This window comes from Diadema antillarum, unplaced genomic scaffold (genome assembly GCF_040938485.1).
Source record: "Diadema antillarum isolate AM-2024a unplaced genomic scaffold, OU_Dant_1.0 scf00000072, whole genome shotgun sequence".
Taxonomy (NCBI): Eukaryota; Metazoa; Echinodermata; class Echinoidea; order Diadematoida; family Diadematidae; genus Diadema; species Diadema antillarum.
Genome location: NW_027270961.1, coordinates 883,983 through 952,500, shown reverse-complemented (window position 1 = coordinate 952,500; position 68,518 = coordinate 883,983). Strand labels below are relative to the sequence as shown.

The 68,518-nt window shown below is 37.9% G+C and overlaps 2 protein-coding genes across 2 annotated transcripts; one reads left to right on the top strand and one right to left on the bottom strand.

The window, feature by feature from the left end:
- Positions 1 to 38,455: 38,455 nt before the first annotated feature.
- On the bottom strand, positions 38,456 to 49,773 carry LOC139717132 (kelch domain-containing protein 10-like). The gene is made up of 8 exons (XM_071628632.1): positions 49,719 to 49,773; positions 47,598 to 47,740; positions 46,214 to 46,298; positions 45,345 to 45,496; positions 42,858 to 43,124; positions 41,839 to 41,953; positions 40,462 to 40,601; positions 38,456 to 39,084 (listed from the first exon to the last, which is right to left on the bottom strand). Exons 1-8 carry the CDS (start codon positions 49,771 to 49,773, stop codon positions 38,866 to 38,868), a joined length of 1,176 nt encoding a protein of 391 aa, XP_071484733.1. The 3' UTR covers positions 38,456 to 38,865.
- A 346-nt stretch (positions 49,774 to 50,119) lies between these two features.
- On the top strand, positions 50,120 to 68,060 carry LOC139717130 (zinc finger C3HC-type protein 1-like). Its single transcript, XM_071628631.1, has 9 exons — positions 50,120 to 50,214; positions 59,479 to 59,650; positions 60,473 to 60,623; positions 61,583 to 61,666; positions 62,382 to 62,506; positions 63,734 to 63,864; positions 64,578 to 64,728; positions 66,366 to 66,587; positions 67,774 to 68,060. Exons 1-9 carry the CDS (start codon positions 50,120 to 50,122, stop codon positions 67,852 to 67,854), a joined length of 1,212 nt encoding a protein of 403 aa, XP_071484732.1. The 3' UTR covers positions 67,855 to 68,060.
- The last annotated feature ends 458 nt before the right edge of the window (positions 68,061 to 68,518 follow it).

Here is a 68,518-nt window from a genome sequence, read left to right as displayed (position 1 = left end):
AACAACTACTTGATCAGACACCATCTTGGGTATGTAAATTAGGGTCAAAGGTCATAAATGTTTTAACCTGTATCTTGGTGAATACATGTCCTATCTTTCCCATATTTTACACACGCAAAGGCCATGTTACAAGAATCATTTCACAAAATAACCACTTTTTGGTCAGATGCCATCTTGGCTGTGCAAAGTTGGGTCAATGGTCAAATATACTTCATTCTGTATCTTCTTTATAGTGTATACCGAATTTGGTAACAGAGATAGCAGACCTAACTCTCTTTTCTAAATGAGAATCCAAATATCACACGTCCAATGTCTCTAAACACAGATGAAACCTATATGGTCATGCCTATTGCGATCAGGACTCGAATCATTGATTAAAAAAAATCGGATCACCTAATTTGTCAGTCTTGACAAATTCCAAGTCTAGTTTTTGGTTGTTTTTGTGTTTTTGTTTGTTTGTTTGTTTTTTTTTTTGGGGGGGGGGGGGTAAGAACTTGCATTGATGCATCAAAAATGGATCTGCGTTGAGCACTACGAGAATATTTTTATTCCAACAATTATTCCTACGTGTACTGCCATTCTAGCCAGCATATATGAAAATTATATCATTTAGCACAATTTTATATTCTTTTGAAAATCTTTAAGAGAGTGATATACAATTGTGCAATGCACAAATGTGTACTTCAAAATAGAATCTATAAAATACCTTGTCAAGTTGCCAACAGTACAAACTGCACATGTATGTACATCAGTACCAAACTTAACAGTTTCAGAACATCTCAATAACTCTAAACTTTGAATATGATTAGATAAGTAGAGTTCAGTTTACCTCTCTCGCTACACCTATTGCTGATATCATTATTAGTCTGTGTTGTGTTGCTGAGAATTATGTATTCACATTACATCTAATTTCAATCAATCAAGCTACGTGTATGTGCAGTATACACCAACATTATCAATATCATATGATCTCCATGCACAAATCCAGTTTTGCATACAGTTTTATTTAATAGCAATTCACAAACCAAACTTCATCCAGGATTACTTCTCTAGGAAAGATCTCATCTCATCATTCTGTAATGCCGTCCCAGGGTATTACACTGTCTGTCTACTAATGCTGAGGGATAACGGTGAAAATGTGCACTGCCTAAGCTTTGGATTTACTGAAAGAATATTCATGTAAGGGTAATTATAGAGATTTACAAGGATTATGTGAAATGATGACAACTCCCCTGGATCTTGACAAGTGTGGTGAAGTCAGTCAAAAGTTGGAAGATGACTAGATGGTAAATACAGCCCCTGCCCGGATACTGAATCCTTTAGAGGATCTGATGCTGTGCAAGGTGCCACGTACATTGTAAGTGCTTGCCCGACTGCCAGGGTATTGTGAAAATCAAAGTCGGGCAAGTGTTTTGGAACATTAGAAAAAACACACTGTACTTGCCAAATTGGGCAGACAAATCTTTTTGAACCTACCTTTTTTTTACCTCCCCCCCCCCTTCAAACCCACAATGTCAACCAATCAGAAACCCAGAGATAGTGACTGTTTTTAATAATGAAATGCAATACCATTTAATTTCATTTCAGCAGCAACACTTACACTATTGTTTATGAAGAAATCCCAATGCAATGCAACACCTGCACTCAATCAAACCAAGTTTGTTACGTCAATGTGTTTAAGCGTGTAAATTAACATACCAGTACTGTGCTGTTTTCATATGATTGTGTTTAATCAAACCCCTGACTTACATTGTACAAGTGATTTTCTACAAAATATATATTTTTGTATTAATTTTCTTTTATTTTTGGGCTTTCTTTCTGAGCAAGTAAAATTCATGTTCGGGCAAGTGTTCTGCAACAATTTGGTAATCTGCATGCCTAACTGGGCAAGTGGTAAAAAAAAAAATGAAGTTACTGTATGCAGCCTGAATAGTAAATATATTGTGTTGAACTTGAGGCTGGTGATCAAAAAGTATGTGATTGAGTACCTGAATGCTCATTTTGAATATAAAAACATCCAAAATTATTACTTGACATTGTTGCATACTGGCAACACTTGGGATCATACACGTAATTAATTGATAATTATATTATTAAACAAATCAAGTCCTTAGCTACAGCATAGTATATGTCAAAATTACCATCAAGATGAATTCCACCCACACAAAGACCCCAATCCCTGGAACAACTTCTGTATCATCTATAACCCATGCACAAAATACACACCTGTCAGAGAAAGGGAGAAAAACAGAGCAACCTGCTCTGTGTTTCCTGCCTCTGAGCTCTCTCTGCTGCCATTTCTAAACCCTACATCCTTCCTCTCCTTCCTCACTATTTGAAGTGTTCCTGACATATCACCACTCTAGGAAAAAACTGTTTCAGCTTGTCATGTCTGTTCAAGGCCATTTCAGAGTGACATTATGACACAATGACTCAACCCACATACAGTGTGTACTTTATTCGCAATCAGGAATGACGATTAAACTGACTTTCTTGTCTAATCCAAACAGCCCACCTGTTTCAATATGATTTGATCCACATTCTAAATAAATGGAGAAATTAACAACAAATCTCGCATTTTTTACAACTCTACTGACAATGACATCACACGACTTCACAACAGTCCACTCCCATGATGCATCTTTCGATCTCCCATCTTTCAATAATGTACAAGTATCTCCCATACAACATTCAGGCCATTTTTCCATGAGATTACCACCTGACTGTACTGCCCTGAAGCTACAACATACAGGGATTTGAAACTTCACGAATAGAAAGCTTGTGGACTTGTCATTCCCTCTGGGAGGATTGACTTACGCGACTAAAGCGAGTGAGGGCAGTATATCCCTTTAAAGTACAGGATGCACGTGCACAGAGGAGGTGAAAGTGGAAATGCAGGAGTGTGTGCTCAGTGTAGCAGCAACCTATACAACTGTAATTGTCTCCTTGAAATGCTGGCCAGCTAGTGGCAGAAAACAATGCCTGGAATGTGGAGAGAAGTTCTTGCTCCAGTTTGTTCACACCAGGACACAAATCAATGCTATGCTAGGCATCTTGTACCCTGCAACAATATAAGAACTTTCTTTGCAGTATGACAAGTAAGTCTAAACTGCCCACTGTGATGTTTTTCCTGTATCTCATTTTTTGAACGGAGAGGAGTTCTACAATGTAGCCTGCTTATCTTAAAATGTCAAGAAGACAGGTCAGGTTTTGGAGACTACATTTCCCCCTCTTTAATACATAGCATTCTAAAGACTGTATTATATCCTATTAAAAAAACACACACATATTTGAGCATCACAACAAATCATTACCATCACACAAAGTATGTTGACTGAAGGCACTTACAACACAGTCTCTGTTCTGAGCCCTCCACATTGCATTCAATTTGAACATACAATAGCAACCAGCATGAAGTCATTTGATATCAGAAATACCACATGTGTAAGATTTCAGCTCTTGTAATTTTTGTACAAAACACAATACTGTATGCAGTTTTCCTGAATCTCTTGTTTTTTCTACAAGTATGTATTTCAAATTGTTTCTTTGCTGACACCTTCAACACCATACACTGTCAAAGACAAAAGGATCTACTGTCCAAGGTTAGTCTTTCATAGCATACATTCTTGTACATTGTTCAAATGATGAAATACATTTTGTACGTAGACCCCGTTTACAGTGCGGGGCTGGGCCAAGCCGCGGCCGAGCCCAGCCTCAATTGCGAGGCCGGGCCCCGCAATTTTGTCCGTTTACACTGCCGGGCTCGGCCGCGCTTTTGATTCAAACCTCTAAATATTTTGTCGTAGTGGCGCTCTGCTTTTAAACAAACGCAATTTGTTATTGTCTGGTTTTCAGACCCTTTGCCAAATGAATTCCGTGGTGACGAAGTCGCCGTTCGGGCAAAGGCCTTTGCCGAAGGAAAAAAATCCTTTGCAGGACAAAACCACCTTAAACTATACTAGTTTCCAACGTTGAGGGGGTTAATATCCTGAATAGCAAAAGATACAGGCAGAGGGTTTCGAAGCCAGACTAAAATTGGCCGCGCAATTGGCCGCACAATTGGCCCAGTTTGCGTTTACACCAAAAAAGGCCGGGCTCAGCCGAGACCACCTCCAGAGCGAGGCGAAATGCGAGGCCAATTTTGGCCTCGCATTTGGCCTTTTGCGCGTTTACACTGAAGCGGGGCTGGGCACGGCCGCGGCCTCGCCTCGCACTGTAAATAGGGTCTTAGGTACTTGTACATGTATGTAGGCCTACAATTTGTATTATATGAATGGTAACTTCATCAAACATTTGGGGGTTTTTTCCCACTGAAGATCCCCAAAATCTAATGTAAATTAATATAACCTACTTTTCTTGAGTATCTTTTTCCCCTCTGGGATAATTCTACATCTATATTCATCTGAACACGTATGTAATACATCATAATATTTCAAATATCATCTTAATATTTCAAATACAATACTTTGAAAAACAAAACAACCAATAAAATATCGTGACTCGGGCCATCATACTTTTCTTGAGTATGGGGAAAGTACAAGTGTACACACAACTTGGGTCTAACACTCAACACAGAAAATGTCAAAGCCTGGTGATATTCCAGGAAGTGTATACACTTGTGTATTCCTCTGTAGTTCCGGCGAGCATGTTTAAATGAGGTTTTCCAATACATTAACAATACTGTAAAACATGATATATTAGCGGCATGAAATTTTCGCGAATTAGAGCCGACAGCCTTTTTCGTGGCATGAAATTTTCGCAAATTACCATTGGCGTTCAATGCATGTAGTGTAGACAAAAACTTTCGCGTGCATTTTAATTTCGCAAATTTTGGCGCTCGCGAAATTCGCAAATTTAAAATGCATGCGAAAATTCCTCGTTTTACAGTACTACTGAGGGGCTCTTTCATGAAAATCAGCAGCCACCTGCCCCCACAAAATGTTTCAACATGCAAAGTTGCTTCTCGCCTTTTGCATTTGGCCTGCTGCACTGAAATATCATTTGTGTGATACCAAATTATATTTGCATGCCTGAAATTGCACAAGTACAAGTACATCGTACAAGTTGTACATAAGGATAAACTTCAGCTTGGGACTTGACAAGCATGCACACACAATCCTCAAAACTTTTACCCAGTGCATCAGAGTTGAGAATAAATCATGGTTGAAAATGGCCAGAGTTACTCTATAGTTGATTTTGCTATTTAGCAGTGAAGTACTTCCCTTATTGGTCCCCCTTCCAAAGAACATGGTAAGTAAGTGAGTAATCTTAAGAGTACAGTTGTAGACTTAAAGGGAAGCATGAGTTCATTAAAGGAAAGTAATCTCATATTCTAGGTAGGAATTCATTTTGCGGCCACCAAGTGTATGCAATCAGAGTACTTGAGACAAACCAGTGAAACAATAGACAGAATCAGATGAGTGCTGGATAAGAAGTATGACCATTAGTGATGCTACAATGTATCTTTCCATTTTTAAAGATAAAATTGACCCACAAATCCCCTTCCTATTGCACAGGTTAACAAAAAGAAAACTGAACTTTAAATCTAGAGCTATTGAAATATGCATTAAGAATTAAATTTTACTTACAGTCAAACTTTGTACTTAGCTAGAAATTTATATTTTATAAACAAGCCATTTCCTCTGTGGAAAGTGAACAAAAAGAGAAAGAGAGAGACTGTGACTTGTTTTGGCATTGTTTGTTAACATTTGTTTGTTTGTTTGTGTGTGTGTGTATTTCCTTGCATTAAATCAAATGCTACAATATTGTACATGTCAGCAGCACTGCCAGAGCAACTGACAAATTAAATATGTGATGAATTGTGTAAGTCAATGATGTAGAATACCATACTATAATATCACTTAATCAACATTGGGAGACAAGACATGACTAGTGGTTGCCTCATGATCTTGCCTCATGATCTTGCACAACCAGAGTAAGCAATGGTCTATTAAAATACAAAATATCTACTACTTGGTTCCTTGGTTGAAAAAATTACATATCAATGGAAATAACACTTTTTACATAGAAACATTTGGATTTTGGAATTATATCATGAGATATACATAATTATCAAGAAATTAATTATAGAGACCAAATTTTACACAATTAAATTTTGTACTGTGTTTAAACAAGGAGCTTGAAGCTCCTTGGTTCAAAAGAGATTTCATTTGATTTGATTTGATTTGATTTGATTTGATTTATTTATTCTCCGTATGGCATCATTTACAAATTTTTTTGTCAACATATCAAACGTAAATGTAATATACATATGTAGACTATACAAATATGATACTCATTATAGCTAGTTTCTACAATTTCAACAATTTTGATTACACATACATCTGTGACATAATTTGATGTAATGTAATTTGATATCATTTCTTTAAAATGTTTTCAGTTCTGCTCACAAATAGTTAAAGGGAGATTTCACCATGCACTGTATAAAATACAATGTATGTGTCCAATCAGGCATGCAAGCGAAAATAGAAAATAATTTCAATGTAACTTTCAGTGTTGAGAAAGGAGCGACTACTGCTTTAATACCAGTGGTACTTTAAATGCTTTTGGTACAAAACCACGGCTGTACAAAATAAAGTCAAACACACCAAGGTACTTGTATGTGTGTTCATAACATGTGTTAACTTTCTCTGGAGTGTAGCAGGAAATTCAAGCTTACTTGCCTTTCCCTGGACTAAATTATCAAGTTTCTGCAGAAGATCAAAAAGTTCGAAACTAACTGAGCTGGTATCTGATCCAGGATGGTATTTTAAGACTATAGTCCGGGAAGACAAGTTAAGATCACAGTTGTGATTATCATCTATTTCCATCTTTGCAGTTCCAATGACATTTCGTGACTGGCTTTGTGCCAGTGATCATTGTTTTGAACTGTCTCCCATTTTTCACATATCGATATCTGCCTTTGTACAGGTACCATGTAGGCCCTACAGCTACTCAGAAAGATTGGGTTGAGTCCAATCTGTAGTTTCAGGGGATAATACTTACTAGTACATTGTGTGTAGTTCCTACATGTATTTTGCTATTTCACTATCTCCATGTGTGAGTGTTGTTGGTTTGTTTTTTTAAAGTTGTGCGTGGCATCTGCTTAGAAGAGCACTTATCGTTACAGGTTGATTTATAATCGGAGCAGCTATGAAAGTGATTTCACTGTAATGTACAACGTTGTTTGTACTTGTAGAGGAATGATAGAAAAAGAATTGATCATCATTATACACAAATAAATTTTGATGAAAATTAAACAACTCTATGTAGGTCCTACATATATTATATTATAGTTATTCAATTGTATCTTCACCTTTAAGATCACATACCTTTATGTCACTTTGTTTTTGGGAGCACAGATTACCATTTTATGGCAAGGACACACCACTGACATGCTAAATTGTATCACATATGTACAGGGAGTTTAAGGGGAACTTCAGTGGCTTTAGAAAGGCAGAAAAATAGACATCTGCTTCAGGAGGAGACAGCCACAAAGTACATTGTAAATGGGCTCAAATCTTCCTTTGGCAATTTCTCATACAAATACATGTATGAGAGGATGAAAAGCCCGAAATATAAGAGTAGCTCAGTCAAACAGCAAGCTCACAGTGTGTATGTGTGCAATGTTCACTACAATGTACAATGTTCACACTACAAACTACAGGTTGTACTTGTCTAAGGTATGTACACACACACTACGTTTACTGCTTGCCAATTTTTCTACTGTAAATACATTTGTACATCTGATATTCAACATCAGCAAAGACAATGTGGAAACTGGTACACAAGAGGCGTGATTCTCTTCTTCAAAGTTCAAACTGTGATCAGAACTTACTGTACAGTTACTGTATGTGTGTGTACAATGTATTCTGCTATGGAGTCAAGTGTTTCATTCTTTTTGGCAGCGTGTATTCGGAAGCCATTATGAATCACAGCACAGAAACAAACAGAGAATACACATTGCATCATGTCACCTGTGAAACCTCACCCGACATCACAAAAGACTGGATCTACCTCTAGACCTTGATTCATGTGACTTCACACTGAACATAGGTTGTGTGGCTGTTCTCCCCTTGTGTTGTCTTAAGTGTGAAAGAGATGACTGTTCAACTACAACATGTAAAGGCATTCAGGACTGACTGCCGTTGACATTTGAGAAATCAAAAGGGAACATTGTCTTTGTCTAAGCCCTCTTAATATCTAAATACCATCAAGAGCTGTCATTTGCCATCAGGGTTAACTGCAGTGTCAAACTTAAGCTGAACAACCCCCATACTGCTGCGAGACATACAATTGTAATGCACAATTTGTATTATAAATGCATTTTTTTTTTTCTAAATACTTACAGGTACAGTATTTGCTCTCTTCTAGAAGCCCCTACTCATGACATTGATATCAAGAGTACCAGGTAATATACTCATAGTCAGCACTGTTCACAACTTATCATGACCACAAAAATCTATATCATCATGCTTAATAATGTAATTTATATCCCTAAAGCATTCCATTTTCTCACCAATTTGGCTGATTAATTATACTTCGGAGATAGAATGTGTTTGGAAGAACGAAATAATTTGTCAGATTTACAAGATACATGCATACAGCTGATTTTTTTTTTTTACTCTGATTATACAGGGAACATTGCAGATTTCACTCCTAGACATGCTAGGCCATGTGTAAGCATGCATGCAAACTATTACATAACCATAACTACTAGGTCATCTTTTTGTATCGACTGCATACTTTTCTGCTTCATTGCACATTCACATATGTGTACAGTAGTACGTACACTTGTAGGATGTGTTATATCAGGCTTACAAGACTGTAGTCCAACACTATAAAATTCAGCACTTTGTATCATCAACAATATGGGAAGGCATACTCAAACTGACTGATGTATGAAACAAAAGAAAAAAAATGAAATTATAGCCTCCAAACAGCAATACAATGCACAAATATTAGATTACCAAAACAGACTCTATACATTGTAGCTTACATTGTATGCACCTGACTTTCTCTAATATGAATTTGTGCTGCTATTCCATATCATTTCAGAGGATGTCCTTGAGGCAAAATATAGGGAAAATGTTTAGAGTGGAATAATGCAATACAGCTCAGAATTACATTGTGCAAACTAACCAAAGAAAAAACAAAACAGAATACAACCCATGATTTGTTCTGGAATTAACAATAATTTGATATGATGTGGCAACCAGTGGGCACCTTAGCATACCAAACTTTACTGTGTGTATGTTTGTGACCATGATATAATAAAATTTGCATATTTCTCTTCAGTTATTTTGCAAGGGAATTTACACTTTGCAGCAAAAGCACTCCTGGTGCTTCTACAATCTACATACTGCACAATCAGATGGTAACAAATATTGGAAAGATACAATGGAATGTTGATGTTTTCACTGCTGAACTATGTCATCACACATGTCTGTTGCCTTAGTGTAGTTACAAATTTGAAATGATGGGTGAGAATTTGATATTATAATCACTCATTGTAAGCCACTACTCTGCTTGTGGATGATCAAGAACAAAGACACAATTCAGAATCAGTTTTCATACTGAAAAAAAAAATGCATACTTTCTTCCTTTTATCTAACTTCTGTGCAAAGCTTTGTAGTGTGAACACCAGTATAAATTTTTTCAAAGTGTGACGGTGTAAAGTGTATTTATAGCACAGAACAAATTTTTGTGACCTTACTAAAATTAATTTGGTTACCTGCTGATGAAAAATAACAATGAACCCAAACTATTTCAACACACAGCTAACTGTCAAATCTCCTTTTTCTTGTATGATATGTACGCAACAAATCACATTCCCCCAGGACCAAACAAAGTCAGCCTATCACATTTGAATATGGAAGAATAACTCATAGAAGCAGGCTTATTGGCAAATGGCAAGGGTAAAATTGGGCTACAAGTGAGAGTACAGAATCTCAGTTTTGTTTTCCTTTCCAATTATAGCTTTATCCGAAGTGGTGAATAAGCAGCTGACATAAAATAGGCCTGTCATAATTACTTAGAGGGAAGGAGATAAAAGCTTGAGTCCATTTTCATTTATGAAATAATCCTGACTGATTGAGATCCTTGTCAATGGTTTAAAACTGCCAGCTGTTTATGACTGTGCAGATTCTCAACTGCTTATTAAATGTCATACAGAGACAGATAAACTTATGCCAAGGCCTACTACAGGAAGCAATATATTGACATCAATTTCAAAATTTTGTGTGCAAACAAACTATCTGCATGACAGACAGAAGCTGTAGTGCATGATACATACAGCTGTACTGTCTTTTACTCACAAACTAACACTACAAATTGTACATGTACGATTGTATGTGCATGCATCACATAGAGAGAGTTGTCTGTCCTACAGGATGTATATTACAATGTACACAGTTATAGGATCTCGAGCTTTCCTATTGAAAATAACAAAATGTCCCATACAACTGTACACTTGTAGGGAGATGACTCAGTTGATTAACATTAGATGTAATGGATATTTTTATAATACACATTACAGTGTAGTTATGCCCTTGATTTTTGACATTACATTATTCTACATGCGTGGTAAAATTTCAAGGTGATATGGTTTCTTGTTTGTATTAATACACTCTAACCACAATCTTGTGGCAACAAGGGTAAATCCACAGACCAGAAATTGTCTTACTTCAACAAAAATGTAAAACAGTAACTACTAATGTTCATACTCATTACATTAGCACTGCACTAGACCTACAGTGTAATGGTTATGCACAAAGTATTCTCGTACAATTTTGTAGCTCCAACAAGGCTGTGGAGATATGTAGTCAATGCAATAAGTAAAGATTTTTAAAAAAATGTTAGCAGGAGCTTGTTTCACAAGGAAATATACAATTACATGCACGTGCTTATGCGAAAATATAACAGTGAATCGAGGCAACAACTTGAATAAGGTTAATAAGGTACAAATGTGTACACTTACTTGAGCAAAATGTGAATGCCAGACAGTCTCTTCATAATCACAGTGTTTCTGAATACCAGGTACTGATAAATCATCCCAACTCCTACAACTACAACTTGTATATAGCTTACATACAGTACATGTACTGTATTATGTATTTCACCTGAGTGTGAGATACTGAGTTCTTGCTGTGCTACAAGTAAATGGTCAAATGCTATGGCAGAGTGGACTCCCATTATAACGAAGTCCTTGGGACCAGCAGTTTTCTTTTGTTATATTGAAATTGGTTATATCCGAATAAATAAACAATAAAGAACAGAGAGCGGATAACTTTGCGGCCTGAATTTTTACTTCACTGTAACCAGAATTTCGTTATAACCGTGTTCATTATAATGGGAGTGCACTGTTCTCACCCCTCATGTGCTAGATTTCACAAATCAAGATGTTACAACTATTTCTCAACTACTTTGAGATGTTCCTGAGTGTCTTGAATCATGCACATGTCTGTACCAACGACCATGTGTCTGTCATTTTATTTATTGAAACTTGGCATATTCTGCTCAAACACACAATCACACCCAAATCGATTAGTGAATTGCCAAATGTCACAGTACAATAAAGGGGTCACTCGCAATCCATTCCTCACACAGATACATACAATTGTATGTACAATTGTAACTTGATAGTGGTGATTGAATAGCACAGTTTTCCACAGGGTTTTTCTTTTTCCAAGTAAATCTCATGAATGTAATCACAGCCAAGAATACAATTTTCTTCTTCTTCTTCTTCTCCTCCTCCTTCTTCTTCTGCCTCCTTCAATAAGCTGAAGATTCTTGCAGACTACAAATATGTTATTACAAAAATTATAGTAAAGTTTATTTACAGATATTTTCACGCACATAACAAATATGAAGAACAAAGACTAGCCGCTGTGTGTGTGATCAACCGTTAGTCGGTTACGGAATGATCCCACAGATGGTGCTGCAACAATCTGCAACAATTTCCAAGGACAGTAAATTCCAGCTCCTTATTGTTCTTGGAATGAACGAATAGCGATGTGATTCAGTTCTCGAGTATGGTATCTGATAAGAATGTGGTTGGGTGACTCTTCTCAACTGAAGTACATTGTTGTACACATGTAACCTTTTTGATATTCCCCTATTATTATTTTGCAATCTGTTTTGAGGTTATGTTTTGAATACCAGCCATTTGCAAGAAATATTAATCACTACTTTTTGGTACCATTTACATTAAAAGAAGACTTGGAATTTTCTCTACAAATCCATTCATTAAAGACATGGTTCTACTGCATTTTTAGCATAAACATTTCTATAAAAAGTTACAGTATACATGGCTTTGAAAAAGTGTGTTTTCCAACTGCACTCATATGCATGGTCTCAGAATAATGTGGTACACAGGGGGTTTACAACATGGCATTACAAGGAGTCAAATCATACAAAACATCAATTTATTACACAAAATTAATGCTTGCACCTGGTTAGTTTTTACCTGTAATAAAGATTTTGGAAGAATTTGCTCGATATTGATGCTGTAATCCTATTCCTAATCCTATATCCAGATATATGTAGGGCTACAGTTACAAAGTAGGCCACCAATATTTTGACCATATTAACACCATCCAAAATTTGACCACCAGCTATATGTAAACCTTCTACATGTGTACATGCTTTTAATAGCGTGCTGTCAAATTTTGGCACAGGAGGTCGAACCGTGGTGCTGTTTTATCTTACAGTTTGTAAATCAGCTCACGGATGCCGGAAGAAGTGTCACTGAGTGGTGGATAGGCAAGCATGAATATAACTACACGCAGCCCCTGTCGCGAAGCAAGTCTGGTCAGCGAGCCTCAGGCTAGCATGAATACAGACAGAGTGTCACACTCACAGGAAGTATTGCTTCCAGAATGATGCAGCAGTCTAACGGAAGTACATTAGGCGAAGATGTGGAAATGGCAAATAGGAAATTGAGGTTTCTTATGCAATGAATGCATGATTGTTTTAAATTTACTGTTAATAACTTTACATTTGTTTCCATTGGGTTGACATTGTTGTCACATTATCATTATGACTATGTCAGACACCACACAGCACAGGAAGCTGTATCATTCTGATGGTAGACAATCGACAACCACCCTCTTTAAAGGTGTTAACTCTATGGTGCTGGCTAAATACAGAAATCGGCACATTATTGCAGAAAGCATCCACGAAATGTCCAATTGCATGGACAGGAGCTGCTAGCTGCATGCTGCACCACCACAGCTACGCTAGGTTCTACACTATGAAGTCTAGACCTATACAGCTGCGCTACAGCAACATAATACAGCCACATTCACTCTGAACATTACATCGAGACATCAGACGCATTGCGTGGGACTACACGCAAAGAACGCGACGGCGAAAAGTCGGACCTTTAAATCACATACTAATTTTCTTATATTCCACTTCAAAATAATACAAAGTAACTTACCGTCACTTGGCGCTCTTAAGCACGCTGGCTTCCAACCTGGCATCTTCACAAGTAGGGCTTATATTCCTTCAAAACAAAATTCTAGTGGATCATTATTCCTTCCCAGCTCAGTATCACGGACCTCGGCCAGAAGTTTGCTGAAGAAAAGTTACACTCGCACTCGATCGTCCGTGCTCGATCGCTGCTGCTGATTGCCTGTCACTCATCGGGCAACGCACAAACAGGGATTTGTCGCCCGTCGTCCATTGAACGCTGTGCTTCGATGGCTGGCGCTACGCTGCGGTTAGACAAGAGTCGATTTTCGGTGTTTCGCCCCCGTAAAAGGTAACGAAACTCACGTAGCTTTGTGTGTGTTCAGCCTGCGTGGGGCGACTGACCTTCATCGCCGTCTCCGCATGTACGCCGAACTTGAAATAACAGTAGGACAACATTGGCCGTCACAGGTCACATGACTCTTTTGTTGACGGAAGTAGCATGACTTGATCGAAAGTGGAAGTCACCCAGACAAGCAGCATATGGGGCAGTATCTTCACAGTCTTTTACTCTTTTCTTCTCTTTTGTCATGACACTGACTTTCCATTTAGAATTTCTATCTCTCCACTACTTTATATCATCAAAATTTGGATAGGTATACGAACTAGACGAGAGGATTCCCTAATGTGTCACACAACATTTCAACTATCGCAAGGGGGTCTTATGTTTCCTAACTTGTGAGTATTCGCGTTCTTTCTACATGGTGGGGTATCCAGTTTTCACTTTAGTAACATTGCAAGATACATCTTATTGATTGCTATAAAAAAAAAAAACAACACGTATGTTCATTATATATTGTGATCATGAGGTATGTTTGGGATTATTTCTGTGCTGAGTGACATTAAAAGGTCTGAAATTATCATTCTTTTTTTAAAGTTACAATTGGCTTGAAAAGAAGACTGTGGTATTAGAAATGAAAGCTTGTACATAAGACAGCAATAAGCCAGTTTGGAGTTCCACTTTGTGCGTGGCAGGAGCAGAAAAAAAAAGGCAATTCATTCGTACCAACAAGCATTTTGGTTTTTAAATTCATTTGGAATAAGCATTTGTGATGTAATGATTAACATGTAATCCACATAAATGCTGCTTGCCAGCACATCCACCTGACAGTAAAAGTGGTGTTTAGCAATACCAACAGAAAGAGATTGTTAATACATTCAATACAAAATAATGAATGGATGCTTTCCCACGTGTTAACTGACAGATCATTATGGTCATCTGGTTTACGCAAGTTCATTCTTTGTTTGAACAGGATTGATAAATGCCGTTATAAATGTTACGTGAATCTTATGCATTATGTCACTCTAAAAACGAGTAAATTGCCATTAACCGACTGAGAAAAAAAAGAAATGTCATTTGTACAAATCGTAACTCCGAACAGGCTTAGGTTGATCCCCAACCTGAGCAGCCTATCACTGGGTTGCATTTTTTTTTTATTAAATACTCAGAAAACGTCTATGATATTATTAACTCACGTTTTTCAAATTTATCATTAATTGTACTTAGATGCGTCGAATATACTGACACCGACTACTACTTGTACTTACATTATCACTAGCAGTAATACTTCTTTCAATCAATCTTCATTTGTCAAAATAGACGGTGGGAGAGAGAGAATGGGAACGTGATACGAAAGGAAAATAAGGCATTATAGTGACATACGACAGAAACACAAAGTACAAAATGATAACAATTAAGGGAGGAGGAATAGAACCATTGAAGGCGAGGTTACAGTTCGTTATTCAAATTTCAAGTTTCATGGTTTATTTGTTTTTATTTCACTTCCAACAAATTGAGGATACAATTAAATATTTGGGTATCAAATAATACACGAAATCAGTGAACAACGTAATGAAGAAGACACAGGGAATTGCTAGCAGAGATACAAATAAATGTTATATCTTTATGGTAAATTCCGAAACAAAGTTGTTGGAAATGGAGGTTCCTAAGGTTCGTTATTACGAAAGCGAAATAAGGTTTGTATAATTCTGAAGGTTCGTTAGTTCGCACCTTCTTTTCATTTTCCGATTAACGAACCTTCGGAATAACGAACCGTATTTCATTTCCGGATCAAGGGACCCTCCAAGTAACGAACCTTCTTTTTCATTTTCGGATGAACGAACCTTCGGAATAACGAACCGTATTTCATTTCCGGATCAAGGGACCCTCCAAGTAACGAACCTTCTATTTCATTTTCCGATTAACGAACCTTCGGAATAACGAACCGTATTTCATTTCCGGATCAAGGGACCCTCCAAGTAACGAACCTTCTATTTCATTTTCCGATTAACGAACCTTCGGAATAACGAACCGTATTTCATTTCCGGATCAAGGGACCCTCCAAGTAACGAACCTTCTATTTCATTTTCGGATGAACGAACCTTCGGAATAACGAACCGTATTTCATTTCCGGATCAAGGGACCCTCCAAGTAACGATCCTCCTATTTCATTTTCGGATGAATGAACCTTCAGAATAACGCACTTTCGGCTCAACGAACCCTCGGAATAACGAACCATATTTTATTTTCGGATTGACGGACATTCTTTCATTTTGCGGATTAGCAAACCTTCGGAATAACGCCACAAATGTTCGGATTAAGAAATCCCACTTTATTTTCGGAGCAACGAACATTTCAGTATAGGGTATTTGTGTATTTCGGAATAACGAAACTTACTCCATTTACGAATCAACGAAACTTCGGAATGACGAACCTTCGAAACAATGAATATCATGTAATTTCCTGATTAACGAATCTTTGGAATAACGAATCTTATATTCATTTACGGATTAACGAACCTTCGGAATAACGCACTTTATTTCGTGTACGGATTAACGAACCTTCGAAGTAACGAACGTCAAGCGACGGGGATCTCAGCAAACAGAGGTGAAATTATGTAGAAAAAGGAGAAAAAGGCGAAAAAGAGGAAAATGAGGAAAAAAGAAAAAAGTTTAGGAGAAGGAGACGAAGAAGAGGAAGGAGAAGAAGGCAAAGTGACAGGGAAAGGACAGGAAGTAGGCCTAGTATCATTAATAATGCCAATATATACTCTGAGAATTAAAGATGTACGAAATGCCAGTGATATCTTCCGCACCTGACGTATCATGAAATAAATATATGATTTATAGGCTTGCAAATGCAATTGATTTGATTTTTCGTCGAATCTATTCCACGCAAGAGTGGGTTCATCTTCACAGAGATAAACTGCAGTCAGATCAGGATCAGAACTATATATATTATGACATTCAAGAAGAATATGACGACTAAAAGACGAATATCTAGTACGTACATACAGCTCTTGACGGCATGAAATCAAGATAGAGTATACATGTCATGTGTTGATATGTTTGTTTACTTTTTTGTTTCTTATTCATTGGATTTTTGTCGCTTCAATCAATACTTCACAGACGAATACCTCCTACTTTCGGGAATATTGCTCTTTGTTACTAGCTTCTCGAATGTATATCCACTCTTGTGTTTTGCGTTTTGCATTACGAGTTTACTGGAAAAAAACTACCTGTATATATATATTATATACAAGGATCGACAAGAAACTGCTTGTAGATGTGATTGATACGTAAAGCATCATTTTCCACCTTATTCCTGTCCTATACTATTCACAAAAGTGTGACTTATCGACCCCAACATGTAACGCGACAACGATCATGTAACAGTTTATGAGCATCCCCGTTAGTTCCGTCACAGTTTTTCATAAGTTTAAAGACTACAAAGAAAGATTGAGAATCAACCTTCATTATTCCTCCTTAAACTATATTCCTGTGAATTACTATATTGTTAATCATGGGTGGTTTTGATTGTTCACAAGGTTAGTTAAACAGAAAATGTAATAAGGTTCGTAATTTCGAAACACACTGATTCCGTCAAGACCTTTCACCGATGTTCGTTAATCCGAAAGCGAAATAAGGTTTGTTAGTCCAAAAATACTCACGAACCTTCGGAATTACTAACCTTATTTCGTTTTTGGATTAACGAATCTTCGTAACAACGAAATGTAACGGTTAGTTATGAGTGGTATCGTAATAGTTATACTGTCCAACTCAAGGTAATAAACTGCACATGAATGCTGGAACGTTTCCCTTGAAATATAAATAGTGCTACAGTGTTTTTATCTCGTGCCGATCTAAATAAAGAGAATGGTATAATAATTATGTCTAAAAATGTCACACAGTCCACCAAAATGGAATGTCAATAAACTCATTTCCCGGCGTATTAAATTTTTGAGCATATTTCGAGGAGAAGTCAATCACTGATAACCCCGATGACTATTTTAAGGTTCGTCACAGGTTTGCTCGACTTGGAACGCCCCAAGTGTCAGCAAAATAGATACTGTTTTCTAAAACAAGTCCCGAGTATAAGGCCTAGTTGTGTTATGTAGGATAAAGGGGTTGCCAAAAAGTGATAGTGGGCCAGAAATGTTCGTGATTTCAGTCACATAAACCGAGTATAATGCCTCTGAGAAAAAAAAAAGTGAAGAAGAAATGTTGGCGTAATTTTTTCCTGGAATTGATGTCTCCCCAAGAGATTGATGCAGAAGGTGTTCTTAAAAGAGATGTGTGCTTGTAGATCAAAACATGACAATTTGAACGATCTACACTATTATAAGCCATAAATACGTATACAGACATGCCGTAGACTGGCGAACATCACACACGCCAGCTTTCATGATTGTCATTGTCATTTAAGATTTCCGTCCATTTTTAAACACAAGTGATGCATAATTAGGAAAATGTATTACATGCACATCCAAAACTATATCAAATAAACATGAACATGAAATCTTATAGACCTACATGGAGTATATTTTCGTAATTTGCTCAATGTAATAGCAATGTGTGAATGCTTCATACCAAAATCATTATATTCGCCTTCCACATTATCTCAATGCATTATTATTTTCATATAGGCCTACATTGTGAGCTGGCTATCAAATTGAAAGTGATAAAGGAAGAACAAATGTTAGGTAGCACTTGATAAATGATGAATACTGTTTATAAAAAGTCTAAATCTCTCCATTAATCAAGATATCACTGAATGTCAAAAGAGCCAGCAAAGTACATGAACGGTCACTCTGTAAATGCGGTCACGCCAGACACTACGGTAACTATTTTCAGGACCTACCCTGTCTACAAACACGGAAGGAAGTGGGAAGGTAGCAGCCATTGCAAAGCAACCTGACAATAAACGCTTCCGGTTGGATGAATAAACAACATATTCTTTAGACGTTATCAACTCCACTGGCGACTGAAACAAAAAGTGAACCTAGCAACGCTGGCAACTCTCTTAATTTCTAGGATTTATTTTTAAGTCCTAAGGATTTATTTTTTTAAGTCCTAGCGGACTGTAAATACAGACAAAACCTTAGGACTTAAAAGTAAGTCTTAGCTAGGATTTAAAATTTTAAGTCTATGTTCGACTTAAATTTCAAGACTATAGGATTTATTTTTTAAGTCCTATTAGATTACATTTAAATCTTTCTTAGACTTGTTTTTAAAATAAATCCAGCTTGGATTTAAACGACGAAAGACTTATTTTAAGCCTTCCTTGGATTTATTTCAAATAAATCCATCATGGATTTAAACTCAGACTACTGAAAATGACAGCCAATTGATGCACTTTCTTCACATGTAAAGGTCTATTTATTTTAACAAAATCAAACTGATGCATTTTTCACAAACATCGATAAGTTACAAAATATACAGATGATTGTCATACACATGTAGGCTCCAGAAAAAATGAAATACGACATGATGAAAACAGAGCATATTTTGCAATAGTCTCAGATGGTCACATCTTCACATTCATGTTACTGATGCTTCTTTCACTGTGTTCTGTAAACAAGTTACTAGACGACTGGAACCTTCATTGCCAAATAGATTACTTTTTTCACTTTTTTTTTAAATCTTGCAAGATGACTCCATACAACTCGATTCACTTTCATTTTATGTATTTCTTTCCCTGGTGAGCATCGTTAAGTCGTAAGATGGAAACTATGAACAAATATAAGATTATATAAAAATTCTAATATCTTAAATTTTAGAAATGATGCTGTGTAATAAACAATACAGCCTCCATTAAGTTGACGTTTAGATTTACACGCTTTGTACGTCCTATGCATGCAATTTAAAGAATTATTTGATTTTTTGGAATGATGCATAGTATAAATTTAATCAAGAGGGAAGTAAAGGCCAAAATTAGTGTAATCAAATTAGAAAAGAGAAGAAATTTCCCTACACAGAATGGTGTAAAGACTATGAAAATCAGCTACGAAATAAGGAAGATATGCCTCTTTTCAATTTCACACATTTCCAGAAAACAGATCTTGTCCAGTCTTTATGAACGTCCAAATGAGGGAATTGATGATGTCATTCCTTCAAAATATTTTTACACTTTTCACCTGCATGTATTTGCATATTCATACGGACTGGTCAAGAAATGTTTTCTGAAAACGTGCTACATTTCCTTATTTCTTACCAGACTTCCCTAATTTTTCCACTATTCCGTAGGGAAAATTTACAATTGAATCCAAACTGTATTACATACAACAATAGGGAGCAAGATCTATGTAAACTCTGAAGTAAATTCACCTTAAAACATTAAGAAGCTCAAATAACAATTAACATTCTAAACTTACTTCTAAAATTCCTTGAATATAGATTGTCTGAAATGGATTTACATAAGTACATTTCCATACTGCATTTTGGTAGACAAAATGTTTGACAAAAGAATATACAAATTCCTGCTTAATCTATTGATATTTAAGAATCCATCTCAACTGATGACAGGGAACCATCTCAAGAGACTGTTCAAGTGAGATGGACCACTAGTTTCTTAATTACTTTGATGTCATATCTCGTAACAAAGCACTATGTTGAAGTGATGCAATCTGAATTTTTAAAACTAGAATTATCACTCATTGTGATTAATATACCCCCACCCACAATTGAGGGAATTAGCTCAACCAGGATTATTTTTTCTTACTTTTTAATAAAGAAAAAAAATACTATGGCAATGCACTGTTCCACCTCTCAAATCAAGTGCTCAAAAACTGAGTGAGCAAGATAAATAAACTGACGATTTCTATGGTTTTTACTAAAAATTGTGTAACCATGGCAACACAATGTTGGACATTAAGAAAAAAATGAAGTTTGCACAAGTATAGGCCCTATATCATAGCCGTCATATGTGCCAAATTTCAAGCTAAATGCTAAAAGGGTGAGGGGTTTAGTTGAATTCACATCAGTGTATCATTTTCATGCAAAATATACTGTTACCATGGCAACACATTTTCCACACTGAAAAAAGATTTTTTGCACATCTAGGTAATGTAGAGGTAACATGTGCCAAATTTGAAGCCAAAATGCTCTAAACAGAGACAGGAGAATCGAAATGTTTGTTTGATTTTCATTGAAAATGCACCGTTACCATGGCAACACATTGTTTAACAATGATGAAATATGAAGTTTGCATATTTCTGAACTACAATGGTTGCATGTGCCAAATTTCAAGCCAAATGCTCAAAGACTGAGGGAGTTACCTGAATCCAAAATATTTTTGTATGATTTTCATTCAAACTATGTTGTTACCATGGCAATACAATGATCAACAATGACGAAAGGTCAAGTTTGCACATGTACGTACCATAGTGGTCAGGTGTGCCAAATTTCAAGCTAAATGCTCAAAGACTGAGGTTGTTACATGAATCCACAATATCTTTGTATGCATTTTAGTGAAAAGATGCTGTTACCATGGCAACGCATTGTTCACCATTGATGAAAGATTAAGTTTGCACATCTATATGCTAAAGTTGTTGCATGTGTCAAATGTCAAGCCAATTACTCAAAGAGTGAGGGAGTTAACTGAATCCACAATATTTTTGTATGATTTTCATTCAAAATATGCCGTTACCATGGCAACACGTTGATCGACACTTACGAAAGAATACGTTTACACATCTACATACCACAGTGGTCTTTTGTGCCAAATTTCTAGCTAAATGCTCGAAGACTAAAGGAAGTTAGCTGAATCCACAATATTTTTGTATGTTTTTTGGTTTTAAAAAAGCTGTTACCATGGCAACGCATTGCTCACCACATTGTTTCCATATCTATATACCGTAGTGGTCATGTGTGCCAAATTTCAAGTCAAATGCTCTAAATTTGTTTAAGGTGCCCATCTGCGCTGAATCTATCCTTCCTCGTGGGTTCAAGCACATACTTTGGCTGGAAAACCAAAGTTTATTTCTTTATAAATAGAGAGTTTCATATTAAAGTGTTTAGCCACAACGTCATAATGAAAATAGCAACAAATCAGCGCTCAATAAATGTGATGGACAATGGCTCAACAACACTGTGGGAGTGATGAAAATTAGGTAATCGTTGAATAATTACAAAAGTGTTCAGGGGAACTTAAACTTTCTTCTTTCAATTTAAATCAATGCGGATCTGGCATTACTTTTTTTTTCATCATCAACCAGACATAATATACAGAAAACAAGCCAAAGATGAACAATAAATAAATTGAAACTGGACATGTATAAAAACTTGAAATATTGTTTAAATGTTCACGTAGCAATGCAAATGCAAAAGTGAGGCACACACATACATGATAGCACCTCTAAAGGAAACATTGCGGCATTAACTTTCCTTATTGTGTTATTTTCATTTAAAAATGCACACAAAAAAAAATTACAAGGAAACTTTACTACAACCAGGGCATGACAGACATGCTTCTTGTGTGCATGGATTTGTAGCTCAATATAAATGGAAAAGTGAGGCACACATAACATAACTCAATATCCATGAGTCAAACATTATGCATGATAGTATCTTCAAAGGAAACATTGCAGCATTTTACCTGTGTTACTTTGATTTAAGAATTCACCGAAAATTAAGAAAACTTTGCTGCACATCAGGGCAAGTCAGATATGCTTCTTGTGTGCATGGGTTTGTGGCACAATGTCGGAAAATCTTACTAGCATCATACACTGACGTGTTCTTGAAGTTCGTGGCTAATGCCCAGAACGAAGCCTTCACTTGGGATTGTAGCAGTACATGAATATGCCGCCACAAAATCAAAGAATGCTTCAAGCACCCAAGCATATTTGACGATGAAGACACAGTGGGCTTGAAAGAGTCTGTCAAATTCTTGCTTCCGGTCATCTCCAGCCTGGACTTAGTATGGTCTTGTCCAGGATGAGAAAATACTGGATGTACGTCTAGTCACTCCCTTATCTGACTAAGCAGGGCTGGCTGAAGGTGGCATCTTTAGCATCACTGAACTTCGCGCTTCTCGCTCGTGATGTATACGTTTCGCGCGGATCAACTTGGCGTTTCCCGTTTGATAGGGCTTTCAGGTGGGAGAATCTCCAGATCAGAAGATGCTTGGGGCTGGGGTTGGAGTCTCTGCATCAGCAATGCCATGAACATTGGTTCCTACCTGAAAAGAGATTAAACATGTATAGCACTACTGATATTTCGAACTAAATTTCACTTGAATCGTTTGAGCAAATAACAAAGGCTACAATTATTATCAAATAAACTTTCCATCACATAGAGGGAATTTAAGTTCTCAGTGAGAGGGCACTCTGGAGGGAAAAAATATTAAAATATAATTTTACATATTGATCTTAAATACAATGTACTAATAACATATTCATCACATAACTTTTAGTTTGTGATGTACAAGTAAATATTTCTGATATATTTCGGAACATATTATTTTAAAACATTTTGTCTCATCTGGTAAACCTCAAAGCCTTGAAAAAAATTCCCAGAAATCAGATTACTTTTTGCCATCATCGGGGTGGGGCCTACTTGATATTTACATGTTCCAGACTCATAAGATATTTGATGTACATATTATTACAAATCAATAGAAGTCAGCATGCATTTTTAATCCGTAATTTAATGAATTTAAAAGAAAACTGTCAAAACACGGTAGATACCCCTACACAATACTCATTGCTGAATGTTCTAAAGTTTGTTTGAGAAGAATCGCTTCAAAAACACTGATATATCAGAGAAGAAAACTTTTCATTTCTCACGACAGCATGAGAAATTCAGATTTTTAAATTCTACCTGTTACTGAGTACATGCAGATTCTACACGAGTCTTGCTTTGTAAGATACGAAGCTCAAATATTCTTCTCTAAACATGAGCTGGTACTTAAAAGCCCAATGAAACATGCATATTGATAATTCTCAAAATTAGAAGCTCAATGATTTGATCATAAACTGATTTCAAGTCTATAAACATTAAGCATATACTGTACTTACAGGCACATAGTCATTCTGCACCATGTACTGCTGGGCATCCCTCGGGAGCACGAGAGGTCCTCTCCCTTTCTTCTACATGGGGATGTTGGGTCTGTGAAGCATCGCTGCAAGTAGTGACATTCCACAAAATTCCTATAGAATGGAACACAATACAATTTTTTTTTCAACTTTAAGTATTTCACCCATTCTCTTTAACATATTAGATATGACGTATTGTATCAGCTCTGACAATCCCTAACATTCAGTACGTTTTCGACTTATTATCAATATCAGTCTATGAAGAGCAAACTCGTACACATTCACTTTCCTGAAAGGTGTAATAGCAATGAAGCATAAACAAATGAGTAAGTTTTACTCTTACACTTTGGACAGAAATTGTTCCAGTAATTATAATCAATGCCACAAGATCTATGAGGATTGGCGGAAGGACTTACTGTCTCCATCCATGTCTTCACATCTTCTTACGATGTCTTGCAACTAAGGGTGGTTTCGCTTGGCAAGTGCAAGATTCTATTGACGTAAAATGGCCCCCATCTGTTCACCATCTCCTGCACTTTTCTCGGTACAACTGGGCAAAGTCTGCATTGATCTGAAAATAAACACAAAAACTGTGAAATATCAGTGATAAGGAAGTGGAAAATGAAAAACAGAAACGCTTGACAAAAAAAAGGAAGAAAGCAAATATGCTTTGGGGGTATAAACGGTCGCCATAGCCACATTTCTAGATTTTTATGTAATCAATTATTTCTTATTGGTCTCAAGGGTTGTATTTCATGCTGGAGGAAAAAAAAGACCGATATCTCTGATTTTTGTTTCAGATGTTATCGTTAAAATCAATTTTTAGAAATACCAGGGATGTCTTGCATATCTAAACACCAAGAAGGGATAGTCCTGACAGAGTACTCCTTGGGGTACAAATTATACAAATAACTGATAATTTGCATTCCCTTTATCTTAAAAAATATTAAAAGTAAAAAATAAAAAAAGGCCTCATATAGTGTAAAACTTCACTACATTCTCTCACTGGTGTATGTGATGCTTAATGCATACATCTCAGCCAGAAGTGTAGATCTGTAGAATTTTTAAGTCTAGATCCTTCTACTCAAACACAGATCACCACATCGATTATGCTACAAAGAGAAAGACTGGAGTAGAATACCTTTATCCAGGTGCGAAATCTTGTTCCATTGCACGAGTTAATCCCATACATTATTTGTTTCATACAACGCCTTCAACAATAACACTAACAGACTTACTAGTTCAAGAAAGAGTCTTGAATTCAGTGCAGAAATGGCAACCATAAGGCCTAGGTGTCCAGGCCTACTACTGAGTGGTAGTAATAATAGTAGAAGTATTTTCATGGAATGCAAATCAGTAGCACATTCACATTACATACACATGTACGCAGCCGAGTGCAAGTAGCATTGAAGTTGATTATTCCAGTAAAATGAGTGACATGATGCACGCTTGATAGTATCAAAGAGTGTTGAGTGCACACGCCAAAGGTAATTGTTTATTGTGACATCAGACTCAGTAGACCTAGTCATGCAATGGAACAGAAACTGTTTATTAATTGTAGACCCCCTATTTTAATATGGGAGTCAATGGAAATTGGTGATGTCAGCCAATATGGCCCATGCGATAGCAGTTTTTACAGTTCAGAGCTTGACGCCACTGCACTGGCATTGCAACATTGGCGCCCTAAACCCTGGGGCGCTCATCACACAGGGGGCTTCGTGTTTGGGCTGGTCGCAGTTCTATTGTAGCGCCCATAGGGTCTACGTACTATTGGTGGCCTAAACCAGGGAGCACCTCCCTGCCTAAACACAACGTTAAAAATAAAACCCATCTAACTAGTAACAGCATATGCCCTACATTTTATCACAGCATAGTGGGGCATGATAAGGCCTAGAACTGTGCCTTTCTACGTAGAAATTGATAAATTAAACCTTACAAGAGTGTAGGAAGGGGTGAACTGACACTAACTTGTTACTGATACTCAGTGTTAGACGACAGTTAGGCCTACGCTACAGTAGCCTGTGTTATGCCCATAGCTTTACCTTTCAGGTCAAGACACCAACATCGTAAATCATTAGGTAGAATGGGCGCTTTGTAAGAGTCCCTGTATTATTACACTTGTACTTGCAGTTTCACCGAAATAGAGCCCCCACAAAACTAGTATAACGTTAGCCTACTGTACATGTAACTTGTTACAATGTTTGGATAGACACATTAGCCATGAACAGCTAACGTTAGCACTGGCGCTTCAGGGATGGACAGCGCTGTATACAGCGGCAAGGCTCAAACTCGCCAAAAATGTAGGGCGGTTAGTGCACATCTTAACATCTTTTATCTTTGGTTACTGAGTCCCAGAGTTATCAAACACATTCTTAAGCATTCATACAGTAATATGCTCACCTTTAAGCAACTTGGTCAAGCTTCCGTCAGATCATGCCCTCAAAAAACTCCGGCCTGCATGACTTCTGCCTTCAAGACCAACTCAACCGTTCGAGTCAATAGCGTTTGTTTGCAAATGGTCGATGGTGTAGGTACAAGTACGTACATGTACAATGTACATATTGTGCACTGTATGTGTGTGTATGACTACGCTATCTAGCATCGCATGAAGCTTTCAGCGTGTTTCTACAGAGAATCCGATAGACCTAGCATTTGCAAGCGCGTAATCAAACAGTGCGCTAACGCGGAACCGGGTTGTTTCTACAGAAAGCGCATAATCGGATTGAATCCGATTCTCCACCTGAATGCAGGTGTGACCGGATGTCTGGAAAGTTGGCTGGTGCATTGTGGGCCTGGGTCAAGGTCAAGCATCTACTGATGATGCGGATGCGATCACCGATTGAACGAAACTGAGCACAGGGCCATAGGGCCTGCCTAGCTAGCCTAGCCCTGGGCCGGCCGGCCCGGCCTAGTGTGGGTACAAAGTTACGACCGGCTGCTGGACGAATTTGTTTTCATCTAACTTAACGTTAGGGCTCCTACTCTAACGTTAGCTCCAACGTTTATATGGATTAGAAACTAGTTTTGTTTTCTACCAATTCTTTGGTTCGTCGATTTTTCACGGATCTTAAGGTTGGATTTTTATAACTGGATTATCACATGTGACGAGACAACAGCAGTTCACACAGAGACATAGCTTCTGTCGCGTCTGACTGAGTTCTGTAAGTTCTATCATCAATTCTAACTAGTTTCTAGAGTAGAAGTAACAAATAGAACCTCCTACTCAACTGTTGGGCTAGGCCCAACGTTAGGCATATTTCTAACTTGCGTTAGTCTAACATTTAACGCTAACAAGTTAAGACAAAAAAATGATTAGATTAGGGCCTAGCAGTTACACGTTTAACGTTAGGCGTAAAGAGTCGTTGGGCCTACTGCGACTGGATACTATCTTACTAGCTAACATTGTTACTACTACTACAAGTTAGCTCTAATGTTAGACTATTCATGTTAGTGATTTCCACATTTCTACTTGTCATTAGGCCTAACGTTAGATTCTAACGTTACTATGAATATAGGCCTAGGCCTAACACTTACAGTTACTTTTACTAACGTTCTAAGGGGCCCTGAAATCCAATTTTATTTGAAAACATCACTTTTGGGAATGGGTTCTAACTATATTATAAGGGTGGTTCTAAGAAATATTCCATATTATAATTTATAGGCTCTATTTTGATTATATTGATTAGAAATGTATTAAAGTCAATCTAGAACTAGATCTAGTTTGGAAGGTGTTTTTTTTTTTAGTTTTGTTAAATATTTCAGTAGACGTCTAGAAACGGGCAAGTCCAAGATAACACGCGCGTTACGTATGGGACATTCAGAGACTTTTATGACCTGAAAAATAGTGTTAATGGCTTTTGATCATATTAAACTTTATCATGGTGATTGGTATCTAGGAGAAGTATAATCATGCAAAAAATGGAGAAAAATGACCTTCACAATTATATTCTAGAAGAGAAAATATGTGCCGTTACGTATGGGACCAGAAAAATTTTGTTTTTTTGAACATCTTTTTCAACCTCAAAACTCTCTGAAAGTATTTCATTCTACAACTTGTAACTCACTGTGATGAAAGTCACAACACTCAAGATTATCACAAGTAAGTTTCGTGTCATTAGGCAAAAAGCTCTAATTACAGGTTCTACTTAAAGACAGACATGACGTGTTACGTATGGGACAGTTACGTATGGGACAGTTTGTCCCCCATTCATTTAGTGTGTGAAGAACCATGTTTATGGGTATTTTGCATAATTATTGAAGTAAAATCAGTTGAAACTACTCAAATACTGATCCAGATTGTCAAGGAAACAATATTCCCCAAATATTCACCATCCTAATCATATTCAATCATATTTTTATATTTTTATGACCAACCTGAGTATGCATGCCCTATGTCCCCCATTCGTTTAGTGTGTATAGAGACATGTTTATGAGTATTTTGCAAAGTAATTTTGCAAAATACCAATAGACAAATTTTTGCATAATTATTGAAATTGAATCAGTTGAAACTACTCAAATACTGATCCAGATTGACAAGGGAACAATATTCCCCATAATCATATTTAATCATATTCTATATTTTTATGACCAACCTGTAGAGTATGTATGCCCTATTTTTATCAGGATAGTTACTACTGAAAAATTGAATAGTTTAAAGTGTTTACTTCCATTGATGAAGGGCAGTTTGCCATTTCGTTTCAATAAAAAACAACTTGACACAAGAAATATTAATTTTTATAAATAAGCAATACCTGCTGCGTGGAACCCCAGTGATTGAGTAGATATATGATGTCTGTCTAGCAGTCAGGTCATTGATTCGAGTCACACCTCAGTATGTATACCCATGAATTTTGTCGTGGCTATTATTGAAACCTGAATAAGGACAATTTGTGTATCACTTGCAATAAAAAAAAAATCATTTTACTTTATTTTTTTTTTATATTTATATCACAACCATTTCAAATTGGATCTCCATCACTAAACTTTGAATTCCTTTAGTCTTAGGATTGTATGCTCTTTGGTAATTCATATAATTGGTTTCCAATCATCTCATTAAATGTTGAAAACTGAATCCCCATTTCTGCAAAAAACTACCATCCCTTTAATGCTGATTTTTCATTGTGTATTTTGCCATTTTCCCCTCCCCCTTTCTGAAACTTGTTCAGTCAAGTACATGTATTGTTTAAAGTGTCTATAACTCAAAAAGTAGCTACAATGTTGGGATGCTTTCTTCAGGATGATTGACCATTTGTGTACTGAGAGACCTTCCCAGCTAGCTACATGCATTCACATGCATTATGTATGAGGATGTCCCATACGTAACGCATTTGTCCCATACGTAACATTATTTCAATGCCTAATAAAAAATATTCCTTTTACTGTTTTTTCTTTTTTCTATGGTATTTAATTTCTCTAAACAATAAATTAGAACTTTACAAAAGGGCATTAATATAACCTTAGCAATTTCAGAAAAAACCTAAAAAAATGACCTCAATTTGTTACGTATGGGACATCTCATGATAGGACACGAGCTAATTTGCATAATCATTTGCATAATCCCTAAATTTTCATACCAAGTTAAACTATTTGATGAACTTCTTATGTCCACATATTAATCAAATATCATTTGCTTTCCTTTGAATTAATATGAATTTTTATAAATGTCCCATACGTAACGCTGTGTTTCACATTTATGCAAATGAAGCCCTTGAAATTTGCATAAATTTACGTAATATAATTTTTTCCTCCATTGAAATCAAAACTTCAACTCATAAGCTTCAAAACAATACCAAACATGTCAATATTGAGCAAAGATGAAATTTTGCCTTCTGAGGGGACCTTATCTTGGACTTGCCCAAACATAGATCTACTGTCTTTACCAATGACTGACAGATGAGGAATAATATTGATTAGAAATGTCTTTATACCTAAAAGTAGATCTAACGTTAGAACTTGTAACCCGTGTTAGTTTGGAAGGTGGTTTCTTTTCTTCTTCTTTTTTGTGGGCGTTCCCAAGTAGAGTCTAACGTTAATCTGGACAATAAAAAGAAAAAGTCGTTAAAAATAAATAGAATGTTTCTAACGTTAATCGTGTGAGATATCCGTTTCACCACAACTTGAGAACTTGACGATATTTTAAATCAACACAAATCAACATGCATTTGAATTTCAGGGCCCCTTTAAATTTATAGGCCCTAGACCTAGAGAACCACTCTAACTTAACAAGTTAAAACGTTCAGTATAGGGCCTACACGTTAGTCTAACTGTTACAACTAAACGTTACAACTAATAAAAGGATCGACTGTGTGTCATTGGATTTAAAAGTAACGACAACGTTAGAACAAAGGCCTATTAAACGTGAGGGCTAACGTTGACTGTTTGTGTTAACTGTGTTAGACCTCTTGCTTCGGGCAGGTAGGATTTAATTCGGGTAGAAACTCGGGTTTATGGAACATTAAAGAACTGTTAGTTATATTCCAAGTCAACATTAGATTTTAGAACAGAAGCAGCTGTTGTTAGGATGCCTAACAAAACGGGTAACTTAACGGTTAACGTTAGATAGCGTTAATTCTAACGTAGGTGCCTACATTGTACGGTGAAGTTTGTTTAATAGGTAGGCACCTTGCCTCTAAAATCTAACGTTAACTAGGTCTAGACATATTCTAACGTTTGTATACACCCCAAGTGGACTCACTTTTTCCACTTTTGGATTGACAAAATGTGCTTCAATTATGTTTCGATACTCAGTAAATGAATATTTGAATTTCCTTTCATTTTCGGACTAACGAAACGTCGTATTTTATAGGCCCTACCAAGATCCATATTTCTATTTGATTCTTTGTCGGATTAACAAACTAGGTTCTAGACCTTTCATAGTAACGAACCTTTAGAATAAACGACAAAAAGTTCGTAAAACAAACCCTAACACTAGTTTGCTAATGCTAGACTTTAGAGTTTGTCTTTTCCGAACTAAAAAGTATTAGGCCTAGACTCAGAGTCTTGTAGAGAATATCTAGTTTTAATAGACCCCTAACATGTACTAGGCCTACTAGATTCTATGTGCATCTCACACGTATTGTTAGCGTGAGTTAGTATTGTCAATTAACGTTAGAATGTAACAAGTTAGTCGTACTCGTAGGTTCTAGTTGCTCGAATCTAACGTTAAAAAGTATTAGGCCTAACTATATGAGAACGGTTACTATTAATACTAGATCTAGTGTTCTTTTAGTTGCCTTGGTTTTAAAATTAGGCCTACAGCGCAATTGTGTAAAAATAACACCCCTGCCCCTGTTCGTGTGTCTTTTCTTTATGCTAAAATTCAGAGTATTTTCTTTACAAGTTTGTCAAATCTGAGGCAAATTGTGACTAGTAACGTTAGAACCTGATACTCGGACGTTTTGGAGACACCCAACTACTGTAAAAGTGGATTATTCAACGTTAGATAAAATAGCTGCAACATGCATGCACATAAAAGTCATGGCCACATTACCGTACACATGTCTGTCAAACTGGTGATTGTCTTCCGGGTCAGTATCGGATTATTGAACCTGGCGTGTTTCTACAGCGCTGACACTGGAAACTGCCCCGGAAAGAACTACCTCATTAGACGGTTAAGTTAAGCGGAATTGGTATCGGAATCTGCATCGGAAAGAAACCGTTACTGGTGTGTTTCTACAGCCCCCTCTATCGGATACAATCCGATAGACCCGGAATTTGGGGTTCTGTAGAAACACGCTGTTTGTGACGGCCAGCGCCAATTCCGGTTTTAGGCGGTTCAAGATAGCGCATGACGTCATTTACAAGTCATCTGATTGGCTGAAAGTTTAAGTCCTTGTTAGATTTAGATTGCGAACAGCTTCGACACTCAACTTTTAATCGAAGCCACCTAAAATAAGTCTTAAAGACTTAAAATATTTTAAGTCGTAAGAAAGATTTAAAATTTAAGTCCTAGAAATTAAGAGAGAAGACAATGGTAGAATGAACACTTCGTGCTTCATTGTTTATTTTTTCTTTAAGCTATAGATAACCCAAAAAAAACAAAAATAATCTTAATTACATATTTACTGCATGTCAGTTGCTCAGAAACTCTTGTTGCTTCCTTAGAATATGCATTCACTCTAAAGAAATTCCGTGCAGAGTCATTCAAGATTCAAAATTGTAGCAGAGTCATTCAAGATAATGACGTCACTTACCAAGGTAAAAAACAAAACAAAATGAGAGCAACGACGACACTGAATCACATAATTATTTACTCAGCTTTTCACTTAAAATTGAAGAAAAAAAAATCGAGAGTATTCTTTCATTCTTACAAGATGCATGAAGTATCTTGGATTGAAACAATTTTAAAATCACATAACATATTTGTTTGATTCTCACTAAGGAAAATACTGCTTCATTTAAGTTCTTCGAGTTTGGGTTTTTACATTTGATAGGCCTGTTCATTCACTAGAAATCCAACTTTGTGCAGGGAGTCGCACAAGTTGTAGAAACATCAGAAGGCGAACATTTCTCCTTTTAAAAGGATATCGAAACAGATCATAACAAAAATCCCCACCAAAAGCCATACAGAAAGTGTACGGCGAGTTGGCCCGCCGTGTAACCTATTCCAGGAATAGTGACTTCTTTTTCCTGTTTCGTCACTAGAGGAATGTGGTGAGCGTTGTGTTACTGCCAACCATTTTTCTCCTCCTTTGTGACATCCTGACATATAAATTTCACTTCCCTAAATCATAATGATGAACTCACTTGTAACTAGAAAAACCGCACGGAGACAGCAGAGCAGACCTCCGTAGAGCAGCTCATTCTCACCAATGTGATTTCCTTAACAATTCCTGGATCCAGACGAATATCCTTATGTCATTATCTTTTTTTCCTGAAAAATTTTTCCATATCCGTTTATAACTTTTCATTTTTCTTCTTCTTCTTCTTCTTCTTGTTTTTGTTTTGTTTTGTTTTGTGTTTACTTTTTGCAAATAAACAGACAGAAAAACATACAATCAAACGCTGGCAGAAACCTCCTTGGCGGAGGTAAAGATCATTAGACTGGGTGACGACGAAAGGCCAAGGGTGCATCAAAATTAAGCTAAAACAATAATTTGAATCTATTCTCCGAGGCGCAGACAAGTTACTGTGTCGTAGAGGGCGTGATCCCAGTTCAGATCAGCAAGTATAACTACCACAGGTAGGGCCTATAATGTGTAATAAGGTGTTCGTCTACGTGGCAATAAACATCCTTTTTTCCCTGTCCTGAACAATTACATATCACAAATATGCTATTGCACATGATTGACCTGGTGATTGCCATGATAAAGTTTAAGTAGGGCTACTAGTATTCATAATTTTCTCACACTACACTCTTTTTCATTTTTCTTCTCTACAAAGGTCTGTATACTGAGTCCTTTTTCGAAATTAGATATATGTGTGATGTGTATACATATAGATTGATAGAGATAAATTGTTGAGATAGATATGAATATATATACATATGTTTAGATATCAATTTCATGTACCAAGTTTCATTTAACTTTCAAAAGCACCAAGCAAATAAAAATCAGCTTGATGTCAGAGAGATTGAAGAGTACAAAAAAGGAGTGGTGGGAGGGGGAGGGGAGAGGATACCATTGCCATACAGCCCCCCCCCCCCCATTTAGAAAAAAAAAAAATAAGTCTGCAGCCCTTGCATGTATATATACATACATATACAATCATGTACATCAAACTGATTTTCTGACTCGTGCTTTTGAAAGGTGAATGGAAGGTGAGATTGATACTGTAAAACAAGGAATGTTCGCGTGCATTTTAATTCCGTGAATTTCGCGAGCACCACGATTCACGAAATTAAAATGCACGTGAAAGTTCTTGTCTACACTAAATGCATTGAAGCCAGTGACAGTTCGCAAAAATTTCATGCCGCAAATATATTATGTTTTACAGTATTCTTTTTTTTTTCATCCATTGGGCATTGTCAAGTTATTGACATTTGCTTTAGCAAGTTTGATAAGTATCAATCTCAAATGGAGTTTCATTCACCCTGCTCTCTCTCTCTCTCTCTCTCTCTCTGTCTCTCTCTCTCTCTCTCTATATATATATATATATGTATATATCTATATTTACACACACACACACACACACACTCACATATATATATATATATATATATATATATATATATATATATTCACACACATACACATATTTGAGAGTTGAATAACTTTTGATCTTGACTTATTACATTCCATTCTCACAACTTCCAGGGACTTTATTTCATTTTCTGCCAGGTGGCTCCTTCAGATCTGTGACACTGTATGTATTGTCAAACAATAAGAAAAATGAGCAGCTTAATTCATATTTAATGATTGTTACCATTTATCAAAAAACAAAAAAAAAAACACTTGCAAGAGCTTAATGGAACAGCTCATCAACTACGATGAGAGCTGACTAATATAAATGGAAAACATCCAGTAACCTTTAATCACATGATGGATTTTATTACGAAATTTAGGCAGGATAACATAAACTTGGAAAAGCAAGTCAATGTGGAATTCAAAATCTTGATTTTTCTTTCTGACTTAAAAAAAAAACAACCAATAGCTTCAGTCAAATTGCAAGATTGTCAAATTTTGCTGATGATGATTAAGATACTTTATCAAAATGGATCACACCCATGCAAGTTTGACTGGGTATATGAGAGCATGCTTTGAGATGATAAAGACCTCACCCACTTTACACAGTCTATGAACACTCCAGTTTGCTACTTTACTGTGAGTTGCACATCTGCACTTCATTTAATCTAGGGTATGGAACCAAAAAATGTATACTGAATTTGTATGTATAATCATGGTTTCCATCATAATTTGTATCACTGTCTAGTCATGAACAAGTGATGGAAACCATGCAGAGGGATTCCTTTGTATATGGAAAATGAGGTAAAAATTAAACCTGACTGAAAGCTGAATCAGCAAACTTAACAATCAGAACTAAATGAGCCAAGATTAGATCCATTCGAGGGTGGATGATTCCACACTTCATATTTAGCTAAAGATTTAATTGTTGAATTTGGTTTTAAACTTTTGATCTCAAAACAAGATATTTACCTCCAGAATTTCAGCTGTTAACGCTACAGCCTTCATCAGCGGAATGACCCGTCTTTGCCTTGATCACGTGACAGTCAATAAGCCAGTCATAGACTTTCTTGAACACAGACGACCCAGCCCCACCTTCTCTGAAGTATAACAACACATCCACATTGAATCACAGGCCATCAAGTGGACCTGGAGAAGATGGAGGTTCTATACCGGGAACCTTGATACTTCGAAGGGGAGTTACGGAAGCAATCAACATCAGGGCCTACCAACCTTCTCTCAACAAAGATTGGGGGGGGGGGGGGGGGGAGGGGAGGGGGGCTACAAACTTCCGAAAGTACATTACCCGCTTGACCATCACATGATCACGGCGAAGGCGATTTTGCTGTGCAAGATAAGCTTGCCACCAATTACATTGTACTACATACCAGCTCTTCCTTGATTACACAAACAAAACAGACAACTTATAATTGCAGTAAAGAAATCAGGTCATAATAAACTTATTCATGTAAATTTTCATTTCCACTGACAAATATAATTTCATATAGCATAATTTCATCATTATGCACGCTAGGGTATAAAATGACAAGATAAACATAATGCAATGTACATGCATTTTACTTTGGAGTCAGAGAAAAGTACTTTTTATTAAATCATTGTTCTCGGATAAATCTATTTTTGTTTATATAATCAACATCGATTGCCATACTGTAGTTGGAAACACCTTCACATCATAGATCTAGTAAACAAAAGATATTCTACCACCAGGCAGCTGTTTATAGAGGGAGATCAAACTTGATCAACTCTAAGACCACTCTGCTTCTTTTCACACTTCTGAGTAATCTTGCTCTATCTCTGCAACCACATACAGAAAAACAGTCACTAAAATTGCACATCATTTACTGCTCGGAGCATTTCTGATTTTGAATTTGCATAACGATTTGACAGCATATATAAAATAAAAACTTTGTCATCTTAGCCACTGATGATGAAAATATCCTGCACTCTTGCTTACACACCTGATAATTTCCGAATACTACAGAATCAAAGTACTGAGTAAGTTTGTTCTTTCCTTCATGTTAAAAGTGTATATGGCTTGCAGCATACATCTTTAGTCACAGTACACAACATTAAAGGTAGACTCACTCACAATAGAAAGAGACTCCCAAAGACAGAGAGCAGGGAAACAGAAATCTGGTCTGCAAAAATTTGAGTAATGCTGGTAAAAACTTGGAGAAATATGTTGTTTCCTTTCCATCGGTATATCGGTCATTCACCTGATACAATATAAGCTAAGAATATGCTGAGTTTAATAGCAGTTTCTGTCATGTGGCTAAAATACTATATCAACAGAACTCACAAGTTTCATACACAAATCCCAAAACCCTTACACCTTCAGAAAAGGAAAATCATCTTGGTGACGATGCTGGATATATATCTATTATAATACAGTATCATAAAATGTTACGATAGAACTATAGCGAAAATATGAGTTATATACTCTGGGTTTTTCTATCTACAAAGTAAGATGGCAATTAGGACAAAGATGACACAGATCACATGGTTGACTGAAGCCTTACAGATTCTCCGTTTGATTGACAAGTAAAGTCTGGGAGAGAGCTTGATCACCATGCTGTGTTTCAACCTCATTTCATCAATAATATGGCAGTAAGCATTTTACTTTAGACCTCTCACTTCATATTTCTTTACTCCAAAAGGGAATCTCGCACAAATACTAAATCGAGAAAGCTGTGTGCTGATAAAGTTAGATACAATCGGTATCGGTGTATCAATTCCATTCTGTATATGACATGAAAACAGAAGCCAGTTTGGAACTGAAAAAGCATTTTCATGTACATAAACTGATTTGAAAAAAAAAAAAAAAATCAATTTTGGAATTTAAAAGCATTTTTTTCCCTCTCTCTCACTGAATAACTTTAAAACAATGATCAGTCAAATATATTAGACTTTGAGACTGGGGCATAACAGCATTTGAAAAAAAAAAAAATTTTGTGAACCAATTACATGAAAAGTTGTGAGGTGATTACATCATCAACTCACTCATTTCCATATTTCCATCGACTGTGTGAAAAACAACAACTTCACTTTCATAACTTCCCTAATTTTTATTTGATTTTGATCAAGCTTTCACTGTTGTGCTTGTAAAATTCTACTCTTTCTTTTCAGACTGGCCAGTAACTCATCTGGAATTCTCTTTTAAGAGATGACCTAAGCATTTAATCTCAGTGAAAGTTTCCCAGAGTTGAAATAACTTGAAAACAAGACAAGAAGGAAACACATACCGACACTCACACACATTCAAGTCTGACAGAAATCAAAGGAAATCATCAGGGATGACTGTGCTAGGAGTAGGGTTAGGGCTAGATTATGACTGTTTTATTTCTTAAAGTTTAAGGGATTAATCCCCACTGGATTTATCGTGCAAAATGCAGTAATGACAGACAAATATGTTTCCCGTCAGCCATTAACAAACAATCTTGCATCTTGCTTTCTGTTGCTGAATAGGAGCGGGTTATCACCAAGCAGTAACATACAGACCACCTTTTGAGGTTATGTGACAGGCAGCTTTAAAGATATGAATATATATCTGCAGATGTGATTAATTGTGCTACAGATACATAAAATAGGATAATCCATTTTTTATTGTCCTGGTCAGGCCTGGTAATGATTGATGCAGATAAATTTCAAAGTGGTTAGAAATATCATGTGAGTTGTTCATTACAAAGCTTCTAAAATAACATCAGCTATTTACACTACCATACTGTGATGTTGTGTTCTTAAAGGCATTATTTACCATTTGCAGATGAAACAAAAACCCAACTTTAGTGCTTCAAAAATAGTTCTAAAATGCGAGTATGGGGTAGAAACAACCAATGTTAAAATGTCAATCAGTATAATCAATGTTAAGCATTGTTAAATATTAAAAATGTGAACAATAGTTATAAGAAGATTGTTTCTAGAAGAAACTGTCTATAGTTATGGTTTATTGAAAAAAAGAGTGATATCTCCTTATATCTTATGTTTTACTGTGAAATTCTTATATAGTAGGATGTTTTGTGATACAACTGACCTACACATATGCATCAAATGTGATAACTCAAACATTTTTAAATCACTGCTCCCAGTGGTAAACAGTACCTTCAAAGAGGAATGAAGCCAAAATGTACAAGTGAATTGAGTGAATGCAGCAATATTAGTAGAACACATATGTGAAAGTTTGAGGAAAATTTGACATTCTGTTAAAAAATTATGAATTTTTATGACAAGTACACATTTTATCGAAGGGTAAGATCATTCTCCCTGCTTTCTGAAAGAGGTAAGTCAAGTACTTTTTCATTATGCTAAAAAAGTAAAAATATGTTCAATCTTCTTTATATTTTCTTTATATCGGTCTTCATATGTGACATCACATACTGCAGTAGTCTTCTCATCCAGCAATGGCTGCACCAAACTTTAGAAGAATCATATCTTCTGAACAGATTGTCCAATTTTCTTTAAACTTTCAATGATGTGGTCTACTAATATTGCTGCATTTATTCAATCCACAAGAATATTGGGGTTTCATTCCCCTTTGATGCACTGTACCTGAACATGAATACACCCATGACAGACCTTAATAGATCCCTTGCCGCCATCTTGCTGGAAAAATTGTTCTCCCGTCATTTACTTTTCATAGCATACCATCATCACAATTAGACAGCTCTGGGCCTGGAAATATGAGGCAGCATAAAACATCTGTACACACACACGTTACAGATAACACAACCAGTTGAGACGAAGAATGAAATTTTGAAATGCTGTTCAAAATACCGACCATCTTCTGTTCTTCAACTGATTACATACGGCAAGAAAATAATGACAACTACAATGGATGACCACCTTGTACTTTGTTTAGTTTCTCAACAGCAAAGTCCCTTTATCCAAGTACTCTGTAGCATGTAAAGTGTTTCTGACGCATGGTGCATCACTCTCAGTCATCATCTGATTGGACTCAGCCTCTCAACGAAAGTACGGGGAATCCCCAAGGTGACCAGTTGCTCTCTGGACATGGTACTGAGGTTTGGACTTTGGGCCAGGACTTGGTGCCAGCACAGTTCAGACAGGGACGGTATGTCCAGCCACACCCTCTGGACGATGGACGTCCGTACTCGCTCGTCAAGGTCCTTGACCCCCCCAAAGAGGTACATACATTTGGTCTGGTAAAGAGACGTTAGAAAGAAGAGCCATGAGATACACAGAAAGCAAGACGACACAAAGGGTGAGGACACTAGTGGTATCAAGTGAAGGGAAGGGGGGGGGAAAAATGCAATAGTTATTCTGAGAAGTATTTTATGAAAGACTACATTTGAAACATATCTAACAAGAATTGAAAATTTGAGAAAACAGACATGATTAAAAATACAAACAAACAGGAGTATAACAAGGCAAGTGCCAACATGTGTCTCGCCCATTCGCATAGAAGAAATTCACGTTTTTCTAACTCTTGGAAGTTCATTGACTTGCCTATGACCTTTGAACTTGTGATGACCTTCAACTTCCCAAGGGACATCTACCATCCAAGTTTGGTCACAAACGGACATAAACATCAAAAGTTATGAGCCATAATTGAAACGCGCCATAAAAACTTAACATTGGGCCCTAAAGTTCATTGACCCCTGCCTGTGACCTTTGACCTTGAGGTGACCTTCATGTTTGATAAAATGTGTAACTTTGTATAACCACTCTTCCCTCCAAGTTTGACTGAAATTGAAGTCCTCAGTAGAGAGTTATTCAAGTTTTTGTAGCGTTACGGACGAACGAACGACGGACGGACGATGCAGGCGATCCCTTAGTCTCCCCGCACCTCCGGTGGGCTCGACAAAAACTACAGTATGAAATTATCCTGATGCTCACACACATATATGTTGACATACACATTTGTCAGTACTATTATTGTCATCAAATCAACTGAAAACATCTGCAATACTTGCATACAGTATTTCATTAAAGTTATTGTAAAAGTGGTTATTTTCAAATATACATGAGTAATTTTTGCACTCGGCTAGGTGAGATGAATTTTGCATGTTTTTAATTCAGCAGAATCAAGACATTTATTAGTGGAACATACAGGAATGTGTAGAAATATTTGTGTGTTTTTTTTTTCAAATTTTGCGAATCACTGTTGGACTGCGAATCTAACCACACGCGAAAATATCTCAGACTGACAGGCATTAGTGCACTTATGATAGCCGAGGTGTCAAAATCGCAAAAATAACATCTTGCGAAAATGTTTCTGACCTCCTCATTCGCAAAAATACCCGTACGCAAAAATAGCAGCTTATACTGTATTGATTACTGTAAAACGAGAAATGTTCGCGTGCATTTTAATTTCGCGAATTTCGCGAGCATGAAGATTCGCGAAATTAAAATGCACGCGAAAGTTCTTTTGTACACTATATGCACTGAATGCCAGTGGTAGTTCGCGAAAATTTCATGCCGCAAAAAAGGCCGTCGGCTCCAATTCGCGAAAAATTCATGCCGTGAATATATCATGTTTTACAGTATGTACAGAGGGGAAGGAAAAGATCACCTACTTCAGTTATTGAAGCTGCATGAAAGAAAGTTTTCTGTGGCAGGGTGGTGTGGATCTTCTGCCATCTCAGTTCTGGTAGATGAAGACACCAAATGTCATCTAGGACCTGCTGGTGATCATGGCCTCCACACATGTATACTTCTACAGACATTGCAACATAGCAATGAATACAAACAAAAGTAAAGAGAAAACATTAAAACAAAACAACAACTCTAAGATATCATACAACAGATCAATGGTATACTGTGAACACAAAGCTTTGAAAGATAACTTTTACTTGATGAAAGCAAAATATTTTCGTTGTGTTTAAAACGGTATTACACTTGAATGTAGTTATCTTGAAATTCAAAACCTTGAAAAAATGTAACCACAATTTCTGGGAAGATTTTGAAATGCATACCAGGTATGTCATCCAGAACAACATGAGGCTGTTCCAAATACATAATCATGCCAGTTATATCCTTTGCATGGAAATTGCATATGAAAGAATGGACAAACCTACTCTGTTTATGATAATAAATTAGTACAGAACTAGAGAAGCACTCTGAGAGCACAGACCTCCGCTACGCAGCTCATTTCCACCACTGATCTTGTTCTCCAACAGAGATCAGTGATTTCCACCCGTAGGTATGCATGCTGAAAGTCGCCCGATTTCCCAATACAGAAGCCTTTTGTTACGTCATCAACTTCAAATTGCATGGTGTGCCTCGCCCTAGCAGAAACTAGAGCATGCACTTTAGTGCACATACGAAAACCCTCAAAAATGCGCAGCTTCAATGCCCAAGTTCATTGACCCTACCTGCCAAAATATCAAAAATCCTTCATAACATCCATAGAAATTTCCAGATCACTACCAAAATTTAATTATCTATTTCTTGCGTCATTCCCAACCTTTCCTGCAAGTTTCATCCAAATCCGTTCACAGCTTTTTGAGTTGTTTTGCACATTGACAAACATACCAATGGTAATGAAAACATAACCTCCTCCCCTGGCGGAGGTAATTATTGTAAAGGAAATAGCAAACATCAATAAGAACATCTTGTATTTACAACCCATAAATCACATGCTGAAGTTGAAAAGATCTAAATGTATTGCATTTTTTAATCAGCTTAGACAACAAGCAATTTCCAGCAAAGTCACATTTAAGTTGAACTGTACATGTCTTGTTTATCCACCTACGTACTATGCTGTCACATGTTGCTTCTTTTATTGTTTTGTTGTTGTTAAAATTATTGAGCATGTAATGTTAGTTAGACCAGGTTTGGTCATGTACATGTAAATGGTTGGAAAGAGACTAGGTAAGTGTATTATTCTTAAAATCAAGAGCTTCAATGATGGAATCAGTTTAAACATACCAGTGACTTTACATTAGACTAACCTGACTTCCACTGGACACAGCTGTGGTATGCCCTTCTCTGAGGTGAGCTGCTCTCTTCTGATGGTATCGTTGGCTCCCAAGACCACCGCATTGTCTCCAGGTTAAAGACATGGATCTACCAGACCAATAGAGCAAAGAGCAATGATTCCACTTCAGGTTCTGAAGTCCAGTTTTATCTTTTAATCATGGCTTTTTGTAAGCAGAATTAGATATCACAAATTCATAGGAGAGTTCAGACAAAGGATGCTAAAATTAACATATTAGTGCACAAAATGTATAATGGAATTGATAGAGAGGAATAATCATCAATGGAAGATGCCAGCATCAGAGCTGATTATCACTATAGTTATGTAATGAAAGATCTTAAATAAAGCATACACACTTGCTTTAGAAGTTTTGAGGATTCTGATTACACAGAGTCAGGGCAGAAGTCTAGCTGCTTCCAATAAACTGATGTCTATAATGTATGGGAAATGTCTGTACAGAATGTGCCACATATCCCTGGGAAGAGAGCAACCATCTTGATGAAACTCAAAATTTTGGTACCTCGCCTGTTCCTAGCAAGACAACAGTGTCATCTAAAAGCAAACATATAGATCCTATTGATCATGCTAAATTTCACGCTATTCAAAGGCAACTTTAGGAGTGTATTTGTGGATAGAAGGAGCTCTTATGACCAATTATGCTTGTTGTAGATAGAGTAAAGGACATTTTACTGAAAACCTGCTCCAAATGGAAGTAAGGTAGTAAAGGAGATGGAGATATGAAAAGAGAGAGAGAAACAGAAAAATTACTTGACAAATTGCCCTACATCGACGTGAATAAGCACTGAATTGATCAGTGTTTTAATAGTAGCCACGATAAAAAATCACGGGCGTACATACTCAAGCAGGATTCAAACCTACGACTTCCTAATCACTGGACAGGCGTCATCTCCACTAGACCACCGAGCTTTCGCCCGAAATCAATGAAAACATCTCGACAGAAGAATTTTATGAATTTGAAGAAAAATGACTTGCCTTTTCAAAGTAGAGCAAATGCCAGAGCTCTTCCCAGCTGCTGCCGATGACGTAGAGCTTGTTGTCATAGAAGGCAAGACCATGACGGTACATGCCTCGATTGTGGGCCAAGGTGGCATCTTCCCTGTGGTCACTCGTCAGGAGAGATGACCACTCCTTCGTCCGCATGTCCAGCTGGAAGAGCTGTGAGTCAAAGAAGTGCTCTTCCTCCGACAGTCGCTGGCAGCCCCCAAAGACGTAAAGTGTAGCCTGATGCATCACCATTGCCTAGACACGAGCAAGAATGGTACAGTTAAAAGAAACAAAACTGTTTTTCCTTCATGGAATAAGCTTTAGCTGCATAGTTTTTATATGAAGGGAAGAGTGTGTCTAACTCAATTTTGCACATCATAATACCTACCAGTACAGTAGAACCTTGTCATAAGGAGATTGGATATAACAAGATATCTGATATAATGAGGAAATTTCAGTGGCCCTAAGCAGCTCATTCTAATGAGAATTCCCTTTACTACTTTTAATCACTCAAAATTATATGTCTTTACCTTTTTGATGTAAAAATCTTCTCCATTTTGATAATCAAGTAAATATCACTGAATATTTCATGACATAGCTTACTTCTTTAACATTATTTGCTTGAGTGTTTGCTGACATGAAAGATTTTGTACACTTCTTCAATTCATTTTACATCAAAACAAGGTAAAGGCTGTGTAGAACTTAGATGTCAGTGCACATGAAGAAATATTTGATAATAATCTAATGAATGAAATATATATTCAATATATCTCATATCCTCAGCTCATTTTTTTTTTAAAGCCAAAGAAAATAGGCAACAGTAATTTTTGCTTACATACTGGTAGAAAGTGCAGTTGCAATAGGCTTTAAAGGCAGCATTATTTGCTTGATATGAAAACATCATTAAACTAGAAATGTCGCTATGGCGACTGGTATGCCTCCGCCATAATGCATGATTCTCCTAATAGGTCTCAGTATATATGGACAATGTGTGATTACATTTTCACAATACTGGCAAAATATTAAAATGACAAGTTTGTCACAAATGTGTTGAATGTTCACCTTCCTTGACCAGGTTTAATAGGATGAAGAGGAGAGCATGTATTTGGGGATTTAAGGACATTAACTTGACTCTGACCCATTCATATGTTTATGCATTGAGTAATTTTCAAGGTATGGAGAAAAAGTGCAATTTCTGTATTGAATAGTAAATTGTTACCATTTTCATCTGGCCTGTGACCCTAAGATTCATAAGATAATCACTATCAGGCAGAACATGCATAAATATGTAGTAAGTTTCAAGATAACTTGAGCCACTTATGATATATGGAGGAAAAAGTTAGTTCAGCACTTTCACTTGATCTTTGACCTTTTGACCTTTGAGGCAAAAAAAAAAAAAACAAAAAAACTTTCCAGAGAATCTCTATTAGGTTATACATGCACACACCAAGTGTAAAAAAAAATAATCCTGCATGCATTGCATAAACATGAGGGAAATAGTAAAATTTTGAAGTGTTGCCCTTGACCATTGACCCCTGACCTTTGACCCCATGAACCCTAAACTGTCTAGATAACCACTGCCAGTCAGTACATGTATATATACTATGTTCCATGAAGATACCTTGAACAATTTCCAAGGTACGGAGAAAAAAGTGAAGTTTTAATATTTTTACTTGACCTTTTGACCTTTGACCTCATGACCCCAAACTTTCACCAGAGAATCTTAATTGGGTAATACATGTATACACTAAGTTTCAAGAAAATATCTTCAGGCATTGCATAGATATGGTGGAAATAGTGAAATTTTATGTATTTGACCTTGACCTTTTGACCTTGACCTTGAGCATGTGCACCCAAAAGTTGATAGGCACAACTTTACCCCCTAATATACATACATGCCAAGTTTCATTAGGATACCTCAAAAGGTTTTTTAGTTACTGTACAGCTTACTGTACGCTGTCCACAAAATTCATTACGGACGGATGGAAGGACGGACGGACGGAAGGACGGACGGACGGACAACCCGAAAACATAATGCTTCCGGCACCACTTCGTGGCGGAGGCATAAATATCATAATCTTTGGGGATAAAATGGGTGATAATGAAATTGTCAATCTAAATGTTGACATTGTCGCAAATATGACAAGTAAAAGAATATTTCTCGCATTCATAACAGAGTCAAATGCTGTTCAGTCTTTCTACTGCCATCTAGTGTCCTAACACTCTTCACAAGCCTGACATACTGGCTAGTCTGGGGAGCATTTCATTAAGTGTTTGGTCAGATATTTGTTTCCCTTACAAAACTGTTTTAAGCTTCTGAAATCTTTGCATCTGATTGGCTGAGAGCGAATTCGTCAGAAAAAAAAAAATCTGACAAAACTCTTGATGAAACACCCCTCTGATGTCATGGTAGAGAGAGATGATAAGATTAATGATTGCAGACAGGTGTTAAGTTGACAAGGTCACGTCACTTACCTGGCCGTACTTCCCAGGGATGGAACCAGTGCAATTCATCACTCTCCATTTCCGCTCGCCGAGATGGAGTGTGTAGATTTGGTCATTGCTCACTATGCCCCAGGGGTGGATGGTGCCTCCAAACAGAATCAAGGTGTTCCCGCTCAGAAGCACTGTAAGTCAAGAAAGAAGAATAAATCTTTGTCATCAGGGGGGAAATAAAATGGATGGACAGACAAACAGACAGACAGACAATCTGAGAGCATATTGCCTCCAGCACCCTTTAAGGTTGAGGCATAAGAATAAAAAGGAGTTAGTCTAATGGATGCTAAAAACATGATGAAAAGACAGATCTATCAACCTTGCAATATCTTTCTTGCAATGGATCAAATAGAATTAAAACAGGTCTGAAACTCAACACCTTTTTTTCCCTCTCAGTGAGATTGCTATGGCCTACCACTTTTAACATGTAAAAAATACATTTATTTCAGGTTGTATTACTTTTACTTATAAATACATGATACTTTTCATTTCTTACAAGTTTGTTTTTAAAATCAATGAAAGAGTATTTTGAGTCTTTAGCTTAATAGAAACAGTAGAATCACTCATTTTCAAATACATCGTATTACAGCTGCCTCTACTGCAATGATACCAAGTTCAAATGGGACAGTATTAAACAAATGTCCCATTTGAACTTGGTATCATTACATCAGAGGCAGCTATACGTACATGTATCTATGGCGAGCTTAAAACATGTTATAACACAAATAGCTGGCATTCACTGATGAGTATTTCTGCTCACTTTAGTCAAAGAGAACTAAGACATACATTGTAACTCCTAAGCACAATAGCATCCTACAAAAATGGTATTTTCTTCCAATGAGTCTCACTTGACATTGACGCTGTTTGCTGAGGAGGTTCGCCTGTTGTCTCCAACTTCATCCATTTCCTCAGGGATAGGTTATAGCACCATAACTAGGTACAACAAAGGAAGACATAACACATATGATAATTAATACAATCTTCATAAAGTGGACTGTCACATGTTGTTCCTAACAATAATCATTTAATCTTGCTGTTACAATCTATAATTTGTAGCTACAATGTCAACACAGGAATGCCACATATGTTGAATGGACATTGACATTTTATGTGAAACAAAACAAAATAGTGATACCATCACACCTTATGGTGAATCGCCATACATGGATATAAACAACCAAGTAGTCAATATCATTTTATGAGGTACAGGCAGAAAAGAAACTGCCTTCAAAATACTGGAAGAACACACAAATTCAATAAAAAGACAACATGTCCTGAATAACCGCAGAGACTCCAACTTTCCCGCTTTCGACGGGAGATCTGCTGAAAGCCCATTTTTGCAAAATCTCCCGTTCTCCCACTTGAGATTTGATTTCTCCCGCCCTGGCTCTGTGTCTCCCGCTTGAAATGATCTCTTACTTGTATAGTCACATTAGCGTCATCGTATGTTGAAAAATTAGCCTGAGAAACCACGAGAGAGCATCTAGAACCCTAGAGCTTCCAGGGCCCTGGACCCCGGCCGCAAGGAACTTTGCGCTCATGATGTGCGTTTCGCGCCCATCAAGTTGGAGCCTCCCGATTGCTAGAGGTTTCAGGAGGGAGAATCTCCAGATCAGAAGGTGCATGGGGTTGGAGTCTCTGTAATTGATGTGACAGCAACCAAATTTCAGTCTGGTCCTACTGCAGTATGTCCAACACATCCGCATGGAGACTCTATTTCCTCCTTAGTTGTCTTTCATATACAGGCAGGAATAGCTCATCAAGCACATTCACAGATGTTCTGAACGCACCTGGATGGTTTCTGTTTCCCATAATCAAATATCAAGAGAATAAAATTACCCCCCCCCTCCAAAAAAAAAAAAACACAAACAACAAAAACAAACAACTACACAGGTACCGGTATTCTTGAGCTGAGACCAGCATAAAACATCACTAACAGTTCCATGTAATTGTAAATCCAAACTTCCTTTCAAGAGGAGCATTCCTGATCACAGAACAGTCTAACAGGCTTTCTCTTTGGAGATGTACCTAGAAGAGAAGGCACATGTACCAAATTGAACTATTTCATTTCCTTCTGATTACAAAATTCGCTAGAAGGAAAACAGGAAAATTGATATAGTGTTGCTGTGTATAGTTTATACACAGAGACAAAACACCAACACATTTTCACATAACAAAAGTTACATAATTTGTTAATCCATGTGATAAGAGGATGTTTCTCTGTCGCCTTACATCAGTGAATATATGATTATAGTGGGTGATGTCTTGGATGCCAGGTGTAGAGACATGAACCTCCGGATGGTAGCCTCCAAAAACATACAGGTTGGCGCCATCAGTGGCGCAGCAATGGCCACTCCTCTCATGGGGTCTGTGATCTACAGTAAAAAGGCCATGAATTTGCATAGTTTCATCATGGTTTCATGAAAGTTATAAACACTGTACACATATGCCACTTCTCTTCACTGACTCTCCAACAACAGCTATAACATTGTTGGCTATAATCAAAATGTACACATGTAACTATTACTGTTTGCAGAATGACAGGTACAGTCAGAAATACTCAATTGCAAAAAAGAAAAAGAAAAAAATGAATTATCTAACATATATAAAATCTGGGGCTTTTCAATGGGAAGGGAACAATTTGAATATTTTTTTTATCACTAAATTAATGACAGTAATATTTTTACCCCTATTAAAGCCTAGTAAGATACCTCACACATGCTAAATCACTTCTTTCTCTTTTCGTCTTCATCCTAAACATCTTCCATTGACACACAAATAAATCTTCACTAAATATCTTGTTTGTTTTTTTAATCAATGGATCATAAAAGAAGAAACTGTGTTCTTTTCAATCAAAGAGTCACAACTATTCAGGAATATTTACATTATGTGTGGATATAACCATATTTGAAGTTAGTTGCCAAATTATTGGAATAAATTATCATATTATCTTTTGATGTAAAATGAAAGGGACTGTCTACCAGAGAGCCAAATGCATGTATACACATACACGGAATGTAAAATTTCACAACTTTCTCAGCTTTTACCCCACTTTGACAAACATTTCGCCTTTATTAAGTGCATAATAAGCATACCGGTAATGACCTCTCAGCCACCATAATATACTTGATCAGTCAGATCACACGAAGAAGAAGTACCAAGGGTAACCATGCATTTACACATCAAGTAATGAAAACATGACATCCATCCTATGACAATGAAAAAAGAATTCAACAATGTAGCTTAAAAATGAGCAGGTCAATCTAAAAGTACAAAAACAAAATGTACACATTGAAATGAAATGATCAATAGAATTGATACTATTGATAACTAGAACTATATTTTATCTAGAATCTATATTAATTTCTCAGCACTTCCTTATCCTTTCTTCTGCTCTTTCTATAAAATATGCATGGTTTGTGAAGATCACATTGCAGCAAACATTTTTTACTTGATTAGACAGAAAAATCCATCTGTCCGGAAGAGTTTTTTTAATCACTTTTTGACGTTTACGGCTCTTGCCTCCATACATAGAGGCTATCAGGAGGGGATTCCATGAAGCCAGACGGAGTCTCCGCGGAACAAATCCCCGACGACCAAATACAGCGCACTCCCGTTATGACGAACAGGGTTATAACGAAATTCTGGCTACAATGAAATGAAATTTCAGGCCGCAACATTATCTTCTCTATGTTTTTTATTGTTTATTTGTTCGGTTATAGCGAAATTTCGATATAAATATAACGAAAGAAAACTGCTGGCACTGCTGGTCCCAGATCCCGAGGACTTCGTTTTAACGAGAGTCCACTGTACAGACCGATCTTTCGGTCAACATCGGCCAGCGCCAGTGCACAATCCATCCCAGTTTAGCTTTCTACGAGCTGCTGCTGCAGGGATTATCCATTCATGGAATCATGATGCATGATGGACAGATAGATCGAGGCGAGAGGCTACAGTCAGTCAAAAATGACAGCAGACAGATCCTGCGCATAAATATATTTTTAATTGCGAAGCATTTTGAATTCTGCATTTAAATTTAGTTTATTTTCTGAGAAAGTAATTTTATGCAAAGTACTATTATTGATATTACGCAGTTGAAGGCGTAAATATCCAAATGTGAATGACGCGCCTCAAACACAACAAGGCCCCCATATATGCCACAACTGGCCACAAAAGCGCACCACGCACAAGCGCAAGCTAAGTCACAAATACGGATAACTTTTCCAACACTAGAAGAAAGATATGGGACCAAGGACTTTGCTGAGAAGTACGATACTTTTGTACGTAATCATAATGGTAATGCAGGTTTAATGCCTACTATCGAAGCATTTGACCACTTTTATCTTGGCTTACCTTCACTTCCTAGTGTCTCAATAACACATGTACGAGCAGATGGAGGCGGAAACATTGATCTGTGAAACATTTTAAAGACGTTTTACATACTGTCAATCTCCCGAAACAGCACTCAGCGGCGCAGCGAGCAGTTGTTCGTTGATGTTGGGTTTTTTGGGTTTTTTTACGGTGACTAGACCCCGCCGATGCTGCACATACATTGTTGTATACATGACATACGGCCACGGCCGTAATACGGAACTAGCTAGCTGTGTACAGTCCGCAGCAAGGTCCACAGATTTTACATAATTTCTGATTGGCTCAATTGTCGGTCAATGTGAGGACAGAAACCAATCACTGTTTATTTGACATTCTTTCACAAAGTGATTTTTTTTTCTTCTCTGTGCACGAACTTTGAAAACATGGAAGTAGGTACTGAAACAAGTAAACCACGAAGAATAAAGGCTTTATTATCATCTTTCCTGAAAGGAGTTTCACGCACGGATAAGGATAAAAGGTAAGGATGTTGCTCGTATGTATTAAATTTATTTTGAACAGTTGTAGGCCTTAAATTATAGCTCTGATCAAGACTGAAGGATCGTGCGTGCATGGCCTGTTGTGTGTCAATAACTGCGACCAGCCCGAACGCGAAGCTCCCACAACTGAGACTACTGTGTGAAGGAGGAGCGCGAGCGCCCCCCGGGCCCCGGGGCCGGGCGCGGGCTGGAGTTGTTAGTGTGTCACGAACATATTTTGCACCCATCTGATTCTGATTTTGAATACTCCACCAGTAACCATCCATCATTAGTACACAAGCCTGGGGCTAATTTTTATACAAGCTTGCATGAAGCGAATGCGCGCGCTGAGCTGCCGCAGCAGCCACGGTCGCATCGATCGGTGCCGGTACGGTACGGGTGCGGCATTGACACTGCACTGGTGCGGTGCCCGCCGCGCCCCCTTGCCAGCCTCACGGCCCGTCGGCGGCGCGTCGTAGTCAGGTGTGTCACGATTTAAATACATCAGGCACCTAGGGCCTAGCTAGGGAGGGCAGGGCCCTTCCCCAGTCATGCACTTAATGTTACGGCCCTCTCGGTGGGAGATTACTAGATTTAAATACCCTAATCGAGCAGTGCATGCCAGTCCGGGAAACCCGCTCATGAGGGATCAGGCCGCTAGGTGCGGCAGTCTTGCATTGTGCGAACACGCTGGCGCCCGTGTTTTGATGGGCGCTCTGCATAGGTTGATTAAAGCTCGATTTTTGAAAAAAAAAAACAGACAGGATTTTTCCTTCTTTTCATCGTGGATAGTGGACGTGTGAGTAACAAAAAATCACTGTGCAAAGTTGCGACAATTTATATGTCAGATGTGAGATTTGACCGAAAGATCGGTCTGTATCTGTCCGTCGGGGAATGTTCCGCGGAGACTACGTCTGGCTTCACGGATCCCCTCCGTATACAGACCGAAGTCAATGATGCCAGCTCCTGTGTGGCAATAGCGCACAGATCAAACGTTACGATTAACCAAATTTCAGGCAGCTATTTTACATTCAAACAAGTTTGACATGACATGACACATTATGCAGCAATATTTGGGGTTAATTTCTCACATTGTGCAATCGAAATACTCACAGTTACTCGGTTATAACGCAGAAATTTTATCGATATCGCAACATCGCCGTTCGCAAGCAGTAAGTCGCCATTTTTAATCTGTAAGCCATTGAAAGCCAATCACATGCGAGGTACGTGTTTTAGTAAAACAAACACGTAGAAGCTACCTCGCATGTGATTGGCTAAGAGATTCATAGTGTGTGTTTCTGCAGTTTGAACGTGACGACGCGACAGGCTGTGTTTTACGTTGAAAATTCGACTAAAATATTGGATTATTCATTAATCTGGTGAGTGTAGTCTATTCTTGAATAGTTGATTTAACTATTCAAGCTTAAATTTGCCGACCTAGGGCCGTGAATTAGACGCAATCGAGAAGGGTGAGGTACCTCACCCAATTTTCCATAGAGACAGTGGTTAAGAACATCCACACAGCAATGGGTACTACAACCTTCCGTCTGTCTACGGAGGACAGCGTTAATGGCAAAATATAAAAGAGTCCTCCGGACAGACGGATCTTTCTGTCTAATGTGAGATGAATAGAAGTGAATAGGGGGCCTCATGAGGCGTTCCCCCCCGGGCCTCATGATGCGTGGGGGGCGGTCCTCATGAGGCGGGGCAGTCCTCGTACGCGGGAGCGGTCCTCATGAGCGGGTTTCCCGGACTGATGCATGTGAAGTCGAGTAAAGTTCGTGAGTTAAAGCAAGTGCAAGTCAAGTGACCCAATGTTCGACATCCTATTCCTAAGCAACGGAAGCAAAATAGCGTGCATGATCCAAACGCTTGCGCTGCAACCATCGTTCGACTGCCTGTACTCATTGTTCGACCCCATATGTCCGTGCTTCGACATTCGCGACGTACCGCGCCGTGCGCTCGCCCTGCCTATGTGAATGTATTAGTGCGACAGGGCTGTACCAACGGACCGACAAACACGAAGAGAGTTCAAAGATCGCATGGCGATCGCTTTGAATTTTGATACTTTAGATCATTTTTTTGTCACTTCAAACTCATCTAACGAACAAAATAATAATGAGACTTCATATCTAAGGCCAAGTAAAAAAAGAAACCAGTTTCTCGTCCTCGCGCGCATCGATTTTGGCCGCTGCATCGATTTTTTTACTATTTACTATTTTCAAAATGGCGCTGAAAATACCAAGAAATTCATAATTCTCGTCCCAACCCGCTCCCCGCCCGCATCGATTTTCAGTTGCCGCATCGACTTTTTTGATATTTACTATTTTTTCGGCCGCCGAAAAAAAAAGATCGACAATTCACCTACCAATCGTGACGTCTCATTTCTAATTTTTATGCCTTGCGTCCTCTACTTAGCTGTAGACTGTAGTACAGCTGTAGCTTCTGTGTGTAGTGTGTATGTAATAACGCATGCATTTCACACTGCGAGCTCGGCCGATCGGCAAGAAGGAATGACCCACAAAGCGTCGAACTGCACTGTAGTTGGATGGGCGGCGCGGCGGGCCGGCCTACTGGGCTGTGATGTACAGCGCACTCGGTACGTCGTGAACGCGATAGCGGCAACATTTTGCGAACAATCGCTGATATTCCACGCATATTTCGCGCGTTGTTCGTATTTTTCCCCGTTTCTGATATTTTAAGCGGATGAATTGTACTGTACAAATGCTTGTGAGGATTGTACGGTATCGAGTTTGTATACATTTTCATGTCATTGTGACTATGTGCATGTGTGTGCAGTGTCAGAAGGTACGGTGCCAGCAGGGAGGTCCACACCTCCCTGGTGCCAGTGCAGTGGCCGTGCCGCACCGTATATCGGCAAAGTGTGCGTGTTTTGTAGCTGACCAGGGTCCCCATCCCCTGGTCTGTCACGGCGATACATTCTATTTTGAAGAGAAAATGAATGCGCTTTTCCAGCAAATGTAGAATTATTAAATGGGTGTATCTACAAAATAAATAACTTTTCCACGGATTCTGGTTTGTCTCGTATTTCTGCGGGATACTTTTCTTCACGATGTAAATTCACGGACACAGCCGTGAGTGGTATCATCTGTATAGTGTACTGTTATACAATCATTCATCATCCAAATAATGAGTGATTATCAAATGCCTTTTTAGAACATGAAGAAACATCTTTAAACGTTTAATGCTAGAATGCCATATCAGTATCATTTTGACATCCATCTGCAATTGTACAAGCCAGTTTCCAGTTGAATGTGCTACAATTGTTCTGTGAAGAACTGCAGATATACATACCAGCTGTGTGGACACAAAAAGTCACAATCACCAATAAATAAAGCAGTGTTTTGAATATCATGGAATTTATTTCAGTCGTAGGCCTACATTTGTTGAATGACATGTTTTATACCTGTTTCAAATAATAGCACAATACATCAGAATTGCAAGTACACTGGTATCAGAAAAGCCATTACAACACTAAATACCAGTATTAAGATGGTCATGTTCCCTTGACATCTGTAGTGGAAAGAAAAAGCAAATGTTTTCTGCATGCATGAAATTTCATTTCAAGTATGGCACATATCTATTTGTTTGAAAATGCACAGAGTGCAGGCAAGACGTACACTTGGGACCTGGTCTCATAACACAGCTACCAGAGTGATATTTCATTTCATAAATTGAATATAGACAATTGTAAAGCCCTCTCTCGTTACCTTTCTCAGAATTACCGGACGAGAAACATATTACTTTCATTTTGACGATCCTTGAAAAAATAGTAAGATATCAAATAGTAAGGACCTCCCTCATCGCCTTGCTCAAAAAACCCGGACGAGAAACTACTTTCTTTTTTTACTTGGCCTAATGCTATCAATATTGAAATTCACATTTTACAACTTACCGAAAATGATGATTTATTATGCAGCATGTGCGAACGGTACATCTGTAAGTAATTGGCAGTTCACTCGATCTGATTAGTCACTCGCCATTTTTGAATTCTGCAACGATGAACCCCGACGGTCCGGGACTCCTTCGCTGTTCTACTGCGCTAGAAAGTGCCATTTTTTGTTCAGTAGACTTATCGTGAGGGCTCTCTATGGACTTATGAACCTTCTGTAATACAAGCACTGAAGCATGCACTTAACGTGAGTAACGTATACATTTTTTATAAGAAACATATAAATTTTAATAAGTTTTGTAGTCGTATCGTGGTTCCCCACTTTGAAGGTGCATGCCTCGTTGGTCAGACGCTGTATTCGCACAGCGTAATAACAGCGTCTGGTCGGGCTATTAGTACGCGTGCCACACACGCGAAACTGTACATAGACATAGTACATCGCTCGACGAGAGCGTGGTACTCCCATGTACTCCACGCTATGCGAGAGATTCAACGCATTCACAACACGTTGCGATCGAACCATGGTGATACAGCAAATTCTGGCATGGGTGGCATGCAAAATATAAATATCGCGTAAACACTCAAGTTATCTCAGAAACGGCTGCCATCATGGCTGTAAGTGTACACGCTGTACAGATTCAATGCAGATAAATGGACTAGTAACTTCGAAACTTGGAATAAAACGAGTCTATATGTGTTGCTATGCAACTTTACTTACCCGTTACTTACCCGTTGAACTGCTTATGTGAGTTGACCCGGGAGGGTCGTGACAATGATTTCGGGGGTCCGGCGACGTGGCCCACTGTTGTGCTCTTCGGAACACGTGTGGAGGTACTTGCATAGTTTGAATTTCGCACTTGATATGCGCCATTTTTTATTCATGAATTTCAGTGAATTTTTATTTGTAAGAGTGGTCTATTCATGGAACCTGTCGAATCAAGGGCCACTTGCTTTACCTACCGTAGTTAAGATGGGTGAACTCGACCGAGTTTCCCCATCACTATGGTAAATTTAGTGGTTCTATATCAGTCTGGGAAATCCGCTCATGATGGGGGCTCCGTCTCACAAGGCATTCTCCCCCTCCCTCATGAGCACCTCTGGGCCTTTTGCAGTCTATCTTGGGTACTCAAGATTAAGAGGCTCCCTCCCCACAGTGCTCATGAGGCCTCCTCTTCACTTCTCATCCATCTCACATCTGATGTATAAATGGTCGCAAGTTCCCACTGTGATTTTTTGTTACACACAGATCTCCACTCTCCATGATGAGAAGAAGAACAATTTCTATGTATTTGTTTTGATTCAAACTCAATTTTTGTCAAAACAAATAGATGGAATTGACAATTGACGGTAATCCTGATTTTTTTCCCCGACATAACCGTGCAACAATTATTACAGAAAAGATATTTGGAACAGAGTATAGACATACTAGCACAAGTCATATACCAAAGTTTCGTTCTTGGGCAATAAAGAAAAATGTGAGAAAATAGCGCTTTTTAAAAGACAAAACTTTCTGTTTTGGAAGCTAATTTTCACCGTTATTTTCACAGGTTTATTCTCAATAAAACCCCAAATAACCAACATTGCGAGTAAGAGAATAGCTTCTTATAGATTTTATCATTTGGTAGCTTCTGAGGCGAGATATTGCGATTGCCCTGCAATACTTCCCCAGCGGTTTTGCGTAAACACATCGTTTACTTCGTGCAAATTAGGCAGCGAGGTCAAAAGCCTTTGGTGAGTTTATTGCAATCAGTAAACTTTCGTCCGTCATTCATGATTTAAAATAAGATATCTACTAAATGAATAGATGCTGCATTATATCTCAAGCAGGGATCACTAATTAATCTATTGCAGCCGCAGAGGGCATACCATGTCCACTGCCCTCGGGCAAAATTATTCTGTGAAATAATGGTTAAAAAAAATCCACAAAGATCTACACAGTTACCGATTCACGGGCAGCCACTACATGCACACATACACACACACTGACACAATCCTTGCCTGCACGGGTGGTTACGCAAATTGCGATGAGGTGGTGGCAGCGGATGGATGAAGGAGGCATAAAGATATTTACATGATTGTTGTGACTCACTAGGATGTAAAAAAATGGAAGCTATAAGCAGACTCTCCTCACGCTTTGCCCCATAATCATGGCAATTTTCTGTGATGCAACATCATAAATATAAAGCTTGCAGTAGAGAGCAAAGTTACGCGATATTGCGCAGTGTTCGATGTGTCAAAATCGCAGTGTGAGGCGGGCTTCAGTCACATTATCACTTGTCACACGGCATTCCATACAGCAAGAGAAGCTCGCCTGCTGCTCAGTTTGTGGTGGTTCAACGGATATCACCTTGGCATACAGGGAATGAGGTACCGATAATATAGGGCCGTAAAGCGCACGACTGCCAAAAACTCTATTAAATGAAACTTGTGTTATAAGAAAGTGTCATTAATGCTATACTGTAAACGTGGAAATTTTCGCGGTACATTAATTTTCTCGGATTTCGCGCTACGTTCGGCTAGCGCGAATTCAAAAACGCGCGAATATATCTTCACAATTTTCTATGCACATTTTGAACGGGATGAATTGTGTGCGCTTCATCGATGATACTGCTACGTAGTACAATGTACAGGCATGTTTACGCTACTAGTACTGTGCGAAGACACGATAGATTGCTGTGTACTGTAGCATGCATGTGTGCACCGCACGCACCGATGCTACATTCCCCCGTGACTACGCGTACTACAGTCACAGCTGTACTACGTATTTGAGTGCTTGTACTCGCAGTCGAGCCGCTCGCTACGTCGCTTGTCGTACGCTGGCATAGCAAGCTATGTAGCAGAGGCTTTGGATGAAAGCAGTGAATGTGTACTACAGTAAAGTAACCTGCTGCGGAGCGCGAATTTAAGAACCCTCGAATACGTTTTCGAGCCGCTCAGCGCGAAAAATTAATCGCGCGAAAATATTGGCGTTTACAGTAATTATAATTGATATAGAAAAGTAATTTCAGTATGCCCAGGGAATCCCTCAAATGTTAAATGTCCCTCATACTTGGCTATGTAGACCTATGCCGTCAAAGTAAATAACATAAAAAAATCTGAGGAGATGGATTTTCTGTGTAGACTAGATGACTAGGCCTAGAAATGACCACCACAGTCCGGGGAATGCAGGCTTAAAAAAAGAGGTCCTGGGCAAGAGGAGTGGTTAAAATTGGAAAGTTGCCATCCAGATCCATCCCAAGAAGGCATCAGTATATACACCTGCTCAATAGGATGAGTCACTTCTTGAAGCTTTTTTCTAATCCGTGGATGTCCGCCATTAGTCAGGAGGTCAGCTTCAACTTCTCCGCGTCAAACAGCCTCTGTTGACACCAAGAGGAGCTGTTTGACTGGATCCTAGTTGGGCACCTTCGGGACACAGCAGCTGACCTCTGCAGCAGCATTGTCAACTGGCTGGCCGTAAAGCATCAGAAAAAGAAGTGTCACACCTATCAGTGAGTGCACATACTCTCCTTCAGTGGACACCCATATGGTCAAAGCGTGGCTAGCTGCATTCCTCCACTGCTATTTTAGAGTATAGGGTCTCATCTGCTCGTTCAGCAGGAACCAACTCTAAGCAGTAAGGGAGATCGCCATCAACTGGCTACTCCTAGAGACCCAACACCTCCCTCCCCCCCCCCCCCCCCCATTTGAAGCTGCTTTTAGAGTGTAGCTGCAACACTCCCATGTATATTTTCTAAAAGACGTGGGACAGCTCGTAGCCGTGGTCTAGGGAATGACCCTACCAGATCTCAGGAGGGCCACCTATAAGCTGCCGGGTGTCTGTATTAGGGAGCTTTAGATTTTGACGCGCGGACATTTGAGACGACGAGTGCGCTGGACGTTCTCCTCTCCCCTGCGTCGTGCTGAAAAGTAGCTTTAGATTACGCTGGGACGCAACGTATAAAAAATAAAATCGCGCCCTCATATGATCGGTGCATGAAGAAGCTCTCTACGTTGCAAACTGTGCGGACATAAAAATAGCCCAGTATGCGTAGTGAAAAACGCAGGCGACGCAAGGTGAAAATAGATTGACTTGATGCGCGCTTCTGCGCACGCTCACAACATGTTTTTTTCCCTCTGAACGTCCGCGCGTCTAAAATCTAAAGCTCCCTATTGTTAGGAGCTTTCTGATGTTATCATGGCTGCCTCCTCTCAGGGGAACTGAGATGGGTGGCATTTTTACATTGCACATGTATATTCATATGAGATTTTGTTCAATTTTTGTACATGATTGCTTAATCACACAGTTCCTCCATTGTTCCTTAAAAAGCCCAGGCATTTGGTTTCAGTATTCTTTTGCTTTTGTCTCACCTGCACAGTGCAATAAAGACATAGGTGCCGTTTTCAGCATTGTCAACAATTTGGTGTAGCTACTCCCAATAACTTTCCACAGCTTTGAGCTATGACCACTAAACTCACACCACAGATCACATAACCTAAAAATGCCTGTCAAGTTTGAATATGGGTGTAGTCCGTCAAGGTGAAAGGTAAAGAGTCAATGAACTTGCCCTGATAAGCACTGTACTCGCAATGTTGTAGTGTATTCTCAATAACTTTCCACTGATTTGAGCTATGACCACCAAACTCACACCACAGGAACATGTACATAACCTAAAGATGTCTGTCAAGGTTGAATATGGGTGAAATCTGACAAGTTTAAAGGTCAAATGATCAATGAACTTTACCAGATAACCACTGTACACATGTGGTGTACTCAATGGCTTTTCACAGTGTTTAGCTATGATTACCCAATTCACACCACAGGTACACCACTTAAAGATGCCAGTCAAGGTCAAATACAAATGTATGGGGAATTACGACAAGGTGTAAGGTCAAAAGGTCAATGAACTTCACCTCATAAGCTCTGTACTCCTAGTATTTTGGTATACTCTGGATAACTTTTCGTAGCTTTGAGCTGTGACCACAAAACTCACACCACAGGTACATCACTTAAAGATGCAAGTCAAGGTTAAATGTAGTTTAGTCGGACAAGGTCAAAGGTCAATGAGCTTACATTGAAAAATACTCATAATCACAGATTGTGATATGCAGGTGAGACATCGCTTGACGTGTGCCTCAAGTTTCATATGTGAGATTGGCATGTGGCCTGCAAACACTTTCTCCAAATTTTGGAATATTGTATGCCTATCTATAGCACTGGGGTAGTGTTGTGTCAAGTTTGTATATTTTATCATGATGCTTAACATATCATTGAATATCAGTGTTTTTTATGTTTTTTTTTTTCTTTTAACCCTGCAATATATATCTTTTAATGGCATATATTTTGTAATTCATATTTCCTATCATAATCTAGGGATAACAGTGAAACAGAACCAGTCGGAGACATTCCTGGTGGTGTTACAGAGACTGAAGTCAAAGATGACTTTGTAGTCATTGAAAACTTGGTTCCCCAAAGTGATGAGCAGAGCAGCACTGCATTGCCTCAAAATCGCCAAGCCTTCTTCAAGAGGGTGGAAACCTTTTCTGTATCCTTCTTATATAACAACAGTGTGCGTTTGTGGCTGAAGGATTTTACATTCCGGTTCTTCATTCTAAAAAGACACAGCAAGCAGATGTACCGGTATTTGCATGTGAAAAATTACTTTGACATTCATAACAAACTACATTTACATAACTGTGTTTACAAAATCATGATTGTCTGTAAATTGTGCACAGTAAATCTGTCTTCATAGTTCCATGTCACCAATTGATGAATTACAGGAATATTACCAGAATGAAAAATTTACAATATTTAACATAGAATGCTAACAAGCAGGGTGTAGACCATTGGGGCTTTAAGCTCAGTGAATGTTACGGGCCATATGTCATTCAAAATGCTGGCATTCAGTGGCAAGTGGAACATTAGCAAAATCAAAGAATTGTCATTCTAGTCAAGTTTGCACTAATTCCACAAAAGTATAAGTAGCTGAGTTAGAAATCAGTGTCTTATGATAGCAAAGCATAAAGACTTGTCACTTTTCAGTTTCTTAAGATAATATTAGTGTTAGTGAGTCCAGTGAAATTTTTGTATAGTGACAGAAAATGATCTTGCTCTTAGCCAAGCATTAAACATGAACATGAGACTCTGAACAGGGCATTTTGACCATTGCAATTCCCTCAAATAGATTTGTCATGACTTATTACATCATGGTTACTTGTAATCGGTTTCTTTCTGTATGTACGTCTATGTTTAAATGTGTGGATGGCAATATATCTGTATCACTTTGTTTGTTTCTAGCAATAAGTATTTTGCAAATGAAAAGAAAGAAATTATTACATAATATGTCTTTAACAGTAACTATTTTCAGACATCAACTTGGTTTGCCAAGCCTGAGGCTGTATCTCCTCTTCGTTGTGCCCAGTTTGGTTGGGAGAATATTGGTGTTGACTCCCTGAAATGCGTCACCTGCAAGGAGGTGCTCTATGGAGGTCTTCCACCCAAGTGGGAAGCAGACTCCTGTAAGACTTCATATATGAAACTTGCACTTGAGGTTTTTGAGGTCTGCTGAAGGTTTATCTGTCATCATCCATCACCTATGTACTGGGATCCAAGACATATATTGATTATTGTGGATAATTTCTTGCGTGAAAAACTTATGGTGACTCTTAAGTCTCTGTGAAACATAAGCATGAAAAATAGACAATAGTTATCTTTAAGCCATTTTAATTAAGGGGCTATGCACTACCCTGTCGCCATCTCTCTCTCTCTCTCTCTTTCTCTCTCTTATTTATCAGGCAGAAAAGAATAAAACGAACATTAATATCATAGATAATAGGTCAGAGTGTTATGATATTGTACAGCTGACATGCATCAGAAGTGGTTTAGACTTGCATTTAACTGAGTAACTTACATCCTCCAAGACAGCGAAGCTATATTGGTGAGCTTGCAGAGAGACTCAAACTGTCAAATTTTTATTAGTAGTTTATCTACCCAGTTCACCTTGTCAAAAGATGTTTTCATGACCCCCTTAATACTAGTAAAACTTCTATTGTATCAGAAATAGAACTATATCAGATCATGCCTCAAGAAAAGTGACTGAGTGACTAAGTTTAGATACGCCTCAAGAAAAGTGACTCAGAAAAAATGTGAATTCGTACCTGTGCTTCGTATTTTGATTTGAGGTTTTGTTGCAGTCTTTTCAAATGGGACACATATTTCAACATATCTCGGAATAAATATCTGTATGGACCAACAATTGAATTCAAGGAGTTGTGAACATAAGATAGTGGCTTGATTTATATATTTATAGATTTAAAATGTTTTATCTTTCATTTGTTTGTACTGGCTGCCAAGGATCTGGTGAAATATATGTCTTTATATGTGTACATGCCATGCTTATCAAATAGAACTTTCACCATGATAGTCTTTTGCATATCATTTGTTCCTGTCATGCCAAGAACTATTTCATTCTTTGCAGATAAGAATGCATGCAAGAAACTGGAAGATTCCCTGCAAAATGGGCACAGTAAGATTTGTCCATGGCCAAGCAATCCTTCACCAGGTATGTGACCTTACTCTTGACCTCTGGTCATCCTCTCTGTTTTAGAGTCATGGTGATAGGGGTTTGACAGCTAGAATCTATTTTCACAAGCCCATTGCACAAATATTATAATACTGCTGTTTCTTATATACTGCTGTTTGATGAAACACTTCAACATTATGTATGTCATGATGAAAAAAATAAAAGTTCACTGCTGAAAGATTATCAACCTGCATTTTACTACCTGCAAACGTCAGTTCACCTGCATCCACCAAAAAAATGGATACTCCATAGCGTTATGTGAGTTTGGCTGTCACTTATTCTAATAGATTATATTTGTTGTACATTTCTAAATCATGTGAGGACACTGTCTAGATTATGTCACTATCACTTTTCAGTATACACCAGGTTCTGTCTTCTTCTCTGAAGGGATGGTGATATGGCTTCTATCTCAATGTAATATAATCATTTTTAGTCATTGACATTTTATGTTCCATAATTTGTGTCAAATAGCAAACAAGCCAGATTATTGAAAAAAACAACAACAGTGGATACTAATGTGATTTGTTTGATTGCAGACATGATTATAAAATACAATACATTGTTTACTGCATGATATATTGCAGGTTGTGGAAAATTTGTATCTGTGCTGTTATGAAACATTTCAATTTTGTTGCACTATGACACGAAGCTGTGGAGTTTTTAAATCTGTAGCTGTTGTCGTTGCTTTTGTCAGCATCATTCCTAGAGGTGCAGCTCCTAAACCACAGTGAGGCAGAGAGAGCCTTTCTCCATCGTGTCTCTTCCATACGCTGCTTTGGTACCAAGATGCCGGCCGTCGATAGATCTTTCCTTCCTCAGGTTTGTAGAAAAAGCCTGGGGAACATCATATGAAATGCAGCCCATCAGTAAACGTGGAAAAGATATTTAGAAAAGATATTTTCTAAATATCTTTTACATGTACATGTACATGTACGTGCCCAGACACTTAGATTAACTTGCCAAACTTTGTCATCAACATTCATTAATACTTCCAAACTTTACCTAGTTGAAAAGTCAGCAAGCCCACAAGTCTAGCAATGTCTCTCAATCTAACAAGAAGGCCAAGATGACATAATAAGGATTAGGGGGATTAGGTAATCTGTAATCTTTGACAGTTAATTTCCAGACGTTTGTGCTTATTGGCGAAGAAAGCACACCAGCATGTATGCCAGTTGGCAGACAAAGCACTATTTTATATATAGGTATATTATAATCATATGAACATCTGTTGATCAGTTCTGTGTGCAACTGCAGGCAATTACTAGATGTTTGAAAGTTATGTTCAGGAAGTATCAATGTCTGCAATGGAAATATTAATCTTGTTCGGTTAGATCTCGTGTAACTAGTGCTAATTTTGTTCAAGGGCACTGCCTGGCAAGGATTTTGTTTTGTTTGTTTTGGTTTTTGTTTTTTGATATGTGACAGACTTACCACTCATAAACATACATCACAGCCACTTTCAAAAATTCGAACAGACTCATCATGCAACATAGATCGATACATTGCTGGCCCCCGCATGCACCAAGTCGCAACCACTGTGCATGTGTGATAATATACTGGTAGTTGGGCTATACCTTCTGTACAGTATATGTGCATGTACATGTAGCTAATACTTTACAATTGTGGATACAGTGAACCTAATGATATAAGAGCAACGAGTATTGAATGTACATATATCATTAAAGGCACAATCAGAGGAAAGTCAGGCATGAATTTTGTATACTTGATAAATTTCACAAATGCTATTAAATCATGTGGCTTTCTCTTGACAGAGATCATAGCCATGTTCAAGATATTTCATTGGCATGTGTTTTTAAAACAAAGAGAGATGCACAAAAATTCCTTAGCATTCTTTGTCTTATTTTGAATGAAATGCTTGTATCTGTTCTAAGCTCTGAGAAATGATAGTCAAGATTCAGGCTTTGTTGTACACCAAATGCATCAGACTGGCCAGGTACATGTAATACTGATAGGCATTGACTTCTATGATGTCTTCTTGAAAGATTTACTCTCCCTTCTGTCTCTGTATATTGAAATGTTCAGGAGAGCTCAACCGAGGAGGGAAGTGATTCTGTATCTAGACTTGTCACAGGAGTTTTGGGGGAGCAGCCCACAAGTGACTACAAGGACAGGATAGAGCTGGTGTGCATCCTTGCTCTATGTGGCTGGTCAAGAAGGTTAATGTTTGTGTGATTTTAATGTCAGTAGAGTCCAGTAAGCTTTTCCCGAATGTAGCAATTTGTTTTGTAGTGTGTACTATATTTGGAGAATGTATTTAGTTGATTCTGTTATAAAACTTAAATATAATATACTTTGATACTTTATGTCAAGCTTGGCATAAACCTGTGATTGCAAACCATATCCACCATTTGTGTCCACGTTGTAACATACAATATGTATTACACCCTGGCTGTATAAGCACTGTTCATTATACTGATCTTTTGAACGTATCCAAAGGGGGTAGTGATGATAATGACTCAGAGAATTTATCATCCCTATTGAATATCATGGGTTCACATTTACTTTATATGTTAATGTGATCAAGCATTAATGGTAAGTTTATCTGTAGTTACTACAGAGTGTGTGGATTGTAGTTGTAAATATTAATAAAGTAAAGGTTAACTTTTAGCAGCATATTTTCATTAACCTGTACATTGATTCATTACTATTGTCACACCCGTCAGTGGACTCAATACTTTAGGTCTGCACCATGCTACTTACATGTTCAGCTCAAAATAATGAAAAGTATTTGCAACGAAGTGGGACAGATATTTGTCAAAGTGTATGGATTGGTATGGATGTATTGAAGATAGCATTGGACAGATGTTGCTCACCAAGCAAGTGCAGGAATTTCTAATTCACAGGTTTTGATTGTTGTTGTTTCTGTCAGTTCTTCAGAGGATTCAGACAGCCCCACTATGATGTGTGAGTACTGTCGTCGCACCATCGGTCTCTGGAACTTTGCACCGTACGGAGAGGGAGGGACAGAGAAAAAAGATGCCACGATTGACACCCCAGAGCCTGCACCTAAGAGGTTCAAGGTACATGTAGAACTGTATTACCTACTCATGGAGGCTCAATGGATATCAATAGGACCACAGACTCTAAGTCTTGATGTCCTCGGTTTGAGTCCATTGTCAGTCAGCAGTAGTGTACCTTAGGCAAAACATTTTATGCTCATTGCTGGGAAGGGAGTCATCAGTCCTGTGATTGCATAGTCGGTGTCAAAATTGATTTCCTATCCTTAGTTGATTGGATGTGTTATATTCATACTTTGATGTCCAGCAATTGTTACAGTTCTCTGTGTTTGACACTCAATGTCAGCATGGTGGCCTACACCATGTCTAGTTTCTTCTTATTTTTATGAGGAAAAATAGGGCCCTATTGAGAGTAATGTGCCCCAGCCAGCACTAATATCAAATCAACCGATATCATAAACAAATCAAATGACATTACTATCTAAACTATCCATGAGGGAGTTCATAATTGTCTCCGTAGAGGAGCTCATAACAAAGAATAAGTCACCACAAGGGAACTCATATGACAGAACAAACTAGAAAAGCACTCGGAGAGCACAGACCTCCGCCAAGCCAGCATCTCATTTCCACAAAACACGCATGCAATTTCCCAATATAGAAGCCTTTTGTTTACGTCATCAGCAGAGCACGCGCTTTAGTGCACATATGTAAACTTCCAGTACGCGCAGCTAGAAAAATCAAAAGAATAAAAAATCCTTCAAAATCCATGAAAATTTCTGGATCACTACCAAAAGTTAATCATCTGTTCCTTGTGTCATTATTGGGTGTTTTTTTTTTCCTGCAAGTTCATTCAAATCCATTCACAACATTTTGAGTTATTTTACAAACAGACAAACCAACGCCGATGATCACTTAACCTCCTCCTTCCTTGGCAGAGGTAGTAAGATTATGAAATAGTCTCCACATGACAACTCATGCATAGCTTTGTAAGTTGAATTATAAGTTAAATTCCATTTCCTGTTCTAAAACCATACATTTGGGAGGCAAATACATTAACATTTGAGAATATCTGTCAGACATTTGAAGTACTGCAGAATACTGTAAAAGTGGTTTCTTTCGTGTACAGATACTTTCGCGGTTTCCATCGGTGCCGACTTTTTTGCGTGTGTTTAAATTCGCGGTCGGCAAAATCTGTGAATTCACAGTGGGCAAAAACTGTTTTATTTTGCACATAAAAACCCAAACTATAATCCAATTATTCTTTTATCTATTAAATAGAAATTGAAATTAAATGCAGGCTTACCTGAAATCCCGTCTCTCGAGTACTTTATAACATGCTTGTACCTACATTGCGCGGTATCGCTGTGTGTGTGTTGACCATCAATACACTCAATGCGCGGAATCTTCGTGTGTGCATGTGCGCAATAGCGTTGTAACAAGCGGCGTGTTCAAAACATTTTCGCGTGATGTTAAATTCACGGTTTAACCTCAAAGCGCAAAAATAAAACCACCGTGAAAGAAACCACTTTTACACTATTATGAAGATAATGATTCAATCCTTTATGTGCTGGTTACGCTAGCCTTCAGCAGGTATCGGTCTTTTGATCTGCACAGGGTCTGTAAAGTAGAGAGCAAAAATTACAGAGAATAACATGACCATTGAGCAGCATCTTAGTCAGTATCTCTGTTGCATCTTTTAGGTGGACAAAGGCCCACTGAATCCCATAGAAGAGCACAGAAGCTGGTGCCCGTGGACCAAGCCCACAACATCCACCTTCCGTGTGAGTTCTCTGCCCAAACAGACTGACCAGGCCGAGGAGGTGACCCTCCGTCCAGCCTGGCAGGAGCTCCTTGTCTTGCTCCAGCGGAGATCCAGTCCAGGGAAAGTAGCCTCAGATGGACCTCTGACCAACAAGGCTATGGTGAGTGTATTAGTCTGACTGACCAAATTAATGAAACACAATACACTGACATATTCATAATAATCCCTGATTTGAGATAAAATACCCCTCCATTGTCACTTGACTTGAATTGTGTAAATCAAATCAAATCAGATCAGACATAGAACCAAGAAGTCATGAAATGCTAGAAGTGCCACATGTTGAGATGAGATGGTAATTTTGGTTGCATCTGCATATATGCAAATCAGATGTGAAAATATGTAGAACTTTAAGTTCTGTAACTCTCTTATTTTATGTCCAATTGTAATGAACCATCAACCATTCCATTCCATTTGTCTGATTTTACTCTCTTTATCTACATCAAGGTAACCATGGAGTGCCCTCTGGCTTTAGTAGTTTAGTCTTATCATTGAATTTACATTGTCAAGGCAAAAATGAAAGAAATCTTTCATTCATTTGAAACTTCATTTAAAGGTGTCAAAAAAACCAAAAAAAACAACCCATTATAAATCTTTGGTCACCAGAGTTACGACAAATACATGAAATTAAGAAGTACTTAGGGATGTAAAGACAGTAGCCCTTCAAGTTTTATTTCACTTTGTCAGGAGATAAATTTTACCATTCGAAGGAATATGTGAATGATAGAATGGTCCATAAGTCTTATTATCGTTGTTCTGTTAAGCCATTTTGCCCAAAAGAAAATATTGCTTATACATATCAAGCAGAGTCACTGTGGAGATGTTGCTCACAAGAAAATATACCTTTGATTATGTTTAATGTAAGTATAAAAATGGGGAGTACTACAGAAAAGAATTTCTAACGATTGGGAAAATGCATGTTCAAAGACAGATGAGTTTATCGCTGTGTACACATCAAACAAAATTGACTTAGAATATTGTTTGGGGAGAAATAGTTAATGTTTACCAGATGCACTTCTGTTAGTATACTGATTTCTTTCAAAATGATTCAAATGCATTGCTTGTTACAGTCACAGTCAAGCTTAAGGTATCCAAGAGTCAAATGATATTTGGATTGATCATGGAAGTCAGCAAATCAAATTCCTGAAACCTGCCACTTCTGTATTTCTATTCTTTATCAAATATTCTAATTTGTAGCAAACTTACAGCATCAATCTTGTAATTTCAGGAGAGGAAGATGCTTTCATACTTCTTATCATTTCTACCTCTTTGATTCTCATCAAACCCAGACTCCTCCAAGCCAAGCATGGAAGGTGGTGAGAAGGATCGCAAACTTCTGGCAGAGTCATGGCACCAATCGGAAGACGTGATGGTGTCTCAGTAACCAGCCAGCTTTGTCATAGTCTCCCTGAAGAGCAATTAGCTCAACATGAGCTCCTCCCAAGAACAATGCACGGGGTTAGAGGTCACTCCTATCACCCCTACGCTGAAATATGTGATGATGGAGAAACCTGCAGTGACACAGGATATGATAGCCCTGATTGCATTTTCTCAGAGAGAGTGTGTTGCTGAGGCCGTCTAGTAACAGCCTTCATTTTAGTTCTCACAAAGCCTGTAATATTCCTGCAATCTGCAATCTAGTTCTCCAGTTTTAAGACTTCAGTTTGCCACTCTTAGCATCTAGGAGACTAATCTTCTGTTTTTAAGCAGATACTTCTGTTATAACAGTATAAATTTCTCCATGGTTACATATTGATAATCAGTGGGTGAAAGGTATTTTTCCTTTATATGATCATCATCTTTTAGAAGTACAATAGGTGCATGTAGTTGGTAACTAGTAGTCTTTTTCCAGTGTTACATAGTACTCCTTCAACTCTCTCTCTGTTCTTATTCCCATCCTTTTTCTGTGTTATTTTTTCTTCTCTTTTCTTTTTCTTCAACTCTTTGTATTTCATTCTTAATGCCTGCAGCCTCTTCAGATAAGTGACCAATCTTCTGTCTGAAAAATCCATTCCAATATGAGGAGAAATGTAC

What these genes read in the sequence shown, in the direction of transcription:
- LOC139717132 (XM_071628632.1), bottom strand. Translation starts at nt 49,773, where the DNA reads ATGTTTCCGCCTCCATCTGCTCGTACATGTGTTATTGAGACACTAGGA. An exon ending in CTGTGTCCAGTGGAAGTCAG is followed by an intron (nt 40,602 to 41,838) that starts GTTAGTCTAATG and finishes CAATGTCTGTAG; the next exon opens with AAGTATACATGTGTGGAGGC. An exon ending in ATGCAGCTTCAATAACTGAA is followed by an intron (nt 39,085 to 40,461) that starts GTAGGTGATCTT and finishes TCTCTTTACCAG; the next exon opens with ACCAAATGTATGTACCTCTT.
- LOC139717130 (XM_071628631.1), top strand. Translation starts at nt 50,120, where the DNA reads ATGGAAGTAGGTACTGAAACAAGTAAACCACGAAGAATAAAGGCTTTA. An exon ending in ATAGATCTTTCCTTCCTCAG is followed by an intron (nt 62,507 to 63,733) that starts GTTTGTAGAAAA and finishes AATGTTCAGGAG; the next exon opens with AGCTCAACCGAGGAGGGAAG. An exon ending in CTGCACCTAAGAGGTTCAAG is followed by an intron (nt 64,729 to 66,365) that starts GTACATGTAGAA and finishes TGCATCTTTTAG; the next exon opens with GTGGACAAAGGCCCACTGAA.